This window comes from Pogoniulus pusillus, chromosome Z (genome assembly GCF_015220805.1).
Source record: "Pogoniulus pusillus isolate bPogPus1 chromosome Z, bPogPus1.pri, whole genome shotgun sequence".
Lineage (NCBI taxonomy): Eukaryota > Metazoa > Chordata > Aves > Piciformes > Lybiidae > Pogoniulus > Pogoniulus pusillus.
The window spans coordinates 70,000,323-70,072,171 of record NC_087309.1 but is presented as its reverse complement, the minus strand read 5'-3'; the positions used below and the strand labels follow the sequence as shown (position 1 = coordinate 70,072,171).

The window sequence follows — 71,849 nt, the reverse complement described above, 5'->3', positions numbered from 1 at the left end:
CATGAGCCAGCAGTGTGCACTTGCAGCCTGGAGGGCCAACCAGATGCTGGGCTGCATCAGGAGAAGTGTGGCCAGCAGGGTGAGGAAGATGATTCTTCCCCTCTATTCTGCTCTGGTGAGACTTCCCCTGGAGTACTGCATCCAGTTCTGGAGCCCCTATTACAAGAGGGATGTGGAGATGCTGGAGCATGTCCAGAGGAGGGCCACGAGGATGCTCAGAGGGCTGGAGCAGCTCTGCTATGAGGACAGACTGAAAGAGTTGGGGCTGTTCAGTCTGGAGAAGAGGAGGCTCCGAGGTGACCTTAGCAGAATCGTAGAATCAACCAGGTTGGAAGAGACCTCCAAGATCATCCAGTCCAACCTATCCCCCAGCCCTATCCAGTCTACTAGACCATGGCCTTCCAGTATCTGAAGGAGGCCTGCAAAAAAGCTGGGGAGGGAACTTTTAGGCTATCAGGTAGTGATAGGACTAGGGGGGATGGAGCAAAGCTGGAGGTGGGTAGGTTGAGACTGGACATGAGAAGGAAGTTCACCATGAGAGTGATGAGAGCCTGGACTGGGTTGCCCAGGGAGGTGGTTGGGGCCCCGTCCCTGGAGGTGTTTAAGGCCAGGCTGGATGAGGCTCTGGTAGGGTGCCCCTGCCCATGGCAGGGGGTTTGGAACTAGATGATCCTTGTAGTCCCTTCTGACCCTGACTGATTCTGTGATTCTATGAACTACAAATAACTTTCATTCTACTTTTATATAGTATAACTAAAGCACAGTTTTGGAGCAGGCCACTACCTCCTACCCTGTACTGCCTGGAATCTTTTGGGTAGTTTTCCTAAGGCTCCTAATAAAATCCTCATCCCAATGTTAAATCAAAGCCACAGATTACAGGTCTTAAATGAAGGAAAAGTATATTTCTGGACCTCTACACATCCCACAGCTAGTAAAACTCCTCCTTCAGGAATAGAAAACCCATCCCCCAGATCTTTTGTACTCTTTCCCTAAATTTAGAGTGACACATAACCACTGTATGGGGAAAAAAAAGGTAACTGAAATACATACCTGTGGCAGGTTACTGCCTCGGGAAAAGTAAGCCTCATTATCATAGAATCATAGAATCAAGCAGGTTGGAAGAGACCTCCAAGATCATCCAGTCCAACCTAGCACCCAGCCCTAGCCAGTCAACTAGACCATGGCACTAAGTGCCTCATCCAGCCTTTCCTTGAACACTTCCAGGGACGGTGCCTCCACCACCTCCCTGAGCAGCCCATTCCAATGGCAAATCACTCTCTCTGGCAAGAACTTCCTCCTAACATCCAGCCTGTACTTCCCCTGGCACAACTTGAGACTGTGTCCCCTTCTTCTGTTGCCGGTTGCCTGGGAGAAGAGACCAACCCCCACCTGGCTACAACCTCCCTTCAGTTAGTTGTAGACAGCAATGAGGTCACCCCTGAGCCTCCTCTTCTCCAGGCTAAACAACCCCAGCTCCCTCAGCCTCTCCTCATGGGGTTTGTGTTTCAGGCCCCTCACCAGCTTTGTTGCCCTGCTCTGGACACATTCCAGCACCTCAACATCTCTCCTGAATTGAGGGGCCCAGAACTGGACACAGCACTCAAGGCATGGCCTGACCAGTGCTGAGTACAGGGTCAGAATAACCTCCCTTGTCCTATTTGCCACACTGTTCCTGATGCAGGCCAGGATGCCATTGGTTCTCTTGGCAACCTGGGCACACTGCTGGCTCATCTTCAGCCTACTATCAATCAGTACCCCCAGGTTCCTTTCCTCTTGGCTGCTTTCCAGCCACTCAGTCCCCTCATTACTACCTTGAGGACAATTCATGGAAGTGCTGGAACTCTTTGGGAGTTAGCACAGACAGCTGGAATAACTCCTGAATGCTACAAATCAGGAAGTTGTCTGGAATAAGTAAGTCACCCAGGTTTTGACAGCATAGCAGCCAAGGTGTGTAAAGAAAATACATCACTAAAGCTGCTTAAGAAAATGATGTTAACATTTTCAGAGCAACTACCCAGGCTTTTCAACAAGTTAGAAAAAAAACAGCAACTGCAACAAACAGCACTGCCTCTGCTGTTGCAAGTAGTTTGATGAAATGCTTATGCTGTTTATCAATGTCTGTATGATTGGTTAAAACTGGAAGTCCTGCAGTTCCTTCAAATTCCTATTCTGAATGTGTACACCTCCTTACAAAAATTATTTTATCTGATACTATTTCTTCCCATTGTGGGAAGATCCACACACACTCTGTACCCCAACATTGTGCTGGTTTGAGCCTAGCCAGAACGTTTTGGTGAGAAGAACTAGATTACAGGCTGTGAAAGGAAAACAAGGCTGATGTCTACCTTGCTCATAGGCTTGCTGAAATGTGTAAGAATCAAAACATAGATCAAGTGTCGGAGTCTGGAGGCTGGCGAGAGGTGAGATCGGGGTACTGATGACTCGAGACAGCAGCTTCTATGCATCAGTACATCAGTACAATTTATTAAGGCAATACAACGGCTTATATAGTGCCTCAGAGAAGGCGTGCACAACCAGCCTGGGGCTGGCAGAAGTGGACAGTACAGATTGGCCCCAAGCCACATGCAGGGTGCAGATAGGTTACCCTTATGAAAACAGCCCGTGGACCCACCTCAGGGGGCTGGCAGGGTCCGCTCCCTGGAGCTGTGTCCGCTCCAGGGGCTAGCAGATTCCATCCCCTAACAGGTGTGCATGGGTTGCTCAGCCTAACAGCCTAGCTTCCTTGGGGCCGGCTGGGGCTCCAAGGACATCTCCCATCACAAGGTCTCATGTTTACAGCTCATGCCCTGCTGTGGGAGAAATTCTCCCACAATCAAGCAGTTCTGCTGGGGAACTGGCTGAGCTGCATTTCTCTTTAATCTCTCTATGCTGTTTTTTTTCTTTCCTAATCCACTTTGCTTCCTAACCCCCTGGCTGAACCTCCATTCTTCCTTGGGACTGGGGTAAGGTTGTGTTGCAGAGGAGGATTTCTGTACCTACGCCTATTTGGCGGAGGTGAGAAATTAATTTGAGGCAATATATATTTTATCTAAAAATATAATTTATTAAAATTAATATTTATGAACTCTTGCCACCCCCAACCACTGTGTATAAATATTTAGTCCTGTGCAAAGTCATGAAAACAATTTAGGATAGAATATATAGAGGGATTTGGTTATTTAACCAGCAAAACCTTCAAACTATAAACAGAGAGAGGAATTTCCCTTTGGCTTAGTGCTGCTTGGGAGCTTATGCTATTTGCCCAGCAGGGTGGGATGTAACTCTTTCTGCTCTATGGCAGAGGCAACTTATATTACAGAGGTATTAAAGCTTTACTTATAAGTGTTGCTATTAATTATTAATCACCCTTCCAGGTCTATGTCACAGCCTGTGCCAAATGTCCAGGCTTCAAGGGCTCTGCCTGTGGACTTGGACACTGGAATCTTCCTGGCTTGAGGGGAGATGATAAATCTTCCCAGTCTCTGGGGTCTTAGGTTTTCTCTAACCTTTGTTCTCCTGGTGAGGGACAATCTCTGCCTTGATGCTGCTGCCTTCTTCTGGATGCTGTGTCCAGGGATTATCAGCTTGGCAGGGTTACAGGAACAGGAGAAGAATATCCGTGCTGGCTCCAGCATGATTCCTTCACAGGTTCAGGCCTTGTGTGTGTGTGCAGACAATCCAGAAGTCTGCTTCCTGGTTCTCTAAGCTGCAATGGCTTTTACCAGGCAATAAGCAGCGGGCATGCAAATTGTGCTAGGCTGCTGGGAGTCTGAGCTCCGTAGGTAAAGCAAGACAGCTTGCAGATATGCACAGCTGGCTTACAAGGCTATAGGCTCCTTCTATATAAATGTGCAGGCTTAAATGAGCTCTGCATCTAAAGTACGCAGACAAGTTAGCTGCGAATAATATCAGCTTGAGGTCTGAGCCTCAGAGAACATCGTAGCTATGCAATGGCATCTGAGCATGCGGGTCAGGGCAGCAGGGCGCTGCAATGAGGGCTGAGCTGCACCGCAGGCAGGGTCAGAGAGCTGAGCACGTGGCTCTCCTGTGCACCCCTCTTTATTGACTATGGGCCGAGATTAATGGCCTCTTTGGCCACCAGAGTGACCAATCAGGTTGGCAGTGAGCCAAACCTTACCATAATAGGCAGGAGGCTCTTGCCTGGACTCTCCCAAATATGGGGATCACATGGATTAGCCCCAAGGAGACACGAGCTGGTTGTGTGTGGCTTACACAACTTGTTTACAACCAGGGGTCCTGGCAGAAAAACTTTTCCAGGCGTGTAGGGGCATAAATAAGCCTCTTTTCGGGCCTACAGGCCCTCCATGACAGGTTGAAAGGGGTAGGGGGAAGGTGAAAGGGGGCTGAGAGCCCCTCCTGGGGACTCAGGTTTCTGGGAGGGGAGTTGTGTTTCTGTATTACCTTTTAGCTTGTATATTTCTGTCTATAACTGTATATACTGTAAATATCTGCTTGTATATTGTGCTAGCTGTAAATAAGCTTCATTCAATTTCCAGAGCCAGCTGAGTCTAGTCTGGGTGATTTCCAAAGTGTGGGGAGGGGGGGCAGGTAACACCCAAACCATAACAAAGATGCACCAGTACAACCTCTTTATGCTTGAGTACCAGTCCCCTTGTCTTGCTGTTGGTCCCTTTAAGGTTTAGTTCATTGGTTAATCAAGGGGCATTTGTCCTGGTTAACTGACAGTGCCAACAGTGGGGACAAAATTAGTAGATGGGATCCCAGTGGAGCGTTCTTTTAGACTCCTGTTGGTTATACTCATTGTGGGAAAGCATACGTGGGTTACTGTTTTCACTGGGACTAGCACTAGTGTTGTGAAATGGGGAACATAGAGACCAAACCAGGAAGTTTATAAAAATATAAATTCTGATTTTTTGGAATTAAATCTGCTCTCCTTGCAATATAATACAACTTACAGGTGTGGCTGTTTGGTTGCAAGTTGCCTTCACAATTGGTAGCAGCTGCAAATTATTAGAGAAACAATATTTGGAAAAGATGAGTCAAAAACTAGTGATACCCTACTCAGAAAAGGAAAAGAATTTCCCATGGATTAAGGAATGTATATACTCACAAATAGCAGTTGTTGATAGTGTGAGATTCCTCTTAAAGCCTCTTTTTTAGTGGAGAGTTCTCTTAACTGCTATAGCTGCAATCCTTTGTGGAGAGGAGAGTTCAACTGGCAAACAACTAATCCTAGAAAGTGAGGAAAACCAAACAGACACTGTTCTCCACAGCTTTCCTGGTTTACATACCCAGATTCAAGTTTGACATACATCACAATCATTAAGAGAGCATTCCAAAACCATAAACAGACAAAAAGTAAGCAACAGAAATGAGATAACCATCAGTTTTGGTTCAGACCCATAGCTTGCACCCTGTGTGGGATCTTTGTCGTACTGCACCTGCCATGGCACATGGCTTGAGGAGAGATGCCATGATGTGACTGGAGAACAGCCTGGAAGAAAGGGACCTGGGGGTACTGGTAGATAGTAGGCTGAAGATGAGCCAGCAGTGTGCCCAGATGGCCAAGTGAGCCAGTGGCATCCTGGCCTGCATCAGGAACAGTGTGGCCAGTAGGACAAGGGAGGTTATTCTGACCCTGTACTCAGCACAGGTCAGGCCATGCCTTGAGTCCTGTGTCCAGTTCTGGGCTCCTCAATTCAGGAGAGATGTTGAGGTGCTGGAACATGTCCAGAGAAGGGCAACAAAGCTGGTGAGGGGCCTGGAGCACAAATCCTATGAGGAGAGGCTGAGGGAGCTGGGGTTGTTTAGCCTGGAGAAGAGGAGGCTCAGGGGTGACCTCATTGCTGTCGACAACTACCTGAAAGGAGGTTGTGGTCAGGTGGGGGTTGGTCTCTTCTCCCAGGCAACCGGCAACAGAAGAAGGGGACACAGTCTCAAGTTGTGCCAGGGGAAGTATAGGCTGGATGTTAGGAGGAAGTTCTTGCCAGAGAGAGTGATTTGCCATTGGAATTGGCTGCCCAGGGAGGTGGTGGAGTCACCGTCCCTGGAAGTGTTCAAGAAAAGACTAGATGAGGCACTTAGTGCCATGGTCTAGTTGACTGGCTAGGGCTGGGTGATAGGTTGGACTGGATGATCTTGGAGGTCTCTTCCAACCTGGTTGATTCTCTGTTTCTATATCTACTGACCACAGCTCTTGGGGAAACATGTCTCACTCCCTGTCCCACTCCATCCCATCTCCACTTCCCCCTGCCTGGCATTGTGGAGGAGGACCAGACTGGACTGGAGCTGATTCAGCTAGCCCAGAGTAACATCCCTGAAGTCCTTCAAGTGATACTAGGTCTCCAAGATCATCTGTTTCACTTTCCAGATCTGTCAGAGCACATTACTCGTCCTTGTAGATGTCACAAAGGACCTTTTGCTGATATTATGAATCAGGAAACCATAAGCAATGTATCTTCTTCCACAATTCTCTAAATTAAACCCATATCCAAGTAAACAAACCATTTTTTAGAAAATTCTTTTGGAATCATCATTTTAAAAGAATAGATCATAGCCTTTCCATTGTTTTTTCCAGAGAACAATTTACTGCAATGTATTTGACTTTGGCTTTAAGTTTTATAAGCAACTTCAGTGATTTCCAGGCAACTTCTAGACCAGAGCCTGATCTGGAATGGTTCCAGGGCTGGGGCATCTACCACATGCAACCACAGCCACTGTGTCACCACCCTCAGTATAAAATACTGCTTCTTTATGTTTTTGCTAGATCTCCCTCTTTTAGTTTAAACCATCATCCCTCATCCTGTCACAACAGGTGCTGCTGAAAAGTGCGTCCTAGCTTTCTTATAGGCCCTCTTTAAGTAATGAAAGGTCTTCCTGGAGCCTTCTCTTCTCTGATTCTTACCATCTGCCAGTTCTTACTACCCTGGAGTAGATGAAGTTTAGGAGAAGAATCCTTTCCCAGTCTTCACAGCAATGAAAGTCTGGGACATGTGTAAGTTACCTATCCTGGGCATGGCCCCATCAAACTTCTTGTGAAGAAAATTAAACCCTATCCTAACACATAATCTAGGATATTATCTACCCCTTATTCTATACTCTCTATCATGCTTAGTAGTTATTTAACAATTAACATTAGGCAACTTTATTTACTGGCTGCCCTTACCCCAAATTAAATCACTTTTCAGTACACAGTGGCTTCCCCACCCTCCTCTGGCAACTGCCTTGACAGACCCAAAAGCCTGAGAGACAAAGGGTTGAGGCTTGCTAGGAGCTAGTAAAAAATCAGCGGGGTTGAGAGCACTCTCAGCATGTTTGCAAATGACACCAAGATGAGTGGTGCAGTCAATGTGCCAGAGGGACAGGATGTTATCCAGAGGGACCTGGACAAGATGGAGAAGTGGGCCCATGCTAACCTCATGGGGTTCAACAAGGCCAAGTGCAAGGCCCTGCACCTGGGTTGGAACAATCATCATTATCAATGCAGGCTGGGGGGATGAGGTGATAGGAGCAGCCCCGCAGAAAAGGACCTGGGGGTATTGGTGGATGAAAAGCTGGATATGAACCAACAATGCACATGTGCAACTTAGAAAGCAAGTCAGATCCTGCACTGCATCAAAAGAAGCAAGTCCAGCAGATCCAGAGAGGTGATTCTGTCACTCTGCTCCGCTCTCGTGAGACTTCATCTGCAGTACTGTATTTGGTTGTGTTACTCAACACAAACAGGACATGGACCTACTGGAATGCATCCAGAGGAGGGCCAGAAAAGTGATCAGAGGGCTGAAGCACCTCTTCTAGAAAGACAAGCTGAAAGAGTTGGGATTGTTCAGCCTGGAAAAGGGAGTAGCTCAAGGGAGACCTTACAGCAGCCTTCCAGTACCTGAAGAGGGCCTACCAGAAAGGAAGGGACTGTTTACAAGGTTATGTAGCAGTAGAGCAAGGGACAACGGTTTTAAACTAGAGAAGAGTAGATTTAAATTGGACATCAAGAGGAAGTTCTTTGCTATGAGGATTGTGGAAAATTGGAACAGGTTGCCCAGGGAGGATGGGGAGGCCTCATCCCTGGAGACATTCAAGATCAAACTTGGTGCTCTGAGCAACCCGATCTATCACAGTATCACAGTATCACCAAGGTTGGAAGAGACCTCACAGATCATCAAGTCCAACCCTTTACCACAGAGCTCAAGGCTAGACCATGGCACCAAGTGCCACATCCAACCTTGCCTTGAACAGCCCCAGGGACGGCGACTCCACCACCTCCCCGGGCAGCCCATTCCAGTGTCCAATGACTCTCTCAGTGAAGAACTTTCTCCTCACCTCCAGCCTAAATCTCCCCTGGCGCAGCCTGAGGCTGTGTCCTCTTGTTCTGGTGCTGGCCACCTGAGAGAAGAGAGCAACCTCCTCCTGGCCACAACCACCCCTCAGGTAGCTGTAGACAGCAATAAGGTCACCCCTGAGCCTCCTCTTCTCCAGGCTAAACAATCCCAGCTCCCTCAGCCTCTCCTCACAGGGCTTGTGCTCAAGGCCTCTCACCAGCCTCGTCGCCCTTCTCTGGACACGCTCAAGCATCTCAATGTCCTTCCTAAACAGGGGGCCCAGAACTGAACACAGTACTCAAGGTGTGGCCTGACCAGTGCAGAGTACAGGGGCAGAATGACCTCCCTGCTCCTGCTGACCACACCATTCGTGATGCAGGCCAGGATGCCACTGGCTCTCTTGGCCACCTGGGCACACTGCTGGCTCATGTTCAGGCGGGTATCAATCAGCACCCTCAGATCCCTCTCTGTCTGGCTGCTCTTCAGCCACTCTGACTCCAGCCTGTATCTCTGCATGGGGTTGTTGTGGCCAAAGTGCAGCACCCTGCACTTGGAGCTATTGAACCCCATCCCATTGGACTCTGCCCATCTGTGCAGGCGGTCAAGGTCCCGCTGCAGAGCCCTCCTGCCCTCCAACCCAGCCACATCTGCCCCCAGCTTGGTGTCATCTGCAAACTTGCTGATGACTGACTCCATGCCCTCATCCAGATCATCTATGAAGATGTTAAAGAGGATGGGGCCCAGCACTGACCCCTGAGGGACACAACTAGTGACTGGCTGCCAGCTGGATGTGGCACCATTCACCACCACTCTCTGGGTCCGGCCCTCCAGCCAGTTCCTAACCCAGCACAGAGTGTTGCCATCCAAGCCGTGGGCTGACAGCTTAGCCAGCAGTTTGCTGTGGGGGACAGTGTCAAAGGCCTTGCTGAAGTCCAGATAGACCACATCCACCAAGTGGGTCACCTGATCATAGAAGGAGATCAGGTTGGAGAGGCAGGATCTGCCCTTCCTAAACCCATGCTGGCTGGACCTGAGCCCTTTGCCATCCCTCTTATCACCCCCAAGATAACCTGCTCCATCAGTTTCCCTGGCACTGAGGTCAGGCTGACAGGTCTGTAGTTCCCAGGTTCCTCCATCTGACCCTTCTTGTGGATGGGGACCACGTTGGCCATTTTCCAGTCTCCTGGGACCTCTCCGGTGAGCCAGGACTGCTGGAAAATGATGGAGAGTGGCTTGGCCATCTCAGCACCCTGGGATGGATCCCATCTGGTCCCATGGACTTGTGGGTGTCCAGATGGCTCAGCAGGTCCTGAACTAATTCTTCATGAATTCCCAGGGGAACACACCGCTCCCCGACCCCATCCTCCAGTTCAAGAGGCCACTTGCCTCCTCCTTCCTCCTTGCTGTTGAAAAATGAGGTGAAGAAGGCATTCAGGACCTCAGCCTTTTCTTCATCATCAGTTATAGTGTTCCCCTCCTGGTCCAGTAAGCAGTAGAGGCTCTTCTTGCCCTTCCTTTTAGCATTGATAAATTTATAAAAGTGCTTTTTATTATCCTTCACAAAGGTGGCAGCCTAAGTTCTAGCTGGGCCTTAGGCTCTCTAATTTTTCTCCTGCATAATCTGGCTACCTCCTTAAACACGTCAGGAGAAGCCTTCCCCTCCTTCCAAAGGTGATACACCCTCTTTTTCTCCCCCACTTCCTTCAGGAGCTGTTTGCTCATCCAGGCTGGTCGCCTTCCCTGCTGGCTCATCTTTCGGCATATGGGAACTGCCAGCTCCTGTGCCTTCAAGAGCTCCTGTTTAAAGTAGGTCCAACCATCCTGGACCCCTTTGTTCTCAAGGACTGCTGCCCAGGGGACTTTGGAAATAAGTTTCTTAAGCAAATTGAAGTTTGCCCTCCGAAAGTCTAGTTGGGCAGGACTCTGTTTACTGTAGGGAAACTGAGCTAGATAACCTCTCAAGGTCCATTTCAACCCTATATGTTCTGTGATCTTACGATTCTGTGAAAGCAAACTATGGCCTGCACTCTAGAGCTAAAGAGAACACATTAGCAATATCAGTTGCAGTGTACAACTTGGCTGCCTTGGATTCCAGCTGCCACTGAAGCCTCAGCATGTCCAGCACAGAAACACTCATTGCTGGTGTAACCTCAGGCCACAACATTCTCCATTCTCTGCCAGACTTTCACACTGGCCATATGGGGCTGTTGAAGCATGAATGGGTTTTGCTGATCATGGCTTGCTTCTCCAACCAACTAATCAGGTTATGGATTGGAGTCAGGGAGTATTGCCTGGTGCAGCATTCCCACCAGAGCATGGGTAGCGACTGGCACTTGCTGTTCTTTAGCTCTCATCAGCCCCATCACAGAAGGTCTCTGAGAGACCAGGCAAGATGAACAACTATTTGTTCCCTTCTATCTCCAGAGCAGCCATACCAAAGCCCATAGGTACCCTTTTGGCTCCTTGAAATACGCTGTCCTGAGGCAGTCTATACCCAAGGTGCACAGGGCACCTGGGCCAGTCACAGTGGGGTGTTTATGCCAGTCATTCCTGGTTAGGCTGCGGTGGAGGGTCACACACAGGCCCCAAATGGCCCTGTTTACAAATCTATTCATGCCCAGACATGTTGCCCCCCGAAAGGTGTTACCCTGCCCAAACCTGGGGAAAACAAGTTAAGGGGGACAAAGGAGCACAATAGGACTGGTGCCTTCGAGTCTGGCCTGCCTGCTTGCAAGGTTGAAGCAAACACGTTGTGTAAGCTCATGCGCCTAGGGTGGGGATCCACCTGAGCCCCCTCTGTATCTGGGGGTACTGGTGGTGTGAAATGCAGTTTAGGGAAATTTGTGGGGAAAAACATGCGAGGCTGATTTGTAAAAAAGATTAAATGATTTATTACTAACATACGAAAAATCTCCTTTCCCAAACTTGTCTATAACTATCCCATGTAGATTCTTGGTTCGCCGTTGCAGATTAAAATAGAAGATGACAAAAATAAAGAGAGTCTGTGTGCTAGTTTGAAGCAAGCTGGAATGTTTTGGTGAAAAGAACTAGATAATGGGCAGTGAAAAGGTAAACAATGGTTGTGTCTCCTTCCCTCATCAGCCTCGCTGAGAGTTCTGGGAAGAAGAAGAACACAATTAGATAACATTCGGCATTTTGTCTCTCATTCTGCTTTGAGCTTCAAGACTGAGCCACATCTCCTTAACAACACTGCCACTAACCTTCCTTCTTATCCTCTTGGCTGCACCTTTATTCCTTTCTCAGGATTGGGGTAAGGTTAAGAGGGCAAGGGGAGGTGTTGGGGTGGTTTGAGAGCCCCTCCTGGGGACTCAGGTTTCTGGGAGGGGAGTTGTGCTTCTGTATTGTTTATCCTTTGTATATTTCTATATATAACTGCATATATTGTAAATGGCTGCTTGTATATTTGCTGCTGTAAAATAAATAGCTTCATTTATATTCCCAGAGGCCATCTGAGTTAGCTGGGGCGAATTCAAAAGTGTGGGGGGGCGGGTTAATGCCCAAACCATCACAGTCTGTGATTTTAAGAGAGTTCATTTGAGTCTTGAGAAATTTTCAGTCTTTAGATAAAAGTTCATCAGTTACTCACTGTCCACAAGTAGTTCAGCAGGGTTTTGAAGTATTATGAATTTCAGGGCGTTGTCCGAGCCTCCTGCAGGTTCAGGTTGAGCTGGGCCCTGGCCTCCGAGGCTTAGGAGGATCGGGCGTTGCCGAGTTCGTGCCGAGCTGGCTGTAATTCTTAATGCTGCGGTGCGAATGCCGAGCGATGCATGTGCAGGCAGGGTGTTATTCAGCAGGGCTGAGAGCGAGAGGGTCTCGAGATGCAGAGGAAGGGGTAGGATAGGGGTCGGAGAGGTGCTCGGTTAAGGCAAATGCACCATTTTTATAGTGTTTCAAGAGAGGTGTGTTTTGCCAGTTCACACGATTTACGTTAATTTTACAGATTGGTAAAAAGTTATAATCGACCTATACAACTGGACAATCCTTACCATAAACAACCTGTAGGACCACCCAGGGGTCAGCCCCTAACAGGTGTCCAGCGGGCTATGGGAACCAAGGTCTTTTGGCTCAAAACATAGCTAATGTTTACCTTCTACTTCTCTGAAGGAGGAGTCTTCTCAGGGGCCCTGTAGCTGCTGGAACAGTAACTGGAAATATTGTTTTGATTTTGAGATGACTTGGCCTTCATGTGAGCCACGACCCTGTGCAGAAATGAGGCCTGCTAAAGGGCTTTGCTACCTTCCATGACAACTGGACCCGTGGATTTCACCTTATTTGGTATGTTTTGGCCTGCTGCCAGACTCTTATTGGACAGAATTGTGGCCAAGCGCCACCAATCTCGGGGTCAGACCTCATAAAAGGGACAATTCAGTGCTCCTGCCACCCTCCTCCACCCACTGCTTCCAGCTGCTTTGCCATTTTGGGGCCACCACCGCTGCATGATTCCAGCCCACAGCACCTCGCACTAGCCCAGGGAAAATTTGGCTAAGGCGCTCCCGGCCAGCCGCCGCTCCAGCCCGCCCTTCCCAGCTCGATCATGCCCGTGGAATCCTCAGACAGTGTACCCCAATAATACCTGAACTGAACTATTCAAACCCATGAGCGTCAACAACGTGGCTTTGCCGCACATATTTGGGATCACGGAAGCTGACTCCAGCCAGTGAGTAACTGAGCGATCTTAACTCGGGCAGCATTAGACTCTCAGTAAATTCACCAGTGGCACTTTCATGCCGCAGACTCTCTATCTAAATCTTTCCAAACCTCTACTACATTTCTGATTTTTGCTGTGAATAGACATTCTGTAATATAATTTCACAACTGCATACAAAGAACTTGTGTGGGGTAGCTGTATATAGTTTGAGGGAGGAAGGAATTCCTTGTGTATATAATATTAAATTATTTAAACCCTTTTAAATTCGGCCTAATATTTCATTCCCCCAAAACCCAGACAAACCCCTTCACAACATAGGCTCACTTCAACTTTCAATACACTCAGTTGTTGGTAACCCCTTGCTACCCCAGAAATACAGATGAGTTCGAGCCCTCCATAGCTTGGCAGCATTAGGGTACACTGTGCACCAGTATCTACTAGAGCCTTAAACTTCAATGTGTCTGACATGACAGGCCATTTGATATACACACAGCCTCCAGTAAACCCAGTTTTACTTTTCTTCCAACTGATTGGAGGCTGGGTCACTGTAATCCTGATCAGAGCACCCCACTTCTCATAAGATAGCTTGCAGGTTCCTTCAAGAAGATCAGAAGTAAGATGAGCCTTTCTACTCTGTTTGGGGAATTTGTCACTGGAAACTGCAGTGATATTCTTCTTGGAGGAATTCCCTTTTGTAACTGTCTTGACTTTCAGCTCATTTACTTCTGCAGCTATGGTTTAAGTAGGTTTTCCATCCCATTTCTTTATGTCCTCTCTATGGTTACTTAGGTAAAACCACAGGGTACTCCATGGTGTGTCCCTCCCACATTCTCTCTCCTGGGCAGGGGAACATCTAATGGCTGAGATATGCAGCTGTATAAGTAGGGAGTAGACCATGTCCTCTTTAGACTGCTCCACAGACCCATACCAAGGGAGACGTCCCCTATACTACTGGAGTCTGTCCCTGGTCATCTTTTCAGACTGCTTCTGCCAATGAGTTGGCATGTGGTGGTGGGTGTCTTTATAGAAACTTTTTCCATATGGATGGTATGCAGTGGACTTCATATGGATCTGAGGCTGGCTGCTTGTCATTCTGATTGTTAGGGATCTGAGGGTGGCCACGCTTCATTCTGATCATTATAAATCACCTCCAGCACAGGTAATTCAGCCAGATTCTGGATACCTCTCTCCATGGTGGCTCACTTGCCTAGGGGTGGCATGTAACATATTTCTTGAAGGGGTACCTCTCCTTCACGCCTGACAGAAGCTGCATCCAAAGGCTGGGGCCTTGTGTCTGTTTTCCAATCACCATGCGTGGTGATTATCCCCAAACCCTTCATAGCTTTCCCTCTCCCCCTTAAGGGTTTTGAACAGAGAAAGCAAAACGGCTTGAAAAGAGATCTTTTCCTGCCTCAGGCTGGGGTGTTTGCCATGTAGCTTATGCTCACACCATGTGAGATTCCAGTGCTGTGGATCTGGCACTGGACTCTAATAGGCTGAGTGCTTCCTGCTCGGTTTATATGGCAATGAAAACAATTAACCTATGAACGTAGTAAAACAAGGTGATTTGAAAGTAGGAATGCAATATTCCATGATTTCTGCTACCTGGACCCTGTTTCCTCCATGATGGACAAGCGACCTATTGTGTCTTCTGTAAATTGCTGCTTCCTGGACACGGTGAATGGGCAGTTGGTGGAGCACACCTTGGCTGCAAACCTGCAGCCACTGAGTCTAGTATGGGAGACTTTCTTAGGTGTGAGGGGACAGGTTAACACCCAAACCATCACACCAACCCTCTGACCTCTCTAAATTATTTGTAATTATTAACAACTCCCTATTGTAGTAGTATTTCCATCACTGAACAGATGGACTAGTAAATAGATCCTAAATTTTGTTTGTATTTCAGGTGGGATTTAAAAAAAAAAAAAAAATTCCTAACTCCTGTCTCATATTCATAATTAATACCATGACACCTGGTCAATACCCCTTCCCTAGACAGTGTCATAATTAACAGGCACAAACTGGTGTTCATGCAAGTTAAGGCTTTAATAAAGTTGCAGGAATCAAGCAATGTACAGGCCTGGGTGCGAGGAGAGACTCTGATCTACCCCAACGCACACCCTTTGCCTTCAGCTTTCTCTTTTTATACCCTAGTCTATTACATATTTACTAAGTTCTAAGAAAAGGTTGGGTTTTCTTTATCAGTTCTTAGGAATGTGAGATGTCTCTTCCACACAGGCCTCCTTTTATGCGGTGGTCCCTCTGGTAATGTTTGATGAAGTAAGGGGTCTTGCTTAAGTGTCTTCCTCATGAACTTCAAAGTCCTGGTTCTTCTATTTGCTCATACAGGAAAGGTGGCACCAGGAGGAATGCATTTCCATTTAAATATGCAAAAGACTATCTCTTCCACATGCCTCCCTCCTTTGTCAATCTAATTACTCTTATCTTTAAGCTTATTGAGATGGTGGTGCAAGCAGGAATGCAGTTACATTCAAACCCCCCCCCCTTCCTCCTTGTCTGTGACCTCTTGCCACGAATTGATCGGATCAAACATATGATTCTATATATTTATCACAATCCCCTATTTGCTTTTTGATCAGATTGATTCATGTTTTAGCTTCAAATCGGGCAATTACTTGCTCTAGAGAGTTTAACTCTCCATCTCTCCTCCTTTCTTTTATCGCCTGAACAATCATTATAGGTTGGGGTTTGGTTCTCTCTTCTGGGTTATGGAGTACAAGAATCACTTGCATTCCTTGCACAACCATCGTGATCAGTCTTACAAACCATGGAATGAGACAAGGTACAATTAATATCACAATTAGCACTCCCCCTCCCACTAAAGCCAATTTAGTCTAATTATTCTATTAAGCATATACATTGGGGTTCCATATCCCCAAGATCCATCTTCTGCCCACGTTGCAGGGTCATAATAGGCAATGATCCTTTCAGGAGGCCACTCGTTGTCTTTCCAATTTCCTATTTGGAGATCCCTCCTGGCCCTTCTTGGCTTGTCAGTCTCAGTGTACAGCTGTTTGCCTAATCTTACTCCCTTGGAGACAGGCAACAGGAAGAAGCTGGGTCTCATTATTCCCAATCTGATAATATCCAACCAGGGCTGGCCACCCATTTATGATTTTGCTACCATTTTACCATGTAACCCCCTTCACATTCCAAATTCCCTATAAAATGACCATTACCCAGTCTCTGCCAGCAACTTCTTCCAATTATATTGGTTTGTAGGACCCACTGGTGCTTTCTGTTACCTCTCTCCACTTTCCAGGATATTTGCTTCCATTGATTTCCAGGGCCATCGATCTCCTTGATTGGTACCTCCACAGACATAACAATTGGTTACATTCAAGGATTTTGCAATATTCTCAGATAAATTTACAAACAATATTTTTAGCAACTGTTGGAATTTCATACTTAACTCCTGATTCTATTTCATGATAAAATGAATGAAATACCAAATGTTGTGATTTTCTCTACGATACTGGCAGCACTGGCCAGGATCCTCTGGGCAAATGTATTTTTCTTGCACACTATAATAACATCTCCACCCCATATTCCCACAATTTGAAGCACCGTTGTTGTCAATAGCCTGGCAAGCAGCAAAAGTGACCCAAAGGGGTTGGCTGCGGTCAGTAGCCATTTGGCTTCTTCCTAACAACTTTCCTTTCTCATCATTTGCACTTACTTCTACCCACCAAGGATAGGAGCTCCTTCCTTTGGATCATAACAAGTGATTTTTAATGTCTCATTACCCCTGGTTTTTATAACAGGGATCTAACTTTCACCCTTTGCACTCATATATTGTATGGTACACCAGTGTTTGAGACACAATTTTGCCCCTCCAAGTCGCAGCAATGCAGTCACTGCAATTCTGGGCTTGTTCCAGGACAGGAGGCTTAACCCAAATATGCACAGCAGAGGTCCGGTCAGGGCCATGTCACTCGGCGGTCACAGCCCAGAGGGGTTGCAGCCCTCGGCAGACCTTCTTCAGCCGCAGCACTGGTTCCCACTCCGGTCTTGCCCTCTTTTTGTTTCCTTGGGTGCCTCTCACTGCCCTTTTTGCTTTCCTTGAAATATGTGTCACAAGTTAAATTAAAACACACAAACAAAACAAACAACTAACTAACAGGCAAAACAACAACAACAACAACAACAAAAAAAACTCTTCCCCACTACACAATCCCTCCTGTTTGTAACAATTTCAACACCTTCCGTCAGTTTGAGTATTGGTTATGAAGTCTCAATTAGTGCCCCCCCCCAGGAGTGATAAGTATTTAGAAATTCCAGCAGTGCTTAGCCTTAGTGTCACTTTGTTTCTCCTGGGTCCGAAGTCACTTGTCCCTCCCGCACAGGTGCTTTTACTCGTGAGGCTGTGTCCGTCTTTTCTCTGCTGTTCTGAGCGCCGTTCCTGTGGTGAGCAGCACAAGAAAAGAGCCTTCCCACAGAGTTAACCAAGTTTGTTCTTTCCAAGTCTTTATCAGTAAAGTATCCGTGCAGGACACCCCCCATCCAAAGAGAGACTTCCTGAGTTTCCCTAGGTGAAGCTCTTAATAGAGTTGACTTAATTACTTTGAATGGGCCTGTAAGTGCTTTTGATCGTTTCAGCTTAAGCCAAGCTAAGCACAAACCCGAATGCACCTCCCAAACCCGGTACAATTTCACAATTGACTGGTGAGCTCACAGATCTCTATGCTTCACCCCCCCCACTCACCACAGAGGGGTGAAGCCTCAGTTCCTATGAGGCACACCTGTCCTCTTATCGAGGGTGGGCTCAGGCCAGTGCTTCACAACCACTTCTGCCTGCCTTGTGAACAACCCGGCAATCACTTCTTTTGGGATCCCTTTCTTTCGGCCTACCCACCACCAATACTGTCTAGTATTCAGATGCTCCCTTCCCCCAGTGTCGCCTGGGGATTCGAAGCATCTGGCTCCGGGGGTCTGGACTCGGAGGTGGGCGATTAATGTTCACCTGCCTCAAGCCTCTAGGCTCAGGCTTATGAACTTCCTCAGGCACCCCATACTGCCTGGCATAACCTAATAGCTCTCTGGCCACCTCCTCCCACGTCCCTTGTCTGCAATCAGGCTGCCTCCTCCCGGGTGTTAAGTTCTCCCTCAGAGCAGCTTGTATTCGGGAGGTAAGTGGGGTGTCAGCTATCTCCTTTTGGAGCTGAATGCCTTTCATCTTAAGGGAGTCAGGAAGCCCCCGACCAAAGGAGTCATTCGCTTTGGGTCCACCAAGAGAGAAAGGGGTGATTCAAAATAATGTTTCAGTTCTCGATCATAGACCATTTGCAAACAAGCTGCTTCTGCACATTTTCCATTATCTGATGCATGCCTCCCCTCAGAACTAGAGGCTCTCCTCTCTCTTTTGAATCAAAGCCCCCCAGCCCAGAAAGTTGCTCGCTGAGTAAGGCTCCAGGGACCACTCCTATTTCCCGTAGTTAGGAACACATTAGCACCCCAATAGCCTGTAGCTTCAGCCTCTGTCAACCTAATTTGATCACCTCCAGTTTTAGAAACACGCCATACATATTCCACCTCAGACTCCCCAGCAGAACGTGTGAACTCTTTACGCTGTTTGGCCAGCTCAGTGGAAGAAAAGGGTGTCTCTTTCGTTGTGATGGCAGGGGTGCCATCCTCATCCTCATACAGCATCTCGGTTTTAATGAGAAGACGCATGTGAGCCGCAGCTTCCTCTGCTGCTGCCAGCTCTGCCTGAGGGTATGTGGAGGCAGGCTCTGCCTGCCGTTCTTCCTTCTTCAAAAACCAATTTTGCCACTTCTGCTCTGTTTTTAATCTGTCCTTAAGATCTGCCACTTCGTCCTTTAAAGTTACAATACGCCCTTGCAGGGAATCTACCAGATCCTGCAAGGAGGAAATGAGTTTATTCTCTCATTCGTTTTGGCTTTGCTTTTCATCTCTCGAAGCGGCCAAACACGCACCCAAAACTGCACAGATGAAAGCTTTGCCCTTTCCCGACTTGGCCGTGCCTCCTTCTGCAGGGCCACAATCTGCTCCTCACACTCTGACAGTTACTCAGTTCTCACGGGCCCAGCCCAGCCCTTCCACAGACGGGCGAGCTCCATGAGCCTCCAACAGACACAAAAACCTCTCCACCGTGGCCATTGCCTTTAACGTAAAAGCTTCACGGGGAGGTCACAACAACACAAAAGACCTTATACCTCAAAATCTTCCCTACAAAAACCGCTCAAGGAAAGCTCCCCCACAAACACTGTTCCCTAGGAAACACGCAATAAATTCCTCCAGGGAGATCCCACCAAGATCTAGCTTCTTGAAGAGGACAGTAACACTTTTCCCCATGAGGACACATTTTACAACAAAGAAACTTCTCAGTTTTGGTTTTCCTAATTAATTTTGAGATAAAATGTGTCCCTTGATCTGAATCAGTATGTTCCACTTCCCCATATCTTGGTATTGTATTTTCCAATAATACCTTTACCACCATATGTGCAGTTGCTCTGCTCACTGGGCAAGCTTCCACCCATTAGGTTAGGTGACCTACTATAACTAATAAGTATTTTACCCTTTTGCAATATCCTTCTACCCATTGTCTACAATATCCAAGGAGTCCCAATAACTGCCTGACTTCTTCTTATTTTCTGGAGTCTTAAACCCCAAGATCCCAGATGTTCTTTCAGGGTCTTGTTTCTTTCCCCTTTGCTCAACCAATGCACTAAATACTTTACTTCTTATTCCACGAATTGTAACTTCTGTTTTGGACACCTTATGTCCTTTTGCTCAAAAGAATAAAAATAAAAAAAAATAGAGTCTGTACGGTGGCTTCCCGGACTGCTTCTTCAGTTTTTCCTGCTATACTGTAACAATTTTATCTCTTCTGGAAACACCAGCTGTTCTAATACCTTCTCCAGTGTTTGACCAAATAAGTTGGGGAATTCTGTAAATCCCTGGGGTAATGCCGTCCACCTTAACTGTTTTCTTCTCCCTATCTATGGATCTTCTCATTCAAATGTAAAGGGATCCTTTGATCCCTTCTTTAGTGAACAAACCCAGAAGGTTAATCCCTGTCCCACTGAAATTCTGGAGGGAGATAGTTCCTTTGTAGGTTATGCTCTGCCTCCAGTAATAATAACAAATCATTTAGACAAATTTTATCTTCTGCTTCCATTTCTACTTCCTTTAAAACAGGTACTTTAAATGGTTCTCCTTTAGCTCCTGTGTCCACAAAAAAACTCCTCTTCCTCCTTATGGAACCTATTAATAATTTTATCAAGGGCTCAGTAGATGGTGAGGTCTCCAAAAGATACAGCCCCTGACTCCCCTAGTCTTCCTTGAATAAGTTCTCATCCTGTGTCCTTTTGCAGCGATATTGCTGGATATGTCCCTTCTTATTGCAACAATGACACACAGGAGGTTCTTTCTCTGATTTTCCAGAGGCCCCTTGGGCCCCATCCTTTTTAATTCTTTAGTTGTAGTTTGTACTGTCCAACCCTCCCTCACTGCTGTTACAAGGATCTTTAGCTCTTGCTCTCTATTTTTCTGCGCCCCTGTGGACAGATAACTTCTGGGCTTCTCTAAGGAATTCCTCTGATCCCTCTCCGGCCGTTTTGCCACTGGATTGAGATCTATTAAACTCTTTTTCAGCCTTTCCACCTAGTCTCTCAGCCACCCCTCAGGGATCATCCAATAACGTTCCGCCCCCTGAACCCTTAGTGGGTACAGGCCAGCCTCAACATTCTCCCTTGTAACATTAGACGGCACTGGGACTGGAGCCGCCGGGAAAAAAAGGAACTCGACGAGAGAGAGAGACAAGCGGCAGCGGCGGGGCCGGGGTGGGGCTGGAGCGGCGGCAGCAGCAAGGGAGAGGCTGGAACGGGCAGTGAGTTCCAGCCTAAGGACTCCCGTTCCTCCCTCGTCTTCCGAGCATACAGCTCTGTAACTTTTCTTTCTGCTTATAGTTCCCAGAGCTCAGCATATTTACCCTCCTCCGGGCTAAACGTTTTCCTGTTTCTCACACATTCTACCAGGGCTTGACAAACCCAGTCCTCTAAAAACTCAAACATAGGCCACTGAACATGTGGCCGTACTGGCTCCTTTGGCCAAATTCTCATACAGTAATAGACTAATTTCAGTTTTGGTTTTGCTTTTCTGGGGCCCCTATCATTCCAATATTTAATCATTAATCTGGTAATTTTGTTTTGCTCCCTCTGTTAAGGTCTTGGGTCCTCAACTTGACCCATCTTTCATGACTGCCTAAAGAGTGTCTTGCAGGGGGCTAAACGACCCTCCTTTAACCCACCCACGAATCCTATAGGAATCGCTTTGAATCCTTTACCGGCCAAATCCCTCGCGGGAGTTTGGAACCGCGGCTTATCGGACCTCCGCACTCGCTTCGGAGTCAGCCTCCGTCTCAAACACACTCTTTCACACCAGGCAGTCGAATCCCACCCAACCGAACGGTTTCCGCAATACTCACGACTCTGTCGTCTTCGCTCGGGTCTGTGCGCACAGAATTAAGGGTCTATAAAAGCGGCTGCAGCCTCATCAGGGAGCTCAAAAAAATGTATTGGTTGATTCCGGCAGAGTTCAGGATATCACCAGCCCCGTATGAGTCTCCCCAGGGAGCCACCAAAAAAAAGGTGGGGCGCCCCTCCCTAGGTGAACCCGCAGAGTCTGGTGATATCCCGGACGAGCCCCCAATTTGTCATAATTAACAGGCACAAACTGGTGTTCATGCAAGTTAAGGCTTTAATAAAGTTGCAGGAATCAAGCAATGTACAGGCCTGGGTGCGAGGAGAGACTCTGATCTACCCCAACGCACACCCTTTGCCTTCAGCTTTCTCTTTTTATACCCTAGTCTATTACATATTTACTAAGTTCTAAGAAAAGGTTGGGTTTTCTTTATCAGTTCTTAGGAATGTGAGATGTCTCTTCCACACAGGCCTCCTTTTATCCGGTGGTCCCTCTGGTAATGTTTGATGAAGTAAGGGGTCTTGCTTAAGTGTCTTCCTCATGAACTTCAAAGTCCTGGTTCTTCTATTTGCTCATACAGGAAAGGTGGCACCAGGAGGAATGCATTTCCATTTCAATATGCAAAAGACTATCTCTTCCACATGCCTCCCTCCTTTGTCAATCTAATTACTCTTATCTTTAAGCTTATTGAGATGGTGGTGCAAGCAGGAATGCAGTTACATTCAAACACACACACACCCCCCCCCCCCTTCCTCCTTGTCTGTGACCTCTTGCCACGAATTGATCGGATCAAACATATGATTCTATATATTTATCACAACAGGAATCCCAGCTGCTTAATTTCCCTACCTTCTCATTCCAAACTATCAGCCCAGTTACCCTCGCATTGCAAAGGCCAGATGGATTTAACTCCACTGCCCTAGTAAGTTTAGAGTATTTATAATTTGTTTATTTGTCTTGCTAGCCCATGTAAATGAGCTGTATGATAAGGAGCTTTAGAAAAACTTTGAATCTTTAACTGTATGCTGCTAATGGCACAGTTTAGGGATATGTGCTACTTTTGCTACTCTCCCTACTGACATCTCAGATTTCTACGGGGTGCCTATTGCATATAACGAGGGAAAGCATGTGTGAGTGTGTGTGTGTGTGTAGAACAAAGCAGCTTCTTGAGCTGGAATATGAGGACCACTTTCATTCGGTGACAGCCAGTGTCGAAGCAGGAGACTCACACCCTGCCAGCATAACTCCAAGGTTATCTCAATCTCTAATGGAGATAACACATGTAGCAAACCATCTTTGAGATCAGAAAGACTTTTCATTAAAAATATTAATATTGTTTGGAGCCATGAAAATTTAAGCCACAGACAATGATGCTGAAACACATCTGAACTAAAGATGTGTGGTTATGTGCTGGACGGAGGAAAAAAACCCTGCATCCGTGCAGTTTGTATTTCTGCTTCTGACTTCTTTTCAGGAGAATTGTCTCCAGAGCCAACACAATATTGTACCGGCAGCAGCCGCCTGTAAAGCAGCGACAAACTTCACAAATAGGCAAACGTTGAGTCACACAAGGCAAGCGGGAACAACACTTGAGAGAGTGAAGGATCCAGCAATGCAATAATTCAACTAGTCACAAGGTGGAGCTAGAGAGAAGCGGAACGGCAAGACACAGTCAGGCTCTCTGGAGTCATAGGTTCCATGTCTTGCAGAATTGACCACATTCCAGCTCATCCTCTGATCTTTCACATCTCTTCAATCTTGCTAAGCTTTTGACATTTTAGAATAAATAGTGAGATAAAAGATATGTGAAAACTGGGAATAAGTGTACATATTATGAAGCGGCCTGGGTTTTCTAATTGAGACTCGGGCTACAGGAAAGGATAATAAATACGTCCAGAAGTTAAATAGCACTTACAGGAACCTTGTAACCTGATCCCCTTTACTATTTAAGCTCTTTAGCTTAAATAAGTATGTTTTAAATAGAATTAAACACTTAGGGATATACTGTTATGTGCTTTAGTATGCTGTTTGCTCAGCTTTACTTTACTTACCACGAGTAGTTTGATTTGCTGAAGCTTTAGGATGCAAGCTGTAACTTTCCATGAGGATATCCTGAGCTACACCTACTTAGTCAAAACAGGACCACCAGAACCAGCGTAAGTCAGAAGATCAAGAGGCTTCAAGGCTACAAGTATCAACAGCAGCTGCAAGTAGTCAAAACAATGGCCTGCTGCACGGACACAGAGAACGAGTCCCACAAGGAATCAGTGGGAGTCAGAGAATCTCAGGCTAGAATCACCACTGGATCAAAGGGTGCATGAAAGGTCAATTTGACCTTACTGCTCTACCATTCTATTCAATTATTTATTTTAATGAGATTCTATATCTGAGACTCGGTTAGGAGAACCCTAAGATTCTGACTGTGCTTCTTTAACAACCACAGCACTTGCATAGATGCTACTGCTTTTCCCAATGTGAGCACTATGGGGTTGACAGACCAACAAGATACTACAGGAAAGCTTCTGCACTGAGCTGCATTCCCTGGAATTGAACAGGGCGAAAACTACCTGAAAAAAGTCCAGCTTGCATCTGTGTCCTGGGAAACTAATAAAGCAAATTCATGCTGCATAAGGACATGAGTGTCTTTTTTTCTTTGATTGCTTGTTGAGGGTTGTTTTGTTTGTGTTTGTTTGTTTGTTTGTTTTTTGGGGTTGTGTTTGGCATCAGTGAATGCATGCAATTATGCATGTCAAACAGCACTGGGGGGAAAAAGGGACATGGGATTAATAGAACCACAGAATGGCATTTTAAATTTCCCATATTTGCTGCTTGCTATTTGTTCAGTTCTGTTGATGTTTTGTCTCCAAGTTCCACCTTTTCCACTGTTTTGTTTAATTCCTCTGTCAGGACTTCCAAAACTGTGAGTGGCACAGCTTTTGTATTTTTTACTTTCTCTGGTTTCACAGATGCCATGCATACACATCCCTCACTGGTCTATCACACAGCAGGGAGGGCAGACTGTGGACCTTGTCATGTTTATATTTCAGCCTCAGGACTCAGAATGAAAACTAAGTGCAAACCCACTGCACCAACTTTGTCTCAGGATCAGCTGCCAAAAACTGTCCATGAAAGGAGACGTAACTGAAACACAGTCCTTGGAAGCAAGCAGTGAGTCTTTTGCCAGAATGATAAGCCAAGGATCACAACCTCTCTAATCATATCAGTATATGAAGAACCTCTGCAAAAGTTAAGGACTAACAGACTTCTGAACTTCAGCTATCTGCTTGAAGTAACTACTTTCAGCAAAGGCTTCAGTGCTTTTTTTTCCTTTACCATAGGAAATGTTTCTTAGAAGGCAGTTTCTGTTAGTGCAGCAATATACTCTGGCACTTTGCTTATTTTAAATCAACACACTGTGCATCTGTGGTTGTGTAAGCAGATAAGGCAGAAGAAATCAAAATTAATGAAAGAAAACCCCTGGCCCCAAAGCTTACTGAATTCACTCTTAAGAATACTTGGATGTTCAGCTCTACTGTCACTGCTTTGTGTACTGCAATGGCAATAAGATGATTCTTTGAAGATGGTTTAGCAAGTGAACAAATACTTAAATTTACACTACCCATGACTTCTCTTATTTACATGCAAGACCAAAACCATACAGAAACCATTACTAGTAACCATAAAGCACCAGTGTCCATGGGGGGAAAAAAAAAAAAAAAACACGACATTTTGTTTCCTCCCTCCACATTTCTCACTACTGGACTCACTACTGGAAACTTCCATCACCAGCCTTTGCTGGGTTAATGAAGGAAATGGCTTTAGTGTGGTTCTCCAAGAGAAGTTCAGCCCTGTAAATACTAGGCACACTGGAGGACCAACCTCCTTCCCCACCCCCCCACCCCTCCCCCTTCATCTGTCAGGAAAAAGGGAGAACTGCCAAACTATCATGCAGCTACAGAATTACAGAGTCATAGACTGGTAGGGGTTGCAAGGGACCTCTGGAGATCACTTACATCAACCCCCCTTCTAATAGAGGTATGCCTAGATCAGGTTGTGCAGTAATATGTCCATGGAGGTCTGAAAAATCTCCAGAGAAGAAGACTCCACAACCTCTCTGGGCAGCCTGTTCAGTGCTACATGAACCTCACAGTAGAGAAGTGTCTCATGAAGCTCATGTGAAATGTTGTGCAATTTAGTTTGTACCCATTGCCCCTTGTCTATCAGTGGAAAGAGCCCAACCCCATCCTCATGACCTCCCCTGTTCAGACACTTACATGCATTGTTAAGATCCCCTCTTATTCTGCTCTTCTCCAGGCTAGAAAGACCCAAGTTTCTCACCCTCTTAAGAGAGATGCTCCAGTCCTCTAATCATCCTCATGGCCCTCCATTGGATTCTGTCCAGTAGTTCCCTGTCTCTTTTGAACTGGAGAGCCCAGAGCTGGACACAGTTCTTTTGGTGCACCCTCACCAGGGCAGAATAAAGGGACAGGATAACCTCCCCCAACCTGATGGCTGCAGTTTCTTCTTAATGCACTCCAGAATACTGTTTCCTTTCTTGGCCATGAGGGCACATCGATGGCTCACGGTGAACCTGTTGTCCAGCAGCACTTCCAGGTCCTCCTCCTGGAGTTAATTTCCAGCAGTTCATCCTCAAACCTAGATGTCTATCAGACTGGTCAAGCATGATTTTACCTTCATGAATCCATGCTGATTATTCCTGATAACTTTCTTTTTTGTTCCACATGCTTAGAGATGACCTCCAGAATTAGCTGTTCCATCACCTTTCCAGGGATGCAGGTGAGAATGTCTGGCCTGTAGTTTCTGGGGCCCTCCTTCTCAATCTTTTAGAAGACTGGAGAAACATTGTATTTCCCCTAGCCCTCAGGCACATCTTCTGTTCACCATGACCTTTCAAAAATTATAGAGAGTAGTTTGGCCATGACCTTAGCCAGATCCTTCAGCACTTGTGGGTACATCCCTTCAGGGCCCATGGATCTGTGGTTGTCCAACTTGTGAAGGTGATCTCTAACCCAAGTCCTCCCTGACTAAGGATCCTGTTCAATATCTTTATTGATGATCTGGACGAGGGCACTGAGTCCAGCATCAGTAAGTTTGCAGATGACACCAAGCTAGGAGCAGGTGTTGATCTGTTGGAAGGTAGGAGAGCCCTGCAGAGGGACCTGGACAGGCTGGATGGGTGGGCAGAGGCCAATGGGATGAGATTTAACAAGGCCAAGAGCAGGCTTCTGCACTTTGGCCACAACAACCCCAAGCAGCGCTATAGGCTGGGGACTGAGTGGCTGGAAAGCAGCCAGGAAGAAAGGCACCTGGGGGTACTGATAGATAGTAGGCTGAAGATGAGCCAGCAGTGTGCCCAGGTGGCCAAGAGAGCCAATGGCATCCTGGCCTGCATCAGGAACAGTGTGGCCAGTAGGACAAGGGAGGTTATTCTTCCCCTGTACTCAGCACTGGTCAGGCCACACCTTGAGTACTGTGTCCAGTTCTGGGCCCCTCAATTCAAGAGAGATGTTGAGGTGCTGGAACATGTCCAGAGAAGGGCAACAAAGCTGGTGAGGGGCCTGGAGCACAAATCCTATGAGGAGAGGTTGAGGGAGCTGGGATTGTTTAGCTTGGAGAAGAGGAGGCTCAGGGGTGACCTCATTGCTGTCTACAACTAACTGAAGGGAGGTTGTAGCCAGGTGGGGGTTGGCCTCTTCTCCCAGGCAACCAGCAATAGAACAAGGGGACACAGTCTCAAGTTGTGCCAGGGTAGGTATAGGCTGGATATTAGGAAGAAGTTCTTCACAGAGGGAGTGATTTCCCATTGGAATGGGCTGCCCAGGGAGGTGGTGGAGGCACCGTCCCTGGGGGTCTTCAAGAAAAGCCTGGATGAGGCACTTAGTGCCATGGTCTAGTTGATTGGTTAGGGCTGGGTGATAGGTTGGACTGGCTGATCTTGGAGGTCTCTTCCAACCTGGTTGATTCTATGATTCTATGATTCTATGAAATTCCTTCCTCCAGGCTTTCTCTCTTACCTCCAGGGACTGAGGTCCAGCCTAAGCAGTAGAGACTGAAGCAAAAGCAGCATTCAGTAAATCTGTGTCCTCTGTCACCAGGGCAGCCACCTTATTCAGCAGTGCACTCACATTTTCCCTGGTGTTCTTTTTCCTGTGAATGTACTTGAAGAAGCCTTTCTTGTTATATTTTACATCCTTTGCCAGATTTAGTTCTAAGAGTCTTAGATTCAACATTGTTGCATTCCTACACACTCTGGCAATGTTCCTATATTCTTCCCAAGTGGACAGCCCATTGTCCACACACTGTGAACATCCTCTTCCATGTAATTTTTTTCCAGAGTCTCCTTATTTATCCATGCAGTTCTCTTGCCTTCCTTGCTTGATTTCTTACTCATGGGGATTCACTGATCTTGAGCTTGGAGGAGGTGGTGCTTGAATTTTAACCAGATGCCTTCATCTCCCCTATCTTCTAGAGGCCTAACCCATGGGATCCTTCCAAGTAGGTCTCTGAAGAGGTCAAAGTTGACTCTCCTGAAGTGTCCAGGGTAACATTGCTACTTACCCTAGGCTCATATGGAAAAAAAATTTGAGTCCACTGAAGATAATTCACAAATTATGAGTGTTAGCTAGTGCAAACCCCAGTAAAATAGAACAATAAAAAACATCAGGCTTTGTCTTCAGAAATTATATGGAGCCACAAGTAAAGCAACACATAGGGGTCATTCCAAGGCCAATGTAATTGGAAATTTCCATAAAGATTCAAAGATAGTCAAAGGAGGATATATTCACACCATTGCATACACTCTGCACTCCATGTACCAAAACATTCTTCTAGAGGTCAGACACACTGATAGTGCAAGGACAATGAAAGCTGAACACTTTTCCCTTTGACTTCAACGGTCAGGACTGTGAAGGTGCATTATATGGCACCATAAAAAGTCTTCTGAAGTGAGTGAGCCAACATGTCTCACTTAAAACTTGTCTAAGGAAAACAAAGCTAGAGCATCAGAATTGCTTACAGGCTGTATTCCAAGCTCCCAGTCAGCTTCATGGACCATTTATCTGTAGGCAAAGCAAGGAAGCAGCAACCTCAAATCACATTCTTTGACTCCCACACCAATGAAAGCAAGCAGGTGAACTTCATATCAAGATATAGTTTAGTGTATTTAGTTTAGTGTGTCAGTCACACTACAAAGATCTTTGCAAGCCTACTGCCTAATGTTTTAGGGCCACTCAGAAGCAAGCAGGTAAGACATAGCAGCTGCTCAGGGAGCAGCATTTCAAAAGATGCTTCTTTCTAGATTTCCAGAGATGACTAAAGCTTTAAAATGCCCTGGATATTCTGCTGGAAATTGCTAAAAATAAACAAACACACGTTTCCCTACTACTTGTGACTGTGATGAAAAAAGTAATGATTAACCACTAAGTGAGAACATCTCATGAACTGAATCACAGAAAGATCCTAGTAGGGGTGGGTAGGAGGAAATCCCATGTATGAGCTGATGGTCAAGACTGTCTCTTATATTAGCTTGTTGTACAGGTGATGTGTTAGCTGTGTTCTCATATAGGTTGGCCATTCCAGACTTGGAGTTGTAGTACTGAAATTCATATGGATCCATATATAAGAATATCCAGTAGGAATACAAATGTTTTAATGAACAAAAATTCTCTCCTGTAAGGAGCACAAGTTCCCTCACCTGTAATTCATTAGTGAGCAAGCTCAGGAAGTGTGGGATGGAAGAGCAGATGGTGAGGTGGGTTAGGAACTGGTTACAAGATAGAGTTCAAAGAGTGGTGATCAATGGTGCTTGGTCCAGCTAGAGAGCCACAGCTCAGTGGAGTCCCCCAGGAATCAGTGCTGGGTCCAGTCCTGTTCAACATCTTCATCAATGACATTGATGAGAGGACATCATCTGCTCAGCAAGTTTGCTGATGACCCCAAGCTGGGAGGCTTGGCTGATACAGCTGAAGGCTGTGTGGCCATCCAGAGAGACCTGGGCAGGCTGGAGAGCTGGGCACAGAGGAACCAAACGAGGCTCAACAAGGACAAGTGCAGAGTCCTGCACTTGGGGAGGAATAATAAACTGCACCAGTACAGGCTGGGAGGTGATCTGCTGGAAAGCAGTCCTGTGGAGAGGGACCTGGGAGTCCTGGTGGATAACAAGTTACCCATGGCATAGCAATCATAGAATCATAGAATCAACCAGGTTGGAAGAGACCTCCAAGATCGTCCAGTCCAACCTATCACCCAGCCCTGTCCAGTCAACTAGACCATTGTTGGAGAATTCTTGTTAGCAGAGGACACAGAAATGATAAACATGAGCAACTGTGCTGAGAAACATCCCTGGGACACTGCTAGCCCAGGAAATCAAACTGTAAACAAGTGAGCACCCCACACACAGCTGCAGTGGGCAGAGTTAGATAGCCAAGGGGGCTGGAGTAGGTGGTCTGGAGGGCTGAGCCTTAGAATGTTATGGCATGCTGACCTATTGATGCCTTACAAGTAACCCTGTACCCTCTGATTGTAACCAATATTAAGTTGAGCACGCCTCTTGCTAGAACGCATATAAGTCACTGTATCACGGAAATAAAGTGGATTATGACCATCTAACCATATTGGTGAACAAAGAGTCATTGTACCCATAGCGCTCCACCGACAGACTATGGCACTAAGTGCCTCATCCAGGCTTTTCTTGAACACCTCCAGGGACGGTGCCTCCACCACCTCCCCGGGCAGCCCATTTTTTTTTAAACATATTGGGAGAGCACAAACGCAGTCCCCCACTGCCACAAATTATGCAGCCGAGTTTCCCGCATTTGGGGAAATCGCAGGGGTCAGCACAGGGAGTGCAAAGGATGAGCCTCGCCCTGGGAAAACCACCTGCCTGATCATGGTGTCTCCCCTGCCAAGAAGGCCAGTGGGATCCTGGGGCGTATTAGGAAGAGTGTGTGCAGCAGATCAAGGGAGGTTCTCCTTCACCTCTACTCTGCCCTGGTGAGACTTCATCTTGAATACTGCATTCAACTGTCCCAGTTTAAGAGGGACAAGGATCTGCTGGAGAGGGTCCAGTGGAGGGCCATGAAGATGATGAGGGTACTGGAGGGCATGGCTTATGAGAAGAAGCTGAGGGACCTGGGGCTTTTTAGTTTGGAGAAGACTGACAGGGGATTTAATGAATGTTTATAAACATCTGAGGGCTGATCAGGAGTGGGGGGACAGGCTCTGCTCACTTGCTCCCTGTGATAGGACAAGGAGCAATGGGTGTAAATTGCAGCACAAGAGGTTCCACCTCAACATAAGGGGGAACTTCTTTACTGTAAGAGTGACAGAGCACTGGAACAGGCTCCACAGAGGGATTGTGGAGTCTCCTTCTCTGGAGACTTTCAAGGCCTGTGTGGATGCACTCCTTTATGATCTGTGCTAGATTATGTGGTCCTGCTCTGGCAGGGGGGTTGGACATGATAATCTCATTGGGTCCCTTCCAAGCCCTAACATCCTGTGATCCTGTGATCTATTCCTGTGTTACAATAAGGAAATTCTACCTTCTGTGCTGTTTTATATTTTTTAGAGAGTTGAAAAACATATTTCCTATTACATGAATTTAAAAAAAAAAAAAAATTCCATGACCATTCAAGAATTGCTACCATATTCAGAAGATTTCTACCATATTTAGCAGAATAAAAAGAAGGATTGTGCTGCCAAAAAAAACCCCAGAACAAACCAAACCAACCAAACAAAAAAAAACAACTACCAAAAAAACCAACCAGACAGCCCCTTTCCCCTATGCCCTCTCCTCTAATGACAGACATTTAATTTCAAGCAGAATTATCTGACTTCTACCAAACTGGTCCAAAACAGTCTTAGTCATGGCCCTTCTCTGGGCTTTGTGACACAGTCAGCTGCATCACAGTCTTACCCTTCAGCATGCAATCTGCTGTGGTCTTTGACTGCTTCAGTTACTGGCATAGAGACTTGATGTTCATTCCTCATTTGAGCAAGAAGCATGTCCAGTCTCATTTCTCTTCTTTAACAGGCAGAGTGTCTCTTGCCCATAGTAGCACCTAATTCACTGCTCATGAAATCACAGGACAATTCACACTAGCAGGGAACATGGGAGGCCTCCAATTCAACCTCCTGCCTAAAGCAGGGCCACTTCTAAGCTCAGGCCATGTTACTCAGGGCTTGAAAACCTCAAAGGACAGAAAAGACAGATTTTCTGGGTCCTGGTTCCACAGATGGTCTACCCTCACAGGGAGAGGGTTTGTCTTTATACCTTGTCTGCTTTACACCTTGTCTGCTTTAAACATTGTCTTTGTACCTCCTCATGTTTTAATTTATGACTATTGCACTCTCTCACTCCCCACCATACACCACTATGAGGACCTTGTTTCTGCCTTGTTAGTGCATTCCCTTTGTATGCTGGCACTGCACCTACAGGTCTCTAAAGCTGTTTCACAGCTAAGGAATGCAGGGATTAAGAGCAATCCTTTGGAGGAGGACTCAAGGGAACTGATGGTTGAAAAGTTGGGCCAAAAGACTTTTGGTGAATGAAGTTAAATATAGCTGATGGCCAGTGACATGTGACATTCCTCAGGACTCTTTGCTGAGGCTTGTTCTCTTTAATATCTTTATCAATGATTTGTGTAAGAGGATTGAGTCATTTTCACTAATATTGCAGATGACACCAACTTAGGCAGATATGTTGATTGGCTTGAAGTAGAAGCTCTGCAAAGGGACCTGAACAGGGTGGATTGATGGACCCAAGCCAGTGGTATGAGATTCAACAAAGCCAAGTGCTTGGTTCTACCCCATGCAAATCTACCGGCTTGGGGGCAAGTGACTGGCTCTGGGGGTGATAGTTGATATGAGCTGAATGTGAACCAGAAGTGTGCTCAGGTGACCAAGAGGGCCAGCAGCATTCTGGCTTGTATCAGAAATACTGTGGCCAGCAAGAGCAGAGAAGTGCTTGGCACTGGCAAGGCTGAATCTTGAATATTATGCTCAGTTTTGGGCCCCTCACTTCAAGAAGCATGTTGAGGTACTAAAAAGCATCCAGAGAAGAGCAACAAAGCTGATGAAGGAAGAACAAGTCTTATGAGGAACAACTGAGGGAATTAGGGTTGGTTAGCCTGGAGAAAGGGAGGATGAGTGAGCACCTTATCACTTGCTACAACTGCCTGAAACAAAGTTGTAGTGAAGAGGTTGTCAGTTTCTTCACCCAAGTAACAATGTACAGGACAAGAGGAAATGCCTTAAAGTTGTGCCAGGGGAGATGGAGATTGGATATCAGAAATAAAATTCTTTGCCAAAAGGGCTGCTAGAATAGGCTGGCCCAGAGAAGCAGTGAAGTCACCGTCTCTGGAGATATTTTAATGATATGTAGATGTAGTGCTTAGTGACCTGGTTTAACAGTAACCTAGCAAGGTTGGGTTAATGGTTGGGCTTGATGATCTTTAAGGTTTGTTCCAACCAAAATGATTCTATAATTCTATGAGCCTGCAGCATGTACATAACCCAGAAGGTGAACCATGCCCTGGGCTGCATCAAAACAAGTGTGTCCAACAGGTCAAGGGAGTCAATTCTACTCCTCTGCTCCGGTTTCCTGAGATGAGGCAGGTTTACTAGATGACCTTTAAATATCCCTTCCAACCCAAACCATTCTATGATTCTTTAGAGTGACATGAAGCACATGATGAAAAAAGACCTGGCTTGTTTTTCTGTTTCCCAGATTAAGATGAACCGGTAAAAAGATATAGAGAAAGCAATGAACAGATTCAAAAGACATGAAAGTTTGAGCTCATGAGTTAGTATATTGTAGGCTTACATTTTTGTAACATGCAGTAGATTGAAAGTAACTTTTTATTCTGATGTGTTTTTTTTCCCAAGCTTCTATTTTTGAAAGTTAAAAAGAAGAGCAGAAGTTTGAAGGCACTGGAAATAAACATCAAAATTTACAAGATCCTAATGACTAGATGAAGTGCAGATACCCTGCTTTGACTTGTTACAAGTAAGCTGCTAAGTTAGATAGGGCTGAAATCCGTCCTGCAGAACTTGATTGAGCTTGATGATCTTAAACTAAAACAATTCTCTAACTCTATGAGTCCTCAATGTGTACTCATAACCCAGAAGGCCAGCCATGTCCTGGGCTACACTTTGTGGACTTGTCAAGCTAAGACTACTTGAAGCCCTGAAATGTATGGACATCACATTTTCCACATTAGTGAACTTTAAACACATTTACAGCATCTGCAGTTCTGGTTTCATTTAACAGAATGAAAAGCAAAATCATAGAAAGCGTCACATGAGTGAGCATATGTATGGTAGTCTTCAGTCTCACATGCATGGTTAAAGTTACATCTTTACTAATTAATGTCTGAGTTAAAGACTGCAAAGTACAGATAGTCATATGCAAAGGCAGTAGTACTTGGGCACCCTTCTTATGCAGTCTTGTTTGTTAAAACGTATTGTTCCAATAAGGTCAGTAGCACCGGCCTAAAGGTTGACTTGTAAAGACAGTTAATGAGGTTGTTATTCAGGGCAGCAAGTGATGTCTTGGAAGGAGTGCTCTAAATCCTGAATCTTCAGGTAGAAAACCAACAGAGGAGCACAAATGATGTAACTCCAAAAGTAGCCTTTCTGATGGTGAATCCTTTCCTTTCTTTGTGTAAGACCTTACACATTGTTGTGACAAAGTTTCAAAAATCTTTCACAAGTGCTCAATCTGCGCTTTTCTCTGCTGAGGAATGAGTGCTGTTAAATGAGTTAATGACATTTTTAACTTGGCTTATTTCCTGTAGCACTAAAAGCTCTGTTTTACATATCTGAAATTCTCTGTTTTTCAAAGTCATATCCAGGCAAGCCCAACAGGTATAAAATTATGTTTGACTGCAATGGATAGCACAACAGAAAGCCAAAGTAAATTCCCAAGTGTCTGTCCTTGGGGTCCACCACATGGATGAGAAGGACAGTCACAGCAAGCTTTCACCAAGGAAGATGTGGGCAAGTAAAAAGCAAGCCCAAGAAGCAATGTGGGGCAAAGAGATTTTTCTGTCCTTCTTTATCCTTGCCCAATGAACATGCCACCATGCATACACGTAGCAACACATATACACACACACACATCGTTTTGTCTATCAAACCTCCTTCTGCTGTTGGGAAGAGTGCCAACGGCGCAAATTGTTATCCAGTGGATTGTCCCGCCCTCCTTCCAGAAGGTGTTACTTTTAAACTTCGTTATTACTGCTAGTAACGGCAGTGACCAAAGGAAAAGGGGCAAGGGAGGAGAGGTGGGAGGGAGAGCCTTAACAAGGGGAGGAGAAAGCACCGCCAAGACTACTATAAAACAGATCACGCAGACAAGAGACCCAAGCAGGACGGGACGGCCGCGCCGCTGGGGAAGCTGAGGCGAGCGGGCATGCGGCAGTGGGACAGACGCCGGGCGAAGCACCTTGCGGCGGACAGCCAGCCGCCCGTTGTCGCCGAGGAGCAGCCGAAGGCTGATGCCGTTGGGGAGACAGCTCCTCCGGCACAGATGAGGGGTGAGGAGAGAGAAGTGCTTCGGGAAGCCGCCGTCCAGGCGGCCAGGCACAGGGGCGGTGGTGTGCTGGCCCCACCAAGCCCCGAGCCCGGGGCGAATGGCCACGGACAAGAACCGCCACTGCGGCCGTCTGCCATCTCCGTCCCGGTGGTACTGCCAGGCTCCTGCCATCCTATTCCGGGGCTCGCCTCGGTGCCCCAGACAGCAGCAGCCGCCACTGCAGACACGGCTTTGCCGTCGAGCTTGCTGTCCGAAGACCGTACTCTGCCGCTGCTCCGCCCTGGCGGTGGGCGCCTCGGCTTGATGCGACACCACAACCAAGAGCCCAGCCACTCGGCCCCAGGCGCCAGCTCGCCGTCGGTTGCTGCGCTGGTCCTGCTGGCGCTGTTGCAGATCATTCTGGGCTGCACCGCTGTGCTACTGACCTTCGGGGTGCTGTTGTTGAGCAGCTCCTCGCAGTTGAAGAACTCCTGTCCCTTCTGGGCCAGCTGCTCGGTAAGTCATCACACGCACCCGCGCCCGTGCGGGCCAACACGGGGGCATAGCACGGCGCCGCGGGAAGCCGCCGGGCGTGCGCGGATTGCAAGCGTTAAGCGTGGAGCAGGCGGGAGCTCCGGCGCAGAGCTGCTATCCGCCCCTGAGAAGCGTTTAGGCGCGCTTCGGTTAAGAGCGAAGAGTGAGCTTTCCTTCACGTGGGAATAATCAGCAGTTAGCGCTTTTACTAACAGTCTCAGCAGAGTGACAGCGTGAATCCTAACAGGACAGTAAACATTAAGACCAATGAATTCGGGATTTGTTTCCCGGTGTACGTTTCAGCTTTAAAAATAAAGTGCGCAATTGCCATGCACAGTGTGAACCGAGATTTTCTCAGGCAACGGTGTCAGCGAGTGGTGCGTACTGCTTTGGTGTGATGTGCACCGTTACTCCAGTGAGAGACAGACCGCAGTGATGTTCGGGGCCAGTGGAACTTACACGAAAATGGGATTTAGGACCGTTTCTTGTAAACGCTAGTGAGAGATTATTCCATCTGCTGTTGGACCCCGCTTTAAACTGTGCCTATCTAAAACCAGAACATGTAAGAGTTTGCTTCAAAAGCAAGGCAGTAGTAAGCAGAATTTAATGTGAGATGGTCTTATAGATTGTGGACAGTTTGTGGACCCTTGAGCAATGAGTAAGCATGTTCTGTGGCAGACGTGCTCAGCTTCTGCTGCTGGTGTGAACTATATCAGCCAACCTCTCATTTTAAACATAGAAATTACATTTCCAGTGTTGTTTTCAACCTGCAGGAACTTTGCTCAGTGATCTGCAGTTTGGGGATCAAATAGTTCCTATTTATGTGTATACTGTAATGCTCAGCTCTAGAAGGCAGACAGCCTTTATGGGGAGGGAGGTTATGTATTTGGTATCTTTTTTTTCCTTGCCCTGGAAGCAAGCATTGTTGAATGTGTAAGCTATGGACTGCCTTTAAACCCCATGCACAGCACCATGCTTATGCTTTTGAAAAGTTTTAAAATTGCACCTGTAAAATGCAGAAAGTCAGTTACTTTTTGAAAGCTTGAGCTGAAATGATGAGACACCAAGTTGGAAAAGTTACCCAAAGTGTCTTTTGGGTGTAATACCATGAGTGAAAATCTTAGTCCTGAAGCAACCTGGAGAGGTGGAGACATTTAAAAGCTTGAACTGAGTATGTCTGCTGGCCTTTTTGCTTTATTGCAGGGGAAGGAGGAGGCCTTCTGGTTGTTCATGGGGTTTTTGTTTTTTTTTTTTCCTTTTAGAGGTGACATGGTGATGTTGATGCACTGATTAAATGCAGATAAGCAAAACTTTGAGAGACTTTCTCTTTGTATATATTAAAGCTTTTTAAACTAGTGTAATACAGTAAGTCTTGTTGTCCTTAAGGTAAAATAGAAGTTCACATCTTGTTATGAAACTGCAGTTACATATGTAGTTTTGCAACACCAGTGATAATATCAGTAGGTGGTTTGGCCAGGTCATATATATATGTTACACTAGATCAGATTGATCCTGTCAGGTGAATGAACGTACAGAAGGGACTTGTTAAAAGCACTAGTGGACAGCTTTGTGTTTGTTGTAGTTGTTCTGTTTCTTTTTAGGGTAGGTGTTTGATGTGAATTGATGTAAACCCCACAAATTAAAACTGTACCTCCTTACTATGAGAGTATTTTGGTGTGCTATTTGCTTTGGTTCTACAGCAATGTTTTCTCCTTCCTTAACTATATTACCCTCTAAGGTAAATAGCCACAGGTTTAATTTCTGTGATTGGAAACTACTACTGTTGCAGCAGGAGACGTTTTAATTTTTCTTTCTGTGTGTTGATACTGGTATTCATTTGACTAAACAGCAAGGAAGTTTAGGGACATGGTTGTGGTCCTCTTCAGTGATTTTTGTAGAGCTTATGCTATGAGTTAGTTCACCGAAATTGTCAGAAGAGGGCCAGAGTCAGACAAGGAAAGAGGCAAACACCTAATGAAGTGATGGAGTGGCAGCTGAGGGGTTGAGAAAAGATAGTCAGGTTTAAGATTTGTTTAGCTGTATTGCAGTAAGCAAGCACTCAGATCCCTGAAAGTAGTTTTTTAGGCAATTATTGATGTTGGGTTGCTAGCATGATTTCTTGTCTCCATCCATTTTTTCTGGAAGAAAAAAATGGGGGGGGGGGGGGAGGGGGGGGGGGAAGAAACAGCAGATTAGAATGCAATTGTGTTATTTCACTGAGTATTTGTAGGAGTGAAGGACCTCATCAGCACAAACTCGTATTCTCTGCTTTAAAATGCATCTTAATATCTTTTCAGCATTACTGTAGTGTTATGAAGACCCTCTCATCAGAACAGTGATAAATACCACATAAATGGCATTTCATAAACAGTTCTTTGCTTCATGGTAATGTTATGTTTCTTGATGTTGTAGGTCATCTTATGTGGAATCTTGGGCATAGTGATGTGGAAGAAGCCAATAATGGTGTTGGTAAGTATGGATTAAAACTTGCTGCAAGGAAATTATCAGAAGGTGAGACTAATTTAATAGCCAAACCCACTTGTTTCTCATTGAAAATGGACTATACTGTTGAGTCTCTCTCTCTTTTTTTTTTAATTTCAAATTGTAGCTGCTGTCTGTCTAATTTTAAATATGCATATATGGAAAGAGGAGTCTAAGCCTCTGAAAGGCTGTGTTCTTCCCTGCATGGATGGAGTTGCCTAGGGGCAAGAGTGGACCACGTTTGGAGAAAGTGTTCACATTGATTACAGAGCACTTTCTCTGTGTGATAAGAAAGTGATTGATCAATATAAATAATATAGCTGAGTGCTGCTTAAGCTTAAACAGAGGCATTGATTTTAAAGCTTAACTTATTTGTACTCTTCTAGTGGCTGATAGCAGGTTGGAGAGGTAACTTAAGTAATGCAGTCTTACAGTAAGTATCCAGTGTTAGTTTTTCAAATACAGTTGACATGACATTGCTCTGAGAGAGGCGAATTGATGTACAGAATGTGTGAGCTGTTGCCATATTATAAGTGAACTCTGAAGCTTGTGTGGCTTTCGATGGCTCACCTGGGATTTGGGGGAAAAAAGTGTTTTAAAGTAGGTTGTTGATTGTGGGGTTTTTGTTCTTAATTTGTTTGGGTTTTATTTGCTGCCAAGTTTTTCAGGTGAAAGCAAGTTTTTTGTTTTGTTGTGCTGGGTTTTTTTGTGGGTTGCTTTGTTTGTTTTTGTGGGGTTTTTTTTGTATGTGGCACTTCTTTAGCATATGCACAGTTCCCTGAGGAGTACTCAAAGTCACAGCTATGGATGAGTTACAGTTGCACAGCAGTGCAATTTGTTAGCACAGGCAGAGCAAGTTTTTTACCAGTTTTGTGGGTAGAAAGAGGAGCCTGATGTCTAGGACTCACAATCTGGAAGGACCATATTTTCATGAAAAGAAATATAAATGCCATCTGTCTCAAAATGCCTGAGGCTTGCACACTGCTCCAATATGCTATATTGCTTGTGTTCTGTGTTGTTTCTGCAGCATGTTGTTGCCATGCTTTGCTTCTGTTGTTGCTCTTCCATGCTTTTATATTCTCCTTTGCAAAAACTTCATGGGCCATTCCTTTTACTTAAATATGAGACCATCAAATTCTTCCTCATCCTCTGGTTTTTGTAAAATGATCTTTAGGACAGTTTAGTGCTGGAGCAGGTTGCCTAAGACTGCTGTGCAGTGGATGGGAAAGTTTTTGAGGTGACTGTTTAAGGACCTGGGTAGCCTGTTGTGATCTCCTAGCTGACCCTGCTGTTAGCAGGAGGTGACGCTAGAATCTTCCTGGGTTCCTTGCAGCCACAGTTATTCTTGGGTGAACTTGATTTTACTTTTTAATCTATATGTGTATTCTATAGAGTTTTGACTTTTGAAAGCATCTTTAGCTCCACTTAACATTGGGAAATTTCTCTACTGAAAGAGGAAGCCTGTCCCAGTGCTTGGTTACCAAAGGGGTGGCTGATGCCCCAAGTCTGTCAGTGTTTAAAGGGCATTTGGAAAAAGCTTTAGTTCTTGGACAGGCCAAACTTCTTTGTCAGCAGACAGACAGTAGACAGTTAGGTTAGATATCACAGAATTATTGGGGTTGAAATAGTCCTCATGACCATGTCACTAAGTGCCACATCGTATCATTGTAGGTCTCTTCCAAATGAAATATTCTGTTCTGTGTGCAAGAAAGGGAATTAGAATTAAACATTTTGTGAGGTTAAGAAGATTGTGTATTTTAGCTATGATCTATCAAAGATTATTAGTTTCTGTAAACATACTTTTTGGGATAAATTTACAATGTATCTATCCTCCAGTAACTTCAATGTTTTCTCATGGGAGTTATGAGGAGTCTTAGAAATTGCAAAAGCAAGTTTCCTAAATACCTCAGCAATGACACTCCTTGTACACTTGCAATTTAGAGCTATAGCACTCAGAGGTAAAATGTATTCCTCTTCCAGCTGCCACTGCTGTCCCTTTTCTTCACTCCTTCTGAAAGGCCCTTTGCACTTGTTTCTTGAAATTACACTTTTAATGGCTTCTCTCTCAACTTTTGGAATGAATTAGTTTTCCCCTTGTCTGCACAGAACTGCCTCCCTGTTTTGAAGCAAGCAGAGACTGCACAGCTGTCTCCCTGGCAGCCCTTAACTTGAGCAGGTGCCAAATGCAGAAATGCCTTTAAGCCGTAAGCAAACTCTATGGAAAGCACTGATTGCACGTGAAGATGGCTCTAAAAGTTTGCTACTAAACCAAGACATTCATGATGTTGGGTACCTGCATTGGTAGAGCCATGCCATAAATCTGAGGAGTGGTATCAATTACCATGTTTTATCTTGCAGCAGCATATGTCAGCATTTAGCTGTCACTATGCAGAGAAATACAGACATCTATTTCCCATGGAGTTTTTCATGTGCATTCAAGCACCACTTTGTTTTCAGCACAAGGTGCCTAATTATCTAAACCTCAATTTATCACTCTGTATACTAAAATCTCTCAGGTGCAACAATTAGGTTATAATTCAGAGTAGGTGTTGAGATACATAAGTGAGCTCTTTCTTTCCCAGAGCTGAGTCTTGAACAGAATTACTGTGACTGAATGCCACAATTTGTCCTCACGTAAGTGCTGGTCCTCAGAGTGTTCTGTGGTAAGGTTTATGCTTAAGAACATGGCAATGCTGTCTCTTGTGGCATCCTGGATTTTTCATTTTGTTTTGACTGTCAGTTTGCAGTACTTAAGGAATTTTGGTAATGTAATTAGTATTTCTTGTCACTCCCTTTTAACAATACTAATACTTCTGAAAAGAAACCTGTTTGTTACTCTGATTCGGGGTCTCAGAATTTAGGATTTTAATCTCTGAGGACTGCTGGAGTACACCTATTGCCTTCAACTTCTTTACAGGACAGCACTCTGGCTCCTCTAGTAAAATTATGGTGTCTTGGCTTGAAAAACATTTCTCTCTGTCTTCCCCATTTAGATGATTTCTCACTGCCTGGGTTTGTTGCAGATGGCTGTTGTATGGCTGCTACTTGAATCTGAGGCCTCGGTCATGAGGAAACCCCAACTGTTGCTGGTTTTCCCTCAACATAAAGGCTCTGGTGCTGCTGGTGCTTGAAGAAAGCACTAGGCTGTGGTGTTGAGAGATTCATAGAATCAGTCACGGTTGGAAGGGACTACAAGTTGCAACCCCCCTGCCATGGACAGGGACACCCTACTCTAGAGCAGGCGGACCACAGCTTCATCCAGCCTGGCCTTAAACATCTCTAGGGATGGGGCCTCAACCACCTCCCTGGACAACTCAGTCCAGGCTCTCGCCACTCTCATGCTGAACAACTTCCTCCTCATATCCAGTCTGAACCTACACGCATTCAGCTTTGCTCCATTCTCCCTAGTGCTGTCACTACCTGATAGCCTAAAATGTCCCTCCCCAGCTTTTTTGTAGGCCCCCTTCAGATACTGGAAGGCCACAATAAGGTCACTTTGGAGCCTCCTCTTCTCCAGACTGGACAGCTCCAACTCCCTCAGTCTGTCCTCACAGGAGAGGTGCTCCAGCCCTCTGATCATCCTCATGGTCCTCTTCTGGACATGCTCCAGCATCTCCACATCCCTCCTGTAATAGGGGCTCCAGAGCTGGATGCAGAGAAAGGAGCATGGAGTCTGCAGTGTTTTGGTTACTCATGTCTTTTATCCCTGGAGTTAGTTACAGCTGTAGAGGATCTTTAGTAGCACCATCTGTGAAAGAATATCAGACTTAAATAGGGATGGCTCTGCTAAGACCTATCAGGAAATAAAAATTTTGCCACCCAGGCTATACTGCAGCATGGGAAGATACTTGGGCAAATAATAGGTCCCAGGAACCTGTAAGGCAAAATAAAATTATTTTTATCTTTTGAAGGACATTCTTGAAGGGAGGGCTTGACCTTCAACGATGCAGCTGCCAGATTCCCTTGGCTCTGAAATCTTAACTTGGTTTAGGTGTTTGAGGCTTTTCTGATCTGGTTATCAGTTGTCAATTGACTTTGGAAACCAACTTATGCCCTGAAATGGACACTTTTTTTCCCCCTCAAGAGGTAGTTTCTTGTGCATGCTTGTTCAATGGGGTATTTAATGTGGAAAGAGAATTTTCTCCACTTCCAAGTAGTTTTTGGTATTTATTCTCTACTGATCTGGACTGGTTATTATTCTCTGCTTGTGTCGAAGCTGTTTCTGTCCTGCACTGGTGAAGTCACATCTGGATTGGTGTGCTGTTCTGGTCTCTGCAGTACAAAAGACTGAAGGGCCACAAAGATCATGAAATGACTGGAATGTAACTCCTCTAGAGAGGTTGAGAGAAGTGGCACTGTTCAGCCTGGAGAAGAGAAAGAACAGAGGGTGTCATTTCCACCTCTAGCTGAAGGAAGGGAGTGAAGAGGGATCTAGGCCCACTGGCAAAACAAGAAGCTGGAGGTACAACTGAGTCACAGATTGGTAGAGGTTGGAAGATACCTCTGGAGATTTAGTCCAACCCTCTGCTAAAGCAGGGTCACCTAGATAAGACTGCATGCACACTTCTAGGTAGGTTTTCAAGGTCCAGAGGAAACTCTGCAGCCTCTCCTAGTGCTCCATTATTCCCAAAGTAAGAAAGTTTGGTGTGCTGCACCAGCTGAATGAACAGGGGTGGCCATTGCTGTCTGCCTGTGTGCTTAGGAAATCCTTGTTGCTGGATCTACTGCAGTTAGCAAAGTAGAACTGAGCCTGTGTCCTTCGTGGTTTCTTTCTCTTCCTCAGGTTTTTGCCATCTCCTTCATTTTTAACTTAGGCTGTTCTGATTAAAAAAAAAAGAGAGAGAGAGTGAAAATATTGTTGTTAACAAAGATTCTTTTGAATGTTAGAGACTCAGTATTTGCTTTGCAGGATTGAATGCTTAAAATTTAAAGAAATCAGGAGAGACATCTGTCTGCTGTGTGTTTTTTTTCTCAAATCTCGAGGAGTAGTCTTGCCCTGAAGTACTCTATCCTAAGTATACTTTGGAGGTATGAATTTGGGCAAGAAAAGTTCTTGCATGCATGTAAAATTCATATACCAATTCTCATGAAAGAACAGCCTGCAGCTCGTAAGATTACATATGAAAGTGGGACTTAATTTTATCCACAGCTTCTGCTTGTCCTTTTCTGAGTACTCTGTTACTCCTTTCGTTGGTTATCTCCCAGGTGGATTCTAAAACTGAAGGTATTGTCCAAGTTGTGAATGGAGGTTTTCCAGCTTCAGTAGCCAGGAGGAAATAAAGCTATATAACCAAAGTCCCTTAAGTCTGTCCCCATTGTCCTGGCACAGACTGTTCATTTATTTGCCTTGTAAACTGGCTTTGGAAATTCTGTGCAGAATGGATATTGCCCTAAGATGTTTTGTCTTCAGGTTTCTGGCTGATTTTGTCGTGCTGAGATAAACTTGGTGAAAACACATGACATACAGGGGGAAGCTGGAAGGCTTGCAAATCATAATTTGCACTCTAGACAAGCCTTTATCTGCCTGTATTTTTAAGTAGTTGCATATTCATTGCTGCTGCACAGCTAGTGCAGAATAGGAGACATCAAAGAGAAAGGAGTTTGGAGTTAAGTAAGGCAAGACCTCCTGGGACACTGATATCACAGGGAGTTTTGAAAAGAGTAATGCTATTCTCAGCTTAGTTTGGGAGTGGAGTATGAACTACCACAGTTGAGTTGGCTTCATGAACCTATTCCCACTGTCAGTAACTCTCTTTTACTCTTCCAGGCCAATTTATTTATTCTGCTGTCTGCCATCTGTGTTCTGCTGAACCTGGCTGGATTTGTACTAGGACACCAAGGCATTCAGTTTGTGTCCAGTGTACCCAAATGTGATTTGGTGAGCAGACATTCTGACTTAAATGTATTTCCTCACAGCTTACTGTGCATGCAAGTGATATAGCTACAGTGTGGAGTGAGAAAGAAGAAAGCTACTTCAGGCCTTGATTAATTTCAGATTGTGAACAGACTCACTGCAGTGTACAACAGTATTTTTATTGTCTGTTTTCTTAACTATTTGGATTTTTTGGGCTGGAGTCCTTAGGGTGTCCATCTCCTAAAGCTGAAGAATCCCAAAGAATGTGTTTGGAAAATTATTACTCCTTTAGAAAAGTATTCTTAGCTCATAAATGGTTTTGTTGGAAAACTCTCAATGGACCTCTTGAAGAAGCTCTGTTTTCAGGGTGTGAAGACACAGCTGACACAGGACAAGGCTTTCTAGACAATTTCACAGGGCCACATGGGAGGAGATCACAGATATCTTTAGGAAATCTCTCTGTTGCTTGCGCCCAGCTGGCAGCTGAGGCCCAGGCAGCTGCTCTCACAACTGCCCCTCCTAACCCCCTGCCCCAGGACCACTCTGGCTGAGGCAAGGGGTGGCAGAGGCCCTTCCCTTGTATTGAGGGCATAATGTCAGTATGGTATCTAATACCCCACTGGCGGCTTCAGCTGCCTGTCTTGGCTGTGGGCCCTCCCAGCTTCCCTTGGAAGACAAAATATAAAATAGCCTTGTCCCAGCTGAACCCAGAGCACACTTTCTGCCAGCATTATGCACTGATTTTTACGTCACGTTTACTTAAGAACTAGCTTAAAGAATTTTTATAGCACTGTGGTGAAGATAAACTGTTGAAAAAAGCCCAAGCTGGGGTGGGTAACAGCAGTAAGGTATTGACAAAAAGCTTGGTCAGTATGATCCCTGGGTGGGATTATTTTTTTTTTGCCTAGTGAGCACAGTTTGTGTTGGTAATTTACAGCAAGAACTGTGAAGAAAGTTATTGCAGATTAAATCATAGTAGCTCTTCAGAATATTTGTACTTGAGGAAGAATCAATATGTACAAGAAAGGACAGAATGCAGAAGATTTTTATTACGTGGGTGTCATAAGCAGAAGACCCATTTATGAATGGGAAACCGTGGAGTAGTTGAAATCAAAGAGCACAAGGTCACTTGGTGATGCAGCTGAGAGGGTGTAAGGGCTTTAATGGTTAACAGAAAGATTTAAAAAAACATTTTCATTCGTTTATTACTTCAAGAAAGCTGTTCTTTAGTGTGCCAGTAGGTATGGTGCAGTCAGAGTCTAAGATCACAAGCACTTGGCAGTCTAGATTCACCCAGTATCAACGCACCAAAGCAGCACTATGAGCTGCTGATGTCATTCAGATGAGATGGATACAAATTTCAGGATTTTCAGAGCCCTCTGTGACTGAAAGCCCTGGAATCTGAAATGTATCCCTGAAATTGTAAGTTACTCCATAGAGGGGTTTGTGTAGGTGGAAGTCTTTGACAGCGTGACTCTGGAGAGTTCACTGAAGCCCCAGTTACCTCTAGGTACAGAAACATTGAATTTATGCTTGAAAACAAGGATGACAACATTCATTTGGAAGCTACAAACAGCAGTGGTGTGCAGGTGTAACTGTTACTGACATAACTGGGTTGAAATAGCTGTGAGTTTCATTTCATTGGTAGAGATGCAAAATCTACTCATCAATCAAGGACAGTGCCTACACTCTGTATGCAGTGACTTATACGTCACTCAAAGAAAATTTCCAGGTGCTTTGCATCTGAAGGAGTGTGAATACTGAAACTAACTTACCAGTCAATGCAGCTTTGATTACAACTAAATTGTTCGAGTGTCCTGAGCTTATCAGTAATGCTCTCCTTCAACTATAGCATGTGCAATACAGCTTTTCAATGCTTGTACCACTAGTGTGCCTAGCAGTACAAATTTAATCCTCAGCCTGTATTTCCAGTTCCCTTCGCTGTCAGAGGCATAGTTTAACGTGTAGGCTCTTTATTATGCAGTTAAATGTATTGTGTAAAACATGGAATAAAAACACAGTTGCACTGTTTAATTTAAAGGTGGATGTGGGTGAAAACAAGATTTGTTTCTGCTGTGAAGAATTTCAACCTAATAAATGCCGAGAAGACAGTGTGTTGAAGCTGTACCATGTGAAGTCGTGCAGCTTTGCTCTTGCCCGTCTCAAGGTACCCTGTGTACACTGCTCTACGTGCAACGTGATTAGTTTGATAAAGCCCACACTTGTGCAACAGCACAGTGCTGAGGCTGCTGCTGTAGTTACTGTTTTTAAACAAAGTTTGGTTGTCTTTTTTTTCTGGTCATACAGACTGATCAGAAAATTTTTGTGATTCTATAGCAAGGTTTTTTAGCTCATCTCTGGGTTTTGACCAGTGTGTTGCAAATCCAGTATGTGCTTTTGTCCTTTCTGTGGTTTATGCCACTGAAACTATGGATGAGTTCAGACAAGAATGTATAGATAAGTATGGTGTAACTTTTAGCTGAATATTTGATGCCTTCATTGGCCTCTTGATCTTTTAGACCCTTCCTGAGTCGAATACTGATGAAATACAACAAAAGGGAAAATCAAGCTTTTATCAGCTACTCCAATCTTGAATTATAGTCATAGAATGGTCTGGGTTGGAAGGGACCTCTGAAGGTCATCTAGTCCTACCTGCTCTGAAGGCAGCAGGGACATCCTCAGCTAGGCCAAGTCGCCCAGAGGTTGAGGATTATCTGTCCTGGAGATGTCTCCATATGTTTCTAAGCAGTAATTGTCATAGTTATCCTTGTGGTGTTTTCTGTGTTTTGGCTTTTATTTTTAAATTATTATTACTACTTTGATATTTACAAATACCTTGTGTTTTTTTTTTTTTTTTAAATTTCCATATTTCTCTCTTTCTTTAGAAATTACTCTTTGGTCTTTGTGCCATGAGTGCTTTTACCGCCATAGTTTGCTTATCAGCAGCTCTCCTGCGTTACTTACAGCCGCTTACAGGAAGAGGACTGTACCTAGTAAGTCAGCACAAGGCATTGCCTGCAGCAAACGATGGTAACAGTGTTGCTAAACTGCGGTTCAGCTATTTATTTATTTATTTTCCCGATGTCTCAGAAGATTTTTGTAACAGAAGTCTCATTTGATTAGGCTGGAACTCAGACTGAAGACCAAGATCACATTTTGGATCCTGAAGATTTTATCCCGCCTGTGCCACCTCCCAGCTATCTTTCAGCTTTTTTTTCTCGCACCCCACAGATGAGTTGCAGGTATTACTCTACAACACTCTCTTCCTTTCTTTTTTGTGTCTTTAGGAACATTGCATCACCTTACTTTTCTTGAAAGACCCTTTACTCTGTTGTTAAGTGAAAAAAGGTCTGTGACTTTAAGAAAGCAAAACACATAAATGAAGAGAAGTAAAAACCCAAACTTTGAGTTAGGAGGTAGTAGGTGAATGGTGTAGTTTTGTGTGTTTCATTTCAGATTCTATTGGGATTGTTTCTGGTTAATAGATGAGTGAAAATATTTTTCAGGTTCTCTCAGCAGCAGGTCAAAGCAGTCACAAATCTAGGTGCAACCTTTTGGCAAGGCTTATATGAGGGAGCCCTGAGCAGTGGCATGATGGCCCTTCAGACTTTCCTGCCAGAGTGATTCCTTTTCTCACTATTTGGCTATAAGGGCTAACTGAAGGGTATGTTTTGACTGTATTGCCACATAATCACTACTCTTATTTTGGTACTCAGATGTTGGCAATCAGAGTTTGCCCCTGATGTTATGGCTGAGCTTGTCTGCAGTGGCAGCTGCAGACTGGAGGAGGAGTGAGTAAACAAGGGAGCATGAGTTGGTGTATCAGAAAGGAGGATAGTCACAAGTCGCCCTAATTTATTCCCCCTGTCCCTGACTGGGTTCCCACTTGAAGAACAAAATACAAAGTGTTACAAGGCATGTGAATTTAAGGCAGGAGGTGATCTATATGGAACAGGAAACCAATTGTATGGGATCTAGAAATCTACTCTGTTTGGTTTAAAATATTATTTGTGGACTAGTGGCACTTGCCAAAACATGACTTGGAAATCAAGTGTTCTCAAGTATGTATCTCAAACAAGTCACACAAATGCTGCTGCTATTTCTTACCCACTGAGCATGTTCTTGCCATTGAAACATGAAAGCTTCTGGGAACCTGAAGCCCAGCTATTGGTGCCCAGCCCAGGTACTAGTGCAGAAGGTGGGCAAGAATGCTCTTCCCCCCCATCAGTGGCCTGAAGCAGTCTCTTGGCAAAAGCATTTAACTCCTGTTCCTCACCTTCTTGTATCATCGCTTCAACAAACTGCTTTTTGACTAACACAAGATTTTGCCTTGTTTGTATGGAAAGAGTAGAAGTTAAGAAACAAAGAACAGATTGAGAAATGTGCACACCCAGGAACAACTTTTGTATCAAGAGACTTAAGGGAATGCTTTTCTAGTTGCATTTTAAGCTTAAGCATGATATGATTCTTTGATGCAACATTAGTTTTCCAAGTGGGACTGATCTGGGTAGGCCAGATCAGGCACGTTCAAGACAAGGAGTCAGGTTCGAGAAGTATATAGTTTTATAGCCTGTACTCAATGTCACTTTGGCATGAACAAACTGGAAAATTGGGAAGAAGTAAGTTCAGTGGAGCAGCAGTTTCCCTTGTACTTCAAAGTTGTTCTGAAGCTTTTAGGGGCAGATGAATTAGGTTGAAATTGAGAAGAATTTTAATGTTACCTCCCCATTTTTCAGATCAAGAAAAGTGATGATGCCCTATTAAAATCTTTTTCTTCTCTTCAAATTTCTCCAGACTTTATTCTATTACCTTGATAGGATCCTTTTGCAAAACTGTTCCCCACTTCTCATTTTGGAAGCTCTATTTTCCTCTGTGAGTATCCTTTCATAGGCATTCCCTGTCAAATTCCAAGAAAATAATTATCAGTTATCTTTGCTCTCTCCTGCCAGTGTCAAGAGAAGCCCTGAACTCAGGGAGGAAGGATTCATTTGACTTTCTTTTGTGGAGGCACCACAGGTGCTAGTAATGACTGCAAACCTGACATGGGACCAGAGACAAAAATATGTGGATTTCTGTGTGTAGCTTGAGGCTCATATTGAGCACCACATCAGCAATGTAATAAAAAGCAGAGACAAATTGATACCCTGAGCCACAGACTTCTCTGAAGATTGTGTAGGGAAGGTAGCTCTGCTGACAAGTACCACACTTTATTCCAGTGTTAATGGGGTAATGTAAGATTTTGCTATTAAAATTGTCCAAAAATATTTTCTCTAGTTGCTGCCCTGAGGTTTGGGTTATTTTTTTTCCCCTCTTCTCAGGAAGATCATACAGTAAAAGGTCCTTGGGGTTTCTGCTTTATTTAAGGTTTCAGAGAGCTCTGAAAACACAGAAGTGAGGTTGACCATGAGGCCTTCTACAAGCCTTTGTAAATTGATCAATGATAACATTCTTAGTCAAGCATCATCACAAAAATTGCCTTTAGTTTGTTCCCCTTTTTCTGTGAACCCAAACACAACATTGAAAGTGTATTGCGTTTCAGTTATAATAATGATCTTAGTAGTCCACAAAAATCAGAACTAGCCTGTTACAATTTGAGTAACCACCTGTATCTGAATCTACTGAAACAACAACCTCTGTGACTAAAACCTGGAACTGGCTTCTAGGTGCGCTGCTGTCCAAAGACATTTGAAGCGCAGGTGAACACATTGCAGAGGCACCACATTGGAGAGGCACATCCTAAGGAGCAATTTTCTGCCATCTCCTGGGAAAATCTCTTGCAGTTCCTGGCGAGTTTGCTAGCTGTTACTGAGATCACAAAATCCGAGCTGGCACAGGACAGCCAGTGGAGTTCGATAGCACATGATGTTTGCTTGCAGTTGGAAAGCCATAGTGACAGAGGTGCTTGTTGTCTGTTGCAGGGTGTTTGACCCTAATACAGCTCAATTGGTCTGTACTTTCAGGGCCCATATCAGAAGCGCTGAAGTATTCTCCTCTGTGGATCCACCTCCTCCTTATGAAGCTGCACCAACCCAGAACAACTCTGAGCAGGTATGGCCCACAGGAGTTTAAAGTGTGATTTGTTTTTCCAGTGTAAAGGTAAGGCTACACTAAGGCATGGTAAATATGTCCTGTATATTTTCGTGTGAATGCTTGGCTTGCTGCAAATTTCACTGAAGATTTTCCTTGTCTTTAGAGCTTAAAAGCTTTCCCCATTTGGAAAACACTAGCTGGGCAAGCAAGAGGCAGCAAAACACACTGCAGAACACCATCTTGCTGGTTATTTCGGAGGACCTCCCTGCTGCCTCCTGTTCTACATTGCTCCCATGTCTGTACTCCTCCATATTGGGCTATGCCAGTGTTTTGCTATCCTCACTGCTTCCTTTTCGTTGGTGTTTTCAGAAGGCTGATGCATTCTCCCAGAAAATGCCCAGCAGGGTGAAATTGGCTGACCTGTACAATAAATGTTAATTTTAGACTTTTGCAGTGGAATCAAAAGTGTATCACAACTCAGTATGGACTTGAGCAAAGCACTCACTTTTTAAGGTAGATGTTGCAGTTCTTAGTACTAGAGAAACAGAGGCTGACCTGTGATTTTTTTTAATGTGTATTTTTTAATTTCAGGGAGATGCAGTACAAGCAAGTGCCTCAGAAGGTTCTGATTTGTGGGAAGTGAGTGACAGGCAGAGCTCCCAAGGTAAAAAGTATATTTTAGAATTTGTTCTAGAGCAGTTCTACCCAACCCAGGTGACTTGACGTAGCACCAGCATTATTATTTGTTAGATATCCATCATCACTGAAAGTTAGAGATACAGAATCAAGATCGTTTTGGGCAATAGGAGTAGGGATTCATTTTTTGAAATACTGAAAGCTGTTTGCTCCAAAAAAAAGTTGTATTTCCTTTTTACTAATCTGGAGATGAGTTTTTTTACTCTACTTATTTATGTTGTAAGGTATGTCCAGCTCCATTTGACTTGTGTATATGCTGGTGCCTGTTGATAAAACACTGCTGTATTCTGTTGAACTCAGTGTGGAAATTTCTCTGGTTTTCAGCTTGCACCAGTAGAATTGCTAAATAACTTCTGCATACTGATACAGGACCGAGCTGGATTACATGTGCTTAGCATCGCTGTAGAAAACCATGGAAATGGCTTGAGGTTGTTTTTAGCTAGATCCTTGTTGTGATATATGGTTGCAGTTAATGTTGACTCCCGGCTAGGTCACAAGTAGCTATTCTAGCACAGCCCCAGTGAAAATGTGTTCTGCCTCACACTCAAAATTGCCACTGTGGGGCAGATTGTCTTTTTCTTTGTGACCGAGGTCTGTATGCCTATCTGCACAATGTTAGTTCCATAAGAACATAGAAAACAAAGACAGATGGGGATGAGGGGGGTGTGTGGGGTGTGTGATGCCCCAAATCTTGTTTGACTTCGACTTCTCTTCTGCCAATCTGCTTCTCAAGCTATAGGAAAACTTTCATGTGAAGTTTAATCATTGTGTGAAAATTTCCCTACTAAATGGTGGTAGGGAAAAAAGATCCCCATGCTTAAACATAGTTTAAGGCAAGGTATGTGTCAGACAAATCTGTATCTTGGATTTTTTGCTGGCTAAGCTGCATGAGGCTGAACAGCACTTCTGCAGATGTTTGAGCAGGCTTTAGACCAGTGTTACTGGCTAGTGCAGACATATGCTATATGCACCTCTGTGCTTTTGTGTCCAATATTAGATTTGTAATAATCTGGGAAGGGGTCACCAGAAAATCAGTAGTAATTTCTAGCAATGGCTTCAACAGATTTGTGCTATTCTGACAACTTTTCCAACAATTATATTCCTTATTACTCCAACGAAGAAACTTCTGAGTCTTCCAGAAGAGTGAGTTTCTCTCTTTCAAATGCAAGCCTGTTGACTGCAGGAGTGGGCAGAAGATCCTACCATCCTTTGAAGAAATGGTCTAAGAGTGACCCTGTGCTGCACTGTCAGATGCTTCAAGGTGACTAGATTTTTCCAACCAGTCCTTACATAATGAATCCTTAGAGGTATATTTGCCAGAAAGTTAGTACCTAGCACCTGCAGAAATTGCCTACTGTCTCTCTCCACAGAGTACTTACATTAGAGCAGTTTGTGCTCTGCCAAATCTTTTTTTGCCCAACACTTTAGCTTTGCTGCTCTTAAGGCTTTCATATACAGGAACAGAGTCTGGGGAGGAGAGAGCACACAGAATTTCTTAGTGTGTTTGTACACTGGCATCTCAAACCTTCCACAGGCAATTGTTTGAGCAAGTTAAAGCAGAATTAGCTTGGGTGTTTGGTGGCAGCCTATAAAATTGCACCCCTTTTCTCGATCTTCATAGCATAAAAGGCTTGGACAGATCCCTCCCTAACACTGCCACACCCCCCCCCCCCCTGCCCCAGAGTCAATACACACAAGCTATTGTGGTCTGCTGCAGCTACTCCTGTCAATGATCCCATACAGTTGCTGTGGGGAAACTGCTAGTGTGATGGTGCTCTTGATTCTGTTGACAGTCTTGAACACCCAGTAGCCAAGTCCTGCAGGTTTATTGGAGGATACTGCAATTGCTATAGTAGATGCTGGTAGATACTTGCCCTCATATAGGTAGGGAGGGAAATGTTAATAATCACTTATTTTTAGTGTTTTGAGCATGCTTTTTTGGATTGCACTCAGTATTTTGTGGGACGTTTTTCTGGTTCCACCACATCATGTTTTCTGATTTCATCCTATCAGCTTCCACCACTGCACCCTAGAGAATCTGCAGCCTAAGCAATAGTTACATGTTCAAGAATATTTCAATCTTTCATGAAAAGCCAAACATTGAAGTGCTCCTGAACAACCTGGAGATGCTTCTCTTTTTTAAAGAACAATTGAGGGTGGTTAGTTAGACCAAAGGTGGTGGATTTTTATCTGGACCAAAGGCAGTGGAATTGATTTCCTCTTGCCCCATGTCTAGTTCTTGCAAGGTAACGCTGAATGGTGGTGGTTTTTCTGTTTGTTATCGTGTGGTTGCTGATGTTTTACAATAAAATCCCATTTTGCAGTATTAGTAGCTTCCAGCTTTACAAGCTGTTATTTTCAGGTGTTCTGTAACTCACCCTCTTGACTGGTAATAAATGAAAGCCATAAAGTGTTTAGGAGTGGTAGTAAAAATCTTCAAGCTTTCTTGTAGCAGTTAACTGAGTGTTAACATGAACACTCGGTGCTCATGTTTCAGTTCTCTTCAGAACAGAAGCAAAAGAAAGGAACCAATGTACCCAAAAGGAGAAATAACTTTCCCAGAAGTGACTCTGCAGACCCTTTTACATGTGATATGCACTCAAACATAGCTACACACAATCCTCACCATGCCAGAGCTAAGTTTTACATTGTTAAACTGTGCACTGCAGCACCACTGAATTGGGAATGAAATCTCAGGGGACAGTTGTTGAACAACAGTACTGTGAATGAAATGGATTGTTTGTTCTGTTTGATCTTTGTCTTCAGGGGCAATGCTACGCTTTAAATCGAAGAAACACAATGAAGCAAATGCATCGCTCTGTGGTGTCACTCAGCAAAACAGTTTGAGGGCAAGATTAGCTTTTAGGGGAAGAACTCAGTCTTTGGTGGACCTCAGAGACACGAAACGTCGTATGATGTGGATTGCAAACCGTTCCTGCAGCATGAGCTCCGACATGCATGGACTAGTGGAAAATATCAAGTTGGATGCTGCCAACAGTGACACCCTCCTTGTGCAGGTAGTTCTGTTACTTTGTATTTATCAAGTGATGTGGAAACCCATTGGCCTTGGTTTGAGAGTGCATGTTTACATATTCCACTCTTTTGTGTGTCAAAGGTTTTGAAACTAATTGGTTTCCTTTAGCTTCCCTTTTACTTGGTTGTGCAGCCTCTCACACACTGCCTATGCCAGCTCTCTTGCTTTATCAACCACAGCCACGAAGGTTTTCAAAAGACTGAATACATACATGTTTAAAAGATGAAGGAGATGGTCTTCCCTAGTAGAGTTGCATAAATAACATGACTGACTTCTATACTTAGTAAAACATGGGAGATGGAAGAAATGTTACAAAGCATTTACAACCATAAACTGGAAGCACTGGAGGCTGACAAGGCAGTGTTTGTTTCTGTGACTGTTTTCTAGGAGAAAGAAGAGGGGAGAAATAATATAGAACGTGGGGGGAAATAAATCATAAAGTATAAAACGTGAGGGGGGAAAAAATCACAAAGTATAAAACATGCTGACATTAGTGGAATTGCATCATCAGAAGTTTCAGATGTTAGACTTAATGAAACAAATGTTTTGATAACTTCCAGATAATTTGCATAGATGATTTGATTAATGCACAGCACAAGTCCATTTGCTGTGACAAGTGGTTTTGGTCTGAGTTCTCACACAATGTACCAACAATTGTAATACGTGCTCTGCAGTTAGTGAGATTTCCCACTGCATCCTACGGGCAGCAAAAGTTTCAACAAATCTGACAAATGGCTGAAAAAAATTCCTTATGTGAAGTTATCACACCTACAAAGGGTGATATTACTACAGTCCAGTGGGTTCTGAAGGAAGCAATATTTACATTCCTGTTAAGCAATATCTGACATGCCACTCTTTGTTGTGAGCTAATTATCCTTCTCCCAGCTGAGATTGCTTCTCCTGTGACCTCCTGACATGTAGCACTCACTTGCAGATTTATTTTTTTTAATTGTTCTTGGGAAACAGACAGCAGTACAACTACCTGCTTCCTAGCTGGGCAAGGAAGTGGTTTGATGGGATGAGAACCTGAAAACATGTCTGATTTACTCTTTTTCCTCCTTTTAAAGGTGATGTCACCTCCCCAGGTAGCCGTGCTACTGGATGCCCCTGCGTTACCTGTCAGATGGCAAGGTGGTTTGCTGCACATGGAGGGCCATTGTGACCTGAGTACTTCCACCAAAAATGAAAATCAACTAGCTGAGAGGAGGCTCCAGGAAGCACAGCATGAATGACCTCAGAATCCTATTGATGTTGTCAGGGAAACCATCCCTTGGGTTGTTTTCTGTTTATTCTACAGTAGAGCACTTCTGTCAGACACGTGTGCTGCACAGGAAAATCGTCTCTGACATGCAGGTGGAAGAGTGTCAGTCTGATTTTTCTTAATAGATTTTGTAGTAATCTGAGTGCATTAAGTAAACTGCAAGACAGCCTTTACTGGGCTCTCAAGTGCAACTGGTCTACAGCCTGTTGCATCTTTCTAGTCTATCAGCACTTTGGATGGCTTTGCTATTTTGACAAACTGACAAGAGAGACAGAGGAATGGCACTAGGCTGTGGTTTACCAGTGTGAGGCAAGAACAATTAACATATGTGTGCACTCTGGGTCACTGGAGAGCAGGGCCAGTGTTCATCTTGTCTGTTAGTGTAGGTTCACTCATTTTTTTTTTTTTATTGTATGTCTTAAATTTTGCTGGCATGCAGGAACCTTCCTCCTTATAGAGGTGCCTGTTGCACACCAGCTGCCATCCATGCTGGAGGTACATCCTTAACCATCTCAAATCATCTGCAGATGTGTAGATGACTACCTAACATTGTTTTGGCAGTCTTGACTACTGGGCCACAGTGACATCCATGAGTTGGCATGCTCTGGCTAATAAACAAATGTATATGCCATCTGCCTCAAGATGTTGACTGCTGATAGTGTAAGCTCTGTTCTATACATATGCTGATAATGTGGAATGCATTAAGTATTTTCAGAGGCTTGGATCAGGTACACAAATCTTATCTGCAAAGCTAGTTACCAATCCTGTGTCTCAGCAGGACAGCTAAATACTCCTCTTGCTATTAATGATAAATCTTCATTTAAAAACTGTTAAATACCTTTCTCATTGGAAAAACAAAATAGGCTTCTTCAGAACTGAAACTGCAGCATGGGTTGGCTCTCTAAAGATGGTAACTTAAATAAAATCCCTATTGCTATATCAGATTTGGTGTGTTATTCTGTCCAGTAGAGGTGTACATGAGGGGTATTAAGTTTGGGGTGCTGGCACACAGATGCATTTTGCTCTTGGGAGAACAGAGCAAACAAACATTTAGAGACTTTTGTCTTGGAGAAGGAGGAAAATGCAGCAAGAACACACTGCTTTATTAAGTTAGTTTTTAGCTTGGCACTATAACATTTTGCAATTACATCACATTCAAACCCCAGTTTTTCTTATTATATGCATCACCTTAATTAGCATTTCTTTCAAATCTTCAGTATTAGATTCCCCCTGCTCCTCCCTTAACCATTGCCCTTCTAAAACCAGGTTGTAGTAGAAGAAAATTGTGTCCACCAGCATTGCAAACTCCTGTAGCTCTTGACAGCTCTTACCTTGCTGTGACATCCCACGCATCCTGACTGGAAGGAAGGTCTGCAGAGGTCCTTAGGCTCCAAATCAGAATGCAGTCTAACTTTATGCTTTAAAAGACCTGATGGCAATTCAGTTAATTGTTTATTATCCCAGGGGCTAGTGGATGGTACCAACTTTCAAAAGGCTGGTACATGTTTCAGATAATGGGGGTGGGGGTGGGGTGTGTGGAAAACATGACCTGCTTGCCATAGCTTTTTATTTCTAATTGGCTAGACACCTACGAAAAGAGCTTGCCAGGGTAACAATTTGAGTGCCAGGTTTTATCAATGTTCATTCTGGAGTATGCACAAAGCACGACTTGTTTCTTAGAAACAAGATGGCAACAGCAGCTTTTCCAACAGAGGAGAAGGGACACACACACACACAAACTCTGTTACCACAGGTGTCTGAAGACCTATTCCCTGCCCCAGATGAGTATTTCAGTGTGCTGACAGCCAGCTCTGTGCCCATAGTGCACTGTGGGTAACCAGTCTTGCTTCATATGTAGAGTGCACAAGCTGAGGCACCTTGTCTCTGTAGGAGTCCATCTGTTCCCAGTATATCTTGTGTAACATACCCTCAATTTTTGTAGCCGAATCAGTGTGTGAAGAAAATAGTGAAATCCTTGTATTTCTTAGTGACTGTCCTGAACACCAAGCAGGCTGTTTCTGTAGCTAGACTATGCTCTCTGCTGCACCAGTGACTTGAGAATGTTACTGAGTACAGACATGACAGACAGTTGCTTGCTAAATGCAAAGATTATGCATTACTCAGGGCTCTGTTTTGCCCACTAGCTCCCAGCCCTTCAGCCACTACACCCAATATGACATCTTGACTGCCCTTAGTCTGCCCTACACCCCCCCTCTGACTGTGGCACACCAATACAGAAAAGATGATATCATTCCTAGGTAGGCAAGTCTACAGTGAAAAATGCTCTTGCAATCTGCAGTTTTCCAAGACAAGAGTTTCTCTAACAATCTTAGAACCACAACGCTGAAGTTTAAAAAAAAGCAAAGGAGTTGCCCATGTGCCCAAACTGTATGGCAGTTTTTAACTTAATTATCTTCAGGCACTGAGAGACACTGTAGCCACGGGGTTGTTTTTGCCTTGGTCAGAATCTGAGCTAAAGAAAACATAGAGGACACTTAATTTTGTTTCAACAAGTCTAAAACATGCAAAGATTTCAAGAGCTACAAGGTGATTAGTGGCTTCCTTTAATCACTACGCTTCCAGTGACTGTGCAGAGGAATTTCTTAAACTGGATTTTTCATTCATCAGGTGAAAAAAACATGCAAGCCTGTTTCATCAGAAACAGTTTTAAAAAAAAAACAACCTACCAACTTTTTAACTTTTTAACCTACCATGAATTAAAAAAAGATCTATTTTCTCATGTTCTTCCCCACTGGCAAATGCAGCCTCATTTCCAGTCCAGCCAGCCTTCAGAACTCACAGATCAGTCCCTTTGTCCTATACATCAAGGACATAATTTTCCCTAATAAGCTATGACTATTATGTACACACATATATTTAATATAACGCGCCACCTTACTTGGAGTTACAAAACACAGAACTAAGAAAATATCTGAAGTTTGGTAACCTGTGAAGTTGTGCATTATTGTAGAAGCAGCTGTTAAAACGAGTACTGAAGAACCTTGCAGTTATCAGCACTATGGTTTCAATTAAAAGTTCCTTGCAGGTTATTAGCACTATAGTTTCAATTAAAAATTCCAGTCATAAAATGCAGGCCTTCAGATGGAAAGCAGGCTTTCATTAAAAGCTGACATTCTGAGTTCTACAGCTATAACAGAAGGCTGATAATTTTGAACCTGTAATTAAAATACAAACTGTCTAAGTGCTCTTTTGGCTCAGTGACCACCTCACCTGAGCATGTGTGTTTCACACCAGGAGGTGCTGTTTGCTGCCATCTTAGTAATAAAGGCACTCAAGGCTCTTCTAAAGTGCAGTTAGAGCTAATGCTGTCAAGAAAGACAGTGGTATAGCAAAATTGATATTATTTCAGCTGCTGGAAACCCCAAGTTGGGAAGATGCTGTCCATGCAAGGGTTACCTTATTCTAGTCATTTGAGCTTCCACAAGATTTGCTTCGAAGGAAACAAATCCATCACTTCTTTTGTCAAACAAAAAGCATGAGAACTTATTACTGCAACTCCAGACAAAGGCAAGGATGCAGAACTGATGTTACCACCAGTACCAAGCAGGAGTTGCCTGCAGGCTCCTCTCTTAACAACCAACCTGCTAAATTTACGTTGTGGCTGAAGGCTGTCCAAGCAGCACAGAGCAGTGCAGCTGAGACCTGGGTCTCCTCCAGTTAAAAGACATGTGGATCACCAACTCCTCCACGAAAAATGTTCTTTCAGGTCAGAGCTGCTACCATATGCTCCATTACTGTAACATTTATTTAAATCACAAGCTTTGACAAGGAACAGGAGGCTGGAAGGTGGAACACAGAGAAACAGAAAGCAACCTCTGACTGTCTGCTGCACCCTTTACCACAGACTTCACAACGTCTCCAATCTGTTATTTAGAGCAAATAAGGCGAAATCCTTAATTTCCCTATGTTAGCAATATTTGTATGCCAGGTTATGAATAGCCATCAGTGACTGAGGGCTCATGTTTAGTTTTCATCTGAAGCAGCTATGGTTGTTTTTCATTTCTGTAGGGTCAAAGCACTCATGACAACCTATGAAGCACAGAAAATCCTGTGAAGCCTCCCCTGAGAAAACGCTTCTTTGTTGGCTTTTACTTTTTGACTTCCAAATGCTATCACGTTTTTCATAATCAGTCTCTCATGATACAACCAATTTTTAACCTTAGCACAGGCTGCTACAGGATTATTCTAAGGATATATACTACAGGTCTACGTTTTATTTATTCAAAGGTCTTCAAGAATAAACCATGCTGATAATCTCTGAAGAAAAGCAGTGGTTTCAGGAACGATAGTTGTATAGGGTTAACACTCCTGGGGGAATGACCCTGAACCTGACCCTAGGGGTCTTGGCCCCTCCTCAGGGGTGGGCCACACTCCAGGTGATGGTTAGCCCACTCCCCCCACTTCCTGCGGTATAAAAGAGGAGCACTTCCTGCTCCTCACTCTCTTGCTCTTGCTCGTTTCTCCTCTACCTGCGTTCATGACCGCACACACACACTGATACTGCATACCAGCCACGAGGCAGAGACACCATCACACTACTCGGGTTGTATCCATCCCTGTTTTGTATTTTTTTGCTGTTTTCCCTTCCTTATCCTTTGTAAACTCCCCTACCTCCAATCCTTTTTTTCTAAGTTATTGTTAAACTTTTCCTTTTTAACTTCCAAATCGAGTGAGATTGATTTATTGGGGTGTCCCTACCTTTTATCTCTCTCCCTGTCTTTTGGGGAAAGGAGGGGGAGGAGGGGAGGGCACTCTATAAACTCTATAAATTCTATAAATTGTCATTGGGTCTACCAAATTTATAAGAGTCTCTGGGAACTTGCATTTGAACCCAAGACAATTTATTTGGCGTCTCAACGTGGGGCTAGGTAGAAAGAATTCTTTCAGAGAAGATTTGGAAGTTAAAAAAAAAAATGGATATTCTGAAAGTCTTAATCATTAACGCTTTTGCATGGCTGTTGTGGGGCTGGCTGTTAAAGTTTATAAGTTACCATGTCTTCTGGATTGTCATTGATATGCTCTGGGAATATTCTAAGCATTTGCCTGCCCGAGTCTATGCCTATTTCCTGAATTCTGTTAGTAATATCACTGTGTTTAGAAATGTTTCTGGAACATGGAATCAGTCTGAGTATATGCATTGGAGCACAGAAGCTCCAGATATTTTGGGCGAGAAATGGTACTGGATAGCTGTTATTTCACTGTGTGTAAATGTGGGTTTGGGAATTAATAAGATAGCGGTGAACTGGGACACGTGGAAGTATCGGGTGGGCGCCGCCATTAGGGTGCTTAGGGGGAGGGGTGGTCCTCACTGCCCCAGCTGCAGCTGCGGGGGATGGGCGACAGGGCAGACCGCCCCTAGCGCGGCTCCGCCCCGAACTCCGCCTCCGGTCCCGCCCAGGGCAGCCCCCCGGACCCTGCCCCCTCAGCCCAGCCCCATCCATCTTGCCCCCATCACCACGCGGCCAGCCAGATCAAACCCAAATCCTCCCGCAGATACCGATCCGGGGCAAGGGACCTCTTCGGGAACCAGCACCCCCCAGCAACAGCAACCAGCTGGAAATGGACCTGATAATGGAGTGATCCTTATCAGCTCCACGCCCAGAAAGGAAATCAGGCACATAAGGCAGGAGTATGCAAGGGCAAACGGACAGTCCCTTTTAGCCTGGCTTTTGAAATGCTGGGATGCAGGAGCAGAAACAGTGGACCTAGATCACAGGGAGGCAAAGCAACTGGGATCCTTGTCGAGGGATGGAGGTGTGGATAAGGAGCTGGGAAGGCTCGATGGTACCCACTCACTTTGGGCCAGGCTTCTGATAGCTGTGAGGTACAGGTACCCGACTAAGGATGACATGATTTTCCATCCCCTTAGATGGACAGATATGGAACAGGGGATCTCATACCTGAGGCAAATGGCGGTTCAAGAGATAATTTATGGAGCCGACCAGAGGCCCTCGGACCCTGATGATGTCCGCATGAAGCCAGCCCTCTTAAAGAAACTGACTCAGTGTGCCCCTTCCACATATGCCCCCACATTGGGAGCACTGCTGCTGGGCAGAGACCCCAACAACCTTCCCACAATCAGGGAGTTTGTGAATGACCTAAGACAGTTTGAAGACAGTTTGTCGAGGAAAACCTTAATTGCCACTGTAGAGACCCTCACCCAAGAAATGAACGAGCTAAAAGCCTCTTTCTCTGAAATGCAGAAGGCAGAGGATGACTGCTCTTCACCTTCAGAATGGGTGCAAGTCTCAGCTATAAGGAACACACGCCGCCGTGCTCCTCCTCCTCCTCCCCGCAGGAGACCAGCCCAGAGCAGACAGGGTACACACAGGGGGTCACTCTGGAGAACACTGTGTGACCATGGGGAAAACATGGATAGATGGCATGGCCAGCCCACCTCAGCTCTATGGGCCAGGGTAAGGGAACTGCAGGGGACAAACACAGGGAATAACTCCTCCAGAAGAGGGGCTGCCCCAGTGTCCCGCAGGCAGCCCTCTCGCTCAAGGGGTGGTGAAGCCAGTAACTCAGGTCCATGTGCCTCATGCAGTCACACTGCTCAGAATTAGAGGTGCCCTGTCTCCAGCCAGGCGGAGGCCAGGGATAACAGAGTATATTGGGACGTGTTTGTGAAATGGCCTGGCACTTCTGAAGCCGAGAAGTACAGAGCGTTGGTAGACACCGGTGCCCAATGCACTCTGATTCCCTCCAGCCACAGGGGGACAGAAACTGTTACCATTGCAGGAGTCACAGGGGGGTCTCAGGAGTTGACTGTGCTGCAGGCTGAGATAAGCCTCACCGGGAATGTGTGGGAGAAGCACTCCATAGTAACTGTCCCTGATGCACCTTGCATCCTGGGGATCGACTTTCTCCGGGAAGGGTACTTTAAAGATCCGAAGGGGAACAAGTGGGCTTTTGGCATAGCAGCTGTAGAGACTGCAGACAAAGAGCAGCTGTCTATCATGCCTGGCTTGTCAGATGACCCTTCCGTGGTTGGTACCCACAAGGTGGAAGATGTCAAGTTACCTATTGCTTCTCGTGTAGTTCATCGCACGCAATACCGCACCAACAGAGACTCCCTGCTACCCATACAGCAGCTGATTCGCCGCCTGGAGCAGCAGCTTGTCATCAGCAAGAGCCACTCACCCTTCAACAGCCCGATATGGCCAGTGCGAAAGGAGACGGGGGAGTGGAGACTCACGGTGGATTTCCGAGGCCTGAACGAAGTGACTCCTCCAATCAGCGCAGCCGTGCCTGATATGTTGGAGCTGCAGTATGAACTGGAAACAAAGGAGGCCAAATGGTATGCCACAATTGACATTGCTAATGCTTTCTTCTCCATCCCCATTGCAGAAGAATGTAGGCCGCAGTTTGCCTTCACCTGGAGAGGAGTCCAGTACCACTGGAACAGACTGCCTCAAGGGTGGAAGCACAGCCCTACAATCTGCCACAGCATCATCCAGACTGCACTGGAGAAGGGTGGAGCTCCGGAACATCTGCAGTACATCGATGACATCATTGTATGGGGTGAGACAGCAGAGGAGGTCTTCCAGAAGGGTGAGAAGATCATTAATATCCTGTTGGATGCTGGTTTTGCCATTAAGAGAAGCAAAGTGAAAGGGCCTGCCAGAGAGATCCAGTTCCTGGGAGTTCGATGGCAGGATGGCCGACGCCACATCCCTATGGATGTGGTGAATAAAGTGGCCACTGTGGTGGAACCCACTAACCGGAAGGAGACACAATCCTTCCTGGGGTTTGTGGGCTTTTGGAAGATGCACATTCCCGGGTACAGTCAAATTGTGAAACCCCTCTTTGACGTTACAAGAAAGAGGAATAACTTTGGGTGGGGACCTGAGCAGCAGGTGGCATTTGACCAGATCAAACGAGAGGTGGTCCATGCCATGGCCTTGGGACCAGTTCGAACCGGCCCAGAGATTAAGAACATTCTCTATACAGCAGCCGGTGAGAATGGTCCTAGCTGGAGCCTATGGCAGAAAGCTCCTGATGAGACAAGAGGCCGCCCACTCGGGTTCTGGAGCAAGGCATACAAAGGCTCAGAGACCAAGTATACCCCCACAGAGAAAGAAATCCTAGCTGCCTATGAGGGAGTCAGAGCTGCCTCTGAGGTGATTGGGACGGAGTCACCACTCCTTTTAGCTCCAAGGCTTCCAGTCCTGACTTGGATGTTTAAAGGGAAGGGTTCGACTCCGCACCATGCCACAGATGCCACTTGGAGTAAGTGGATGGCTCTGATAACTCAGAGGGCTAGGATGGGGACTCTCGAACGTCCAGGCATTGTAGAGGTCATCACCAACTGGCCAGAGGGCACTGACTTTGGAAAGCCAGCAGAAGAGAAGGCAGTGACCCGTGCCGAGGAAGCCCCCCCATACAGTGACCTTCCTGAGGAGGAAAAGGCATATGCTCTGTTCACAGATGGATCCTGCCGCCTGGTAGGCAGCAAGCGAAGATGGAAGGCTGCCGTCTGGAACCCCACACGCAGGGTTGCAGAGGCAAGAGATGGAGAAGGCGAATCCAGCCAGTATGCTGAGGTGAAAGCCATCCAGCTGGCCCTGGACATTGCAGAACGAGAGCAGTGGCCAATGCTGTACATCTACACTGACTCATGGATGGTAGCAAATGCCTTATGGGGGTGGCTGAAGGAGTGGAAGAGAAATGATTGGCAGAGAAAAGGGAAGCCTATTTGGGCTGCTGATCTCTGGCAAGACATTTCTGCACGCCTGGACAACCGACCAGTTAAAATCCGACACATCAGTGCTCACATCCCAAAGAGCAGAGCCACTGAAGAGCAGCAGCATAACCACCAAGCTGACCAGGCTGCCCACATCTGCCAGATTGACCTGGACTGGAAGCACAAAGGTGAACTGTTCTTAGCTCGGTGGGCACATGACTCTTCTGGTCACCAAGGAAGAGATGCCACATACCAATGGGCCCGAGACAGGTCCATGGACATATCCATGGAGGCCATAACTCAGGTTATCCATGAATGTGACATCTGTGCCACCATAAAGCAAGCTAAGCGCATGAAGCCTTTGTGGTACGGGGGAAGGTGGTCAAAGTACAGGTATGGGGAGGCCTGGCAGATTGATTACATCACTCTGCCTCGGTCTCGTAGTGGCAAGCAGTATGTGTTAACCATGGTGGAGGGAAGCACGGGGTGGCTGGAAACCTACCCAGTACCTCATGCTACTGCCCGTAACACCATTCTGGGCCTGCAGAGCCACATCCTGTGGAGACACGGTACCCCAGAGAGAATAGAGTCAGACAATGGGACCCATTTCAAGAACCACCTTGTAAGCAACTGGGCAAAAGAGCATGGGATAGAATGGGTTTATCACATCCCATACTACCCACAGGCTGCAGGAAAGATTGAGCGACACAATGGCCTGCTGAAAACCACCCTGAAGGCTATGGGAGGTGGAACTCTCAGAAACTGGGAGAAGCACCTTGCAGAAGCCACTTGGCTGGTGAACAGCAGGGGATCAGTTAACAGAGCTGGTCCTGCTCAGTCTGCCCTACTGCCCACAGTTGAGGGAGATGGAGTTCCTGTGGTCTGTGAAAGGAATCTACTGGGAAAGACTGTGTGGGTTGCTCCTGCCTCTGGTGGGGGAAAACCCATCAAAGGGGTGGTATCTGCAGAGGGTCCTGGTCATACCTACTGGGTGATGATGGAAACTGGTGTTATCGAGTGTGTCCCTCAGAGAAACCTCTCTTTAGCTGAAAAGGTTTTGAAATCTCAGAGTTGATTCCATGTGTTCCAGATACTTTCAGGTTATCTTGTATTATAGTTGTATAATAGTTGTATCATAGTTGTGCAATACTTGTACCATAGTTGTGCAATACTTGTATCATAGTTCATAAGGGGTTACAAGTTGTTTTTGTAGTTATACCCTCACCACTACACGGCGTCCAACAGAACCTACATCACACCAGCAGCTATCCAGAGTCCTACAGCATCGCATCACACCACGGCGTCCAACCAGAACCCTGCATCTGAGAGATTCGTCACTGATGCCCTGCAGTGAGAGACTGTTCCTGATTTCCCTCCAGAGGATGTCTACAGCCATCTCATCCACACCTGTTCCCCTGATGCCAGACATGAAGAGACTGTTCCTGATGTTTTTTTTTCTTCACAGAGGGAAAAGACTTTCCTGAGTTCCAACAAGAACTGTTCCTGTTTCACTGACTTTTCTTCCGTTCCTGCCCTGCTCACATCTCAGCAACCTGCACCGGACCAGAGGAACACATCGCCTTGGGATACAGCCGGGGACCAAGAAGGACTTCACGAACTCTTAACCCATGGACAGTTTTCCCATCTTTGGAGAAGAAGACTGTTCTTAGGAAGGTGGAAGTGGTCTAACCAAGGGGTGGAATGTATAGGGTTAACACTCCTGGGGGAGTGACCCTGAACCTGACCCTAGGGGTCTTGGCCCCTCCTCAGGGGTGGGCCACACTCCAGGTGATGGTTAGCCCACTCCCCCCACTTCCTGCGGTATAAAAGAGGAGCACTTCCTGCTCCTCACTCTCTTGCTCTTGCTCGTTTCTCCTCTACCTGCGTTCATGACCGCACACACACACTGATACTGCATACCAGCCACGAGGCAGAGACACCATCACACTACTCGGGTTGTATCCATCCCTGTTTTGTATTTTTTTGCTGTTTTCCCTTCCTTATCCTTTGTAAACTCCCCTACCTCCAATCCTTTTTTTCTAAGTTATTGTTAAACTTTTCCTTTTTAACTTCCAAATCGAGTGAGATTGATTTATTGGGGTGTCCCTACCTTTTATCTCTCTCCCTGTCTTTTGGGGAAAGGAGGGGGAGGAGGGGAGGGCACTCTATAAACTCTATAAATTCTATAAATTGTCATTGGGTCTACCAAATTTATAAGAGTCTCTGGGAACTTGCATTTGAACCCAAGACAATAGTTCAGTGCTAAGAATTTTTAGCAAGGCCTTATTTATGAAAAAAAAGGTAATTCAGACAATGAAATAATATCTCTGTCACGTAAAAGGGATCTCGAAATAAACATGTTTTTGGAAGACACAAACATGGTGACATTTCACATGGTAAAGTAGGATGCAACTGCCTTTAGGATTAGCTTCCTTTAGGAGCACTAGTGTCATTTATTACCTGGAAACAGCATAGGTTCAGACCTACAGAAACACATACATTGGAATGGGCTGCCCAGGGAGGTGGTGGAGGCACTGTCCCTGGAGGTGTTCAAGAAAAGCCTGGATGAGGCACTTAGTGCCATGGTCTAGTTGACTGTCTAGGACTGGGGGACAGGTTGGACTGGCTGATCTTGGAGGTCTCTTCCAACCTGGTTGATTCTATGATTCTATGATTACTCCAGGCCAAGTGGAAAAAAAGAGAAATTGAGACATCTTCCAAACATTCATGCATTCTGTATTTGCAAGCAGGAGGAAATTCTCAGCCTTGTCTGAGGTACTTTTACTTTGTATTTTTATTGTTGCAAATCTTACAGACATCAGCGCTCTGTTAAATAAGGAAATGTTGCACAGTAAATACATCACCACAAAACAGCTGGCCAGGCCCACACCTCCTGACCCGCTGGAAACAAAAAGCCCACTCCCCTCCCCACTATCCGCCCTCCTAAATCAAACCACTGCAGCTTCATTACAGAGGTCAGAGACCTGTGGCAAAAAACATCAGAGGAATTACATTCAGTAGATGTGCAGTATCAACATTCCAGGCTCACATATATTTATATATATATATTTATATTTATATAGAGAGATCATTAAATGTTTACAAAGGACAATATTGTTACAAATACAATACTATACTTTTCCCAACGCTTTACAATAATTTCTATTGACCCTCTTTACAGAACAATAGTACAACTTCGTAGTCTAGGTGCTACGCTAAATATGTACAAGAGATCTCAACCACGTCGCTGTCTTCAGAGATACTCTTCACTCGGAAAGCAAGCAAACCTGCAAATCCTAACTGAGTCTCAAATTCAAACAAGGTTCAAAACAAACATGTGAAACTTGCCAATTGAAAAAAAAAAACCAAGTGCAAACCTATAAGGGATATTTCATCCTTAATGTAAACACTGAAGAGTTAATTAGACTGTGTGAAGGAGCAAGGATGAAAAAAGAATTCAGGTCTGTCACTGAAGGAGGAATGTAAACCAGAAGTTTGTCCCTTGGAAGCTGTTAAAAATTCACAAAGAGAAGGTAACAAACTGCTGAAACAGTCTAGAGAACTGCCAACCTTTCCCTTTCGACCTCTTTTTTCCTCAAAACTCTTTCCCTTTGCAAATTAAAACGGGATTGTTTACAAGATTGCCAGGAGCGTGCACACACGCTATGGACCTCACAGTTTAGGAATCTTACTCACGCTTCAGCTGGAAAAACTGAGAGGTTTGGTTGTTTGGGTTTTTTTGTGTGTTTTTTGCGGGTTTTGTTTGTTTGTTTGTTTTTTGTTTTGCTAGACTGATCCTGCCAGTATACACTTGCTTAATGCTGAGCATCTATTTACCACAAACTATTCAAGCACTCAAGTGCCTGGCTGCAAGATTTTCAAAGAAACAGTTGTTTCAGCTCTATATATGTTTGTATAATCAGGTCTTCTTCACATCTCAGTTAAGTGAGTTAAAGAACTCACAATATGAGTAGGACAGGACCACACAAACAACTGAAGTTGAGGGTGTAAACAGAGCAGGAACCAGAAGCATGGTTATCAGTGTCTTCAAGAGGTCACAAAGTTTCCTCAGGCAACGTATGGAAAGGCTGCACTGTATGTAATCTAAATTGTACATGGTTATATACCATATTTACATATACAGATATATATATATATATATATATGGAAAGCTATGGGGGAAAAAAAGTTCAAATTATAAGCCAAATGTCTACAGTTAAACAATATGCTCACAAGTCATTCACTATCTAGTTGCATCAGTCAGGCAGCAGAGGTAAGTACTAACCTGGAATACTAACACTGCGCTCTCATGCAATCTGCTATTCTGGAGTTTTGGATTAAATTATAGAACAAGAACTGCAGTAAAATCAATTCATCGTACAGGAATCTCAACACTAAAACATATTCACTTACTACAATAGTTTACGCACCACTTCATTGTCTCCCTTAAATATTTACTGCCCAACAAAATACAAAGTTTATTCTCTATCCATGATTTCTGAAAGACTAACCTGGACCTCTGGCAAGAACCCTCAATGGCTCTCAGTTGTGTTTGCACTGAGTGTGTGCACACACACACACATCCACATCCACATCCACCAAACTCTGTAACAACACATCGCCACTGGACTGCAAACAATGCTTATGTTGCAGAGTCCATCTCGCAACAATTGAACAACAAGTGACCGTGACCACCAGCACATGTGCCAGGTGGAAGTGGTGTGTGGCTGTCTATGACCTGCTCTTGTTTTCATCTCACTGAGCCTTTCGATCATGGTAAGACACAGCACAAACTCTTTCTGTTAAAGAAATAAAAGTATTACCCTAGACTAAATGCGTGGTTCAATTTCAGCATAAAAACTCAGTATACAGTACTGGTAAAAAGTAACCACAGAGAATGGAGAATTTTCCTCTCACTAGGATGAAAAGCCATCTGTTTTTATTGATTTTTTTTTCTTGTTGTTGTTTTTTGTTCTGTTGTTTTTATTTTCCCTCTCTTAAAAAACCCCAAACAACCCAACCCCTTTATCCCCTTTTATGTCTTTAGCATGCAAGTTAGAAGCCCATCAAATCCTAGATTTCATACATCTCTACAGTTTATCATCTTCATATAAGTGCATATAGTACAAGCATATCCCCTTTAAATGCCATATTATATGGCAAAAAATCACAAGTTAAATTATATAACAAAATAAATAAGTTTATTCTCACCTCATCGCTTCCACTGTTAACTATATCATGAACTAAAGAGAACGTCAATAAAATTAGACAGGTCTTTGGACAAAAATATATGTTAAAACTGGCTCAGAGAACAAAATTACTTGGAATAGTCTGCAGATCTCATATTCAAACTTCATAAATAGCAAGCACAGTTTTAAAAATGTCTATATACACTGGCACACACAGCTGTGCACACCAAATTCGTAATTAAGAGCCTAGAAAAAGTGTAGCTATTCAGCAAATCCCCTCACTACTTCTTGTGTAGCTATTTAAAGTTCCTCCCCCTCCATCCTTAACCTCTAAAATAAGCAAGGGACTACAAAAGACATGTTGCATTTAAAAACAAAGTAGAAGAAAAATAAAAGAGTTAGAAACCTGGAGACAGGGAGGGGGAGACAGCTGTAGAAAATATCTCCCAAATTACTTAGTGCAAGTAATGCAAGTGTAACATGTTTCAGCAACTCACAGAACACCTCCTGGTGTCCTACTGTCATGAAGAACTGATTACAGAGGGGAATTAAAAGGTGTGTATTGGACAGTACATTTTACAACAGCAGCATTTACTGAGTCTTCATAAGAAGGTAGTTCTTCCTGAGGGCAAAACTATCCTTTTGGTATTCTACTTTCCCTACAGACACAAACCTTTAATACTGTGCTCAGTGTCTGTGAGAAAATAGTGTGAGAAAAGCAGTCACGTGCAGGATTTCCAACACTTGGACCTCTACACTACTATCTGTTTTGTGAAGACATCTTTCATTCAGGAACACTTAATTTACTCAGTTTGTCAAATTTCAGCCACAAAAGTAAAACTGATTTTGTAGCATGAAGCAGGCAACCTTCTTCATGAGCCCTGCTGTAAATAATGCTGCTGCTGTTTTCCTGCTTTCCATGTGGAACTGCATGAAGTTTCACTTCCAAAAACATGCAACCAATCTAGTCCCATAGATATATTTTACCCCTTCCTAAAACCACCAGGAAATGGTGGAGAGAAGAGGAAAAATGGAGGGAGAAAAGAGAGTGTTCGGTGTTTGTGCCCATGAGGGGTAGAGGGAGAGAGAGTAACAAATGTCTCTGCAGACACAGAAATGCAGCACTAGAGAGACAAGCACTAATGAGGAAAAACATCCTCCATGCACATTGTGACGGTGAGGCGTTGGCTTTAGATGTAAACTGGTTGCTCTTGCGCAGTCAACAGTCTGTACATGGCAGCCGGCATAGTCTTCATATGAATCTAGAGGAAATACAGCAAGTTAAACAATGCTCCTGACATGCATGATATGAAGGAACCAGCTAAGGGAAGGTAGCACAAAAGGGAAAGGTCAAGCCTCAGACTTTTTATAGGCTTGCTATATTATTGCAAGTGGTGATTTTACATTTAGTATCAACGAACCATCTAAAGCTGTGGACACCTCAAATTTTCAGATTAGAGTTCTTCTAAACCACAGGAGAACTACAGGTAAACAATAAAAGAAACAGTGTTCTGGCTTGCTCTTACTTGCACTTTGTAGCTTTGAATAGCAACAGGCTAAGAGAGGTAGAATCACAAGATTATGGAACAGTTTGAGTCGGAAGGGACCTTCTAAGATCATCTAGTTCAAACCTGCCCACCATGGAGACATCTTTCATTACATAACATTGCTCAAAGCCCTGTCCAACCTGATTTTGAACACTTCCAGGGATAGGGCATCCACAACTTCTTCAGGCAAAACTGTTCCAGTGGTTTCTCACCACTCTCATCATAAAAAATGTCTTCCTTACATCTGATCTGAATCTACCCTCTTGCAGCTGCCCCTTCTCCTGTCACTACAAACCCTGATAAAAAGTCTCTATCTTTCTTATCTTTCTTAGAAGCACCTTTCCTATAAGGCTTCAATAAGGCCTCCCTGGAGCCTTTTCTCTTTCAGGCTGAGCAACCCCAACTCTCAGCTTTTATTCATAGGAAAGTTGTTTCAGTCCTTTCATCATTTTCTTGGCCCTCCTCTGGATCCACTCCAACAGCTCCATGTCCTTCTTCTGGTGAGGACCCCAGAGCTGGAGGCAATACTTCAGATAGTGTCTCCTGAGAGTGGCATAGAAGGAGAGAATCATCTCCCTCAACCTGCTGCCATGCTCCTTTTGGGAACTGTATATAAAGAATTAAGGTGTTTGTGACCATGAGATTCTTATGCTATCTCTGGGAGTGGAGATCCACTGAGCTGGGATGCAGAACGTCTGAGGGAAGCAGCCTTGTGAAGATAAGATGGTTGTGTTTTGGCTAAAGCTGCTGAAGCAAGTAGTTCTAACACAGACTTTGGAGGTCATAGTGTCCAAGTGAAGACCTTTGCCTCAGTATCTGCAAAATTAACATTAAAGTATACCTTCCTGAATATGATACTGCTTAGGGAAGCACATGCTAAACATATATGATTATGTTACTCTCCACCCAAATCATGCCTAGAGATCACTCTGAGCAGAGAGCTAAGGTATAAAATCCCAAGGCAGGAGTACTTTTTCAGAAGGAAAAGATAGCAGGCCTAGCAGAAACAGCCAATGGCTTGTACAGGTACTCAGGTACTCTTCCACCCAAGACAGAGGCATCTTGGTAAGAACTGCACCTTCACCACAGGGTGAAGAATACCTGGGATAGTTTTTGCTAGCATTACCATTAGTGAGTACATTTATGAGTGACAATTCTGAACGTTGTGTATCTGTGACCTTACCAAATTGTTATTTGTGCAACTTTACAAAACTGTCTCAGTGAAAGTTCTTACCAGGGCAAACACTGAGTTTGGGAAGCTGTTTCAGGGAAAATCTTTGATGGGGCTCTGCAACAGGCAAATGTCAAACCCTTGCACTTAATGTGACATTTCTTTTGATGCAGCCCACAATATGTCTGGCTTTTTGGACTTCAGGTGCTCATTGTGAGCTCGTGTACAACTTTCATCCACCAGTACCCTGATGTCCTTCTTTGCACGGTTGCTCTCAATCCTTTCTTTCTTCAGTCTGTTCTGATACTGAACATTGCTCAGACCTAGGTGCAGCACCTTTCACTTGGCCCGCTTGAATTTCATGAGGGTCATACAGGCC

At 44.8% G+C, this 71,849-nt stretch overlaps 2 protein-coding genes and 1 non-coding gene across 4 annotated transcripts in view; 1 reads left to right on the top strand and 2 right to left on the bottom strand.

Annotated features, from left to right (window-relative positions):
- Positions 1–30,205: 30,205 nt before the first annotated feature.
- LOC135173761 (U1 spliceosomal RNA) lies at positions 30,206–30,367 on the bottom strand. The gene has a single exon (XR_010301429.1). It is a non-coding gene; the product is annotated as a U1 spliceosomal RNA (small nuclear RNA).
- Positions 30,368–34,732: 4,365 nt separating this feature from the next.
- Positions 34,733–55,798, top strand: ENTREP1 (endosomal transmembrane epsin interactor 1). The gene is given in 12 exon segments (XM_064176343.1): positions 34,733–35,482; positions 37,913–37,969; positions 43,749–43,859; positions 45,877–46,002; positions 46,721–46,828; positions 46,959–47,077; positions 49,796–49,883; positions 50,457–50,529; positions 51,625–51,822; positions 53,328–53,665; positions 54,156–54,258; positions 54,619–55,798. Coding segments are annotated over 12 exon segments (2,262 nt in total). The 5' UTR covers positions 34,733–34,864; the 3' UTR covers positions 54,942–55,798.
- Positions 55,799–66,339: 10,541 nt separating this feature from the next.
- APBA1 (amyloid beta precursor protein binding family A member 1) overlaps positions 66,340–71,849 on the bottom strand; it is a 140,019-nt gene continuing 134,509 nt past the window's right edge. For both annotated transcript variants that reach the window (XM_064140115.1, XM_064140113.1), the window contains one exon: positions 66,340–70,014. In XM_064140115.1, coding sequence (XP_063996185.1) covers positions 69,943–70,014 — 72 coding nt within the window. In that variant the 3' untranslated portion in view covers positions 66,340–69,942. The remainder of the gene's footprint in view (positions 70,015–71,849) is intronic.